This window comes from Schistocerca nitens, chromosome 9, assembly GCF_023898315.1.
Source record: "Schistocerca nitens isolate TAMUIC-IGC-003100 chromosome 9, iqSchNite1.1, whole genome shotgun sequence".
In the NCBI taxonomy this organism is placed as follows: Eukaryota; Metazoa; Arthropoda; class Insecta; order Orthoptera; family Acrididae; genus Schistocerca; species Schistocerca nitens.
Window position 1 is genome coordinate 520,833,917 of NC_064622.1, and position 72,089 is coordinate 520,906,005.

Below are 72,089 nucleotides of genomic sequence, written 5' to 3' on the forward strand. Positions count from 1 at the left end.
TCCAGTCCGGCGTCTCTTCCTTCACCAAAATCGCTGTTAGCGTTGTGGACGCCTGCTAAATCAGTCACGATCGCTGTACTGTCACAATTTCCGAAAATCCGTCCACGTACTATTATTTACCACGGGATTTCTAGTTGGGCTGAATATTTCATTCACACAGACACTCCTTCACTTTACTCACTCAGGTTTTATTTGAACAAATGTTACATCATCTTGTGATTACAAATCACAATAATTTCAGCGTACTGCGTCCTTTGTTGTTCCTCGTTTTAGAGCACCACACGTGGAACACACTAACTTTTAACATGTGCTACAGTACCCTTACGAACGTCTGCCTTAACAAATCACCACATTGTCTCACAAACGCAATTACTCTAATCTCGTATAATAGTATCCTTTCATACTTTGTCTGCGTTCACTTCGAGTCACATTTTACACATTTATTTATTGCTTTTCTTTTACTTGAGCCACTCTATGCAATCGAAACACTAATAAGCTCAACAAACCCATTTACACATTCATCCACACACTACTTCAGCCATCTCGCTGCTCCTTTCATTTTACAAAGATTTGAAAGTCTCTTGCCGTGGTACTTAAATTACAAATCGTATAGAAGTACAAGTTTCTCACGCATATCTGTATAAAACTTCCTTTTTCCAGGCAACATATGTTAATTAAGCACCACTGCCACGGTAGGTGACACTGACGAATGAGAGCAGCGTGTTGTAAGCAGCTACCCGTGTTGTGAATAAGGCAAGGTGGTGAGTTTGTACAACCAAACGGTCGAGACGCAGCTCGACTATACCAAAACAAGCTTTCCTCACACAAGGCAACCACGTTACACAACATTTCAAGCCATTTTTGAACGATTGTGTGACCACGGGTCCTTTCAGGCAGACGAACGTGCAGGGAGGCGGCGGAGTCTTCGTACACCAGATTTGGAGGACCGGGTCCGACAGGATACTGAGACAAACCCTATTACAAGCTCCAGTGGAGCAGCCCGTCATTCAGAGAGAGCCTGGAATGTGCAAATAGCTGGCCACCTTCCTGGACTTTTGCAAGGGTTCGTCCGAATATTCTGTGGAGCCCAGTTCTCCGGATCTGGTGTGTGCACAGTCCGCCACCTCCCTGCACATACATCTGACTGAAAGGACTCGTGATCACACAAACGTCCAAAAGGGTTTGAAATGTTGTGTGGTGTGGTTTTTCTCCGTGACGGCACTTGCTCAGGTATAGCTGCGCTGCATCTCGACTGTTTCCATCTGTTTGACTGTGTCCCGCTTGATCCCGACACGAATACCACACCGTATGCTGCTTACAGTATGCTGCGTCGATCACGCAGTCTCTTATATACGAGGAACACACGGCACGTGGTCAGAGGAAATTTAATTCGTCAGCGCCATCTACTGTGGTAGCGGTGCATTTCTGCACACATGTTGATACGACCTTTTTCCTCCACTTCCCATTGGGATTCGTCCCTGCAGTTTGTTGGTTTTATTAATATATATATATATATATATATATATATATATATATATATATATATATATATGGGTACACAAAGTGTTTCGGAACAATTTTCGTAAGTAATCTCACTGCATTAGAATACGCAGACAGAGGCTAAAATAACCACACAGTTATAAATGAAGAAGACATTAGCAAAGCGCTGGCTGTACAATATCACATTTAATGTTGTCATATCAGATAGAGTACATCTTTATACCTGATTACTGGCTTTAATGCAGTCTGTAGTGAAGACAGTTATTTGGGAAAAATACCGAAGCAGCCTACAGTGAGGATTCTGCAGCTGGAGACTGTTCGTTGTTCCTCCTGGCCAGATTCCTCTCTGCAGCTGAGCAGAGTTCTCGCCCTGCAGGGATGCCAGTTGGGTTAAACCACGCCAGCACCCTGTCCTTCAGTAAGGGGAGCGTCGTTCCGTTACAGACGAAGCAGACGAACAGCACTGGTCCCTGCAACATCGTAACTAGGTGTACGTAGTACACAAACTGCGCTATCTCCTGAGCCTGGTGGAACCCGATTCTAATTATAATGCCTATTCCACTTAGGATAACAGCCTTAACTGACATGAAAAAACATTGTTTCTTTGAGGCAAATTTATTGTTAACAAAAATTTTGAGTTGCCGCATGGAAAACCGAGTACGTAGGTACATGTACCCAATCAGTCCGAGACAAACCGTATTGAAAGACACTGATAGTGCAATGCCCGCAAGGACTACTACACGACTATGGATCAGATGATATTTGCTCGTCTTTTCCAAAGCAGCAGCTGCCACACATACTGTACTCCACGGTATTAACGCATACAGCACTTGACGACAGAGTAACCTGCTTACTTCAGCAGGTAGCAGGTCGTTAGGAAGCGTGAGATGACGAACACAAGCATACATGTGGTAGCAGAATAGGTTTAGCCAGATACAGCTGAGAAGTGTGAGACCGCTATCTATCAGCACTGCAGTACATAAGCCAGGGAAACCGGTCATACGATACACGACCTCAGAACACATGATCTGGACTATACAAGTGATCTGAAAGGACAAGAATATCTTTCCAGGCAAGTTGCGTAACTGGGGAAGGTATATGTATACTCCGGCAGTCCAAAGGCGGAAAACAATATTTACCAATACAAGTGAGATTTCCAAAGGATTTAAGCTGTCGATTTGGAAATTCTTGTATCTCAAGGTGGCGTCGTTTAAGCTGTTTTTGTGGTTCAGTGTTTCTTCTGTTACCTTTTGATGCAATAGGTACTCACTTTCCATTGTCAATGGGTGTGATAGAGGTCTTTCATAATTGCAATTATCGGAAAAGGTGGAAAAATCGCGACACCTCAGCATCAGAATAGCTCTGGAAACAGAGCAGATGGCATCTGTGGCGTTCGATTCCAGACACGATTGATCGTCAGGACTATCGAAATAGCAGCGAGCATCGTGCACCGACCGTATCGTGCTAAATGGGACGTCCTGACAGATGCCATACGAGCCAGCTGCCATCCATGCCAGCAGACAGAGGTTGATGTTCACCCTCTGCGTGTAGGCCAGGTAGCTGGTGACGGGCACGTGGGGCGATCTCCGCACCACGTCGTCCCACAGCTCCGCACGGCACCGCTCACGCTGCTCCACGGTCTCCGGCGGCAGGTCTTCCAGCGGACACGTGGGGTGGTCCAGGGCGTTCGCCAGCAGCTGCACACAGTCGGTGTCCACAGAGACCGTGGTGTGGCTTCTGTCCTCCAGCTGCCACTTCTCGTCCTCTTCTAAAAGACAGAGTAATGATGGATACAGGGATTAGTGAACACAAGGTCAATGTAGCGAGGCTCAAAACCGTATCACTGACAATAAACGCTAAGTATATTGTAAGACGTCCTGGTCTCCTGACCTCCATTGCTTACATATTCCGCGCTCAGTCATATTATGCACATCAAGACGCTTCATTCGAACCCAAACTCTATAAGATAAAGTCAATGTTGTATGAATTCGTGTAAACGATATGCAAATAACAAGTAAGCGCACCGTGGTTGAAATACTCGAGGCTTTCATACACACGTACATTCCAGACACGACAGTCACAGGAGATTGTAATTCGAGAGAGGCAGACCGCACTCCGGGAGGCCGGTCCCTTCAGAGGACGAGTCAACCTCGGCCGCCCGTGGAGCGGACAGCATTTGCCTGAGTGAAAGGAAGAACGAACCCGTGTTCGGCTTAAAAGCAAATTCCACTACATTGTGTGGGAACGCCCAGCCTACGCATTCTTTACAAACATAGCACACAGTTTCAGAGATTTTACACAGGGAGACAGTAAACGCCAAACGCCGATGCTACAGGTTTCTGGATTAGTCACCTTAAACGAAACGTCATTCTCCCGTTTTAGAAGAGCAATGCTGATTGGCAGATGATATTTCTGACGCCTTGAGCTGAAGGAGTAATGGAAGAGACTAAAAGATATACCCCTTCACGTCTAGCGTGGAGAGGGGCCGTTCCATTGTCGCTCTTGGAGCGAGAATACGTAACGAGAGCGTGCGCGCTCGTACGTGTACTCAAAGAGTGAGGAACAAGTCTCTCCTCAGTACTTCACTGGGAGAGCACCTCTGTCAAGAGCGAATTGGAGTGCAACTCTAACTCTGTCCGTTCACACCGCACAATAAGTTTGGTGGCCAACACAGTGAACAAAGCTTAATCGCAAGGACTCAATATATAGTTAAACGCCTGTGAGCGAATTTTTGAGTGGCATCGTGGTGGACTGGTTATCTGACCAGTGTACTACGCCAATAGGTAGACTAGGGGCGAATAGGAATCCTTGACTTCATCAAGGCATAGGGAGAGTTTGATTGGCGTAGGTCAATCCAGATAGAACGAGAGTTATCTTATTTGTCAGCAGCAAGCGGCGCAGAGAGCAGTCATCGCAGCTTACGGTATTGTGCGCTACAGCTCTTGCGAGCCCCATATTTCCTCCACAACAGTACACTTCACTGCATTTCACATGCGACAGCCTCAACTGTACCTAGCAACATTCTAACGGATCATTATTCAAGTTGAGTAGGCGCGGCTCTCAGCCATTCTGCCAAGTCAATAACTATCTTAAACCTTGTATAGAAATTTCATTAGCGAATCCTATCCTTAAGAGGTAACTTCTCATACCGAAAAGAACCCAGAAATAACTTGTTCAGTTCATAACTAAAAGTGCCATTGTGATTCCTCAGAATTTTTGCAAAATAAATAATAATTTTCGTTAGTTTCATGCTTGTCTTACAATAACTAGCACTACTCCAGTACCCAAGTATCCCACTAGTTACGTAAGAAATTTTGTGAATTTTTGTGTGTATTTCCTTACAGCGGGCGACTCCAAAAGATATTTATTGCTAAAAGTTTTTCCGGCATTTCTCTTTAGAACGTTAGGAGCATCTGTCTGACTTCTGTAGTAGTGTGGGGGTGGAAATTGCATCTTGCAGGAGCCACAGGGTAAAGGGTACATCTCCGATTAATCCGTTGCGCAGAATGACAGAATAGCACCCACACGTCATCGCAGAATATCTATTTAAAACAGCAGATAAAAATTCGCTTGATGATTTCCTAAGAGAGAGCCTCCATTCCTTCCAAGCTATTTATGTTGGTGTAGACCAGATATGGCTGAAATTCAAAGATACAGTATTGACAGCAATAGGTAGATTCGTACGCATATGTTAATAAGAGACGGGATTGATCCACCACGGCACACAAAACAACTCAGAACACTGTTGCAGGAGCAACGAAAAAAGACAGTCTTGGGGGTTTTGCGTTCTTCTGAATTTGGCATGCTAAGTTTCACGGAAGCCCGAAATTTAGTGCGGACGTAAATGCGAGACGCTTTTAATAGTTTCCACAATGAAACATTGTCTCAAAATATGGTAGAAAACCCAAAGAGATACTGGTCGTATGTCAAGCACACCAGTGGCAAAAAACAGTCAATGCCGTCACTGCTCGATAGCGATGGAAATCCTACCAATGGTGGGGCCACTAAAGCGGAGTTACTAAATACAGTTTTCCGTAATTCCTTCACGAAAGAAGACGAAGTAAATATTTCAGAATTCGAAACCAGAACAGCTGTTAGCTTCAGTGACATAGAAGTAGAGATCTTAGGTGTTGCGAAACAACTCACATCACTTAAGAGAGGCAAGTCTTTCGGTCCAGATGGTATACGAACCAGGTTCCTTTCAGAGTATGCAGACACAATAACGCCTTTCTTAACAATCATATACAACAGCCACTCGACGAACGGTCTGTTCCTAAAGACTGGAAAGTAGCACAGGTCACACCAATATTCAAAAAATAGGAGTAATCCACTCAATTACAGACCCATATCACTGACCTCAATTTGCAGTAGGATTTTGGAGCATATACTTTACTCGAACACCATGAATCACCTTGAAGAAAATGACTTATTGGTACATAACCAACACGGATTCAGAAAATATAGTTCTTGTGCAACACAGCTAGATTTTTATTCCCATCAAGTAATGAGTGCTGTCGACAAGGGATCTCAGATCGTTCCACATTCCTAGATTTCCAGAACGCTTTCCAGAACAAGTGATTATTAATCAAATTGCGTGCATATGGAGTATCGTCTCAGTTGTGTGACTGGATTCGTGATTTCCTCTCAGAGAGGTCACAATTCGTAGTGACAGACGGTAAATCGTCGATTAGAACAGAAGTGATATCTGGCGTTCGGCAAGGTAGTGTCATAGGCCCTCTGCTGTTCCTGATTCAAATAAATGATCTAGGTGACAATCTGAGCAGCCCCCTTACATTCTTTGGAGACGACGCTGTAACGTACCGTCTAGTAAAATCATCAGACGATCAATTTCAATTACAAAATGATCTAGAGAGAATTTCTGTACGGTGCAAAAAGTGGCAAATGGCACTAAACAAAGAGAACTGTGAGGTCATCGACATGAGTACTAAAAGAAATCCGATAAATTTTGGGTATACGATAAATCACACAAATCTAAGGACTGTCAATTCGACTAAATACCTAGGAATTACAATTACGAGCAACTTAAATTGGAAAGACCACACAGATAATATTGCGGGGAAGGTGAAACAAAGACTTCGCTTTGTTGGCAGAACACTTAAAAGAAGCGCCAAACCCACTAAAGAGACAGCCTACATCACACTTGTCCGTCATCTGCTGGAATACTACTGCACGATATGGGATCCTTACCAGGTAGGGTCGACGGAGGACATCGAAAAAGTGCAAAGAAGGGCAGCTCGTTTCGTGTTACCGCGCAATAGGGGTGAGAGTGTCACTGATATGATACGCGACTTGGGTTGGCAGTCACTGAAACAAAGGCGGTTTTCTTTGTTGGCGAGATCTATTTACGAAATTTCAATCACCAACTTTCTCTTCCGAATGCGGAAACACTTTGTTGACACCCACCTACGTAGGGAGAAGTGATCATCTTAATAAAATAAGAGAAATCAGAGCTCTAACGGAAAGATGTGTTCCTTTTTCCCACGTGCTATTCGAGAGTGGAATAGTAGGGAAACAGTATGAAAATGTTTCGATGAACCCTCTGCCAGGCACTTAAGTGTGAATTGCAGAGTACACATATAGTTGTAGACGTAGATGTAGAAAATGGGTGGTGCCCATACACTGCAGATATCTGAACCAAAAGTCTCCTCTGGCTGATAAGATTGGGCGTTCTTCAAAGACATTGTCCAGGTTCAGTGGCAATTACCCAAAATTATGTATGGCGACATGTCAACACAAATTAAGAGTATCGAGAAAAGCAGATATCAGTGTCACTATAAAAGTCCATTTCATCTACAGGGTCCTTAAGAAGTCCCTGTATCGCTCTTGACATAGTAAAAATGAGGAAAGAAATAGGTTTTATTGATATTCCTGCTTTGAAGCTGGTGAAAAACCATGTTATCAATATTGCATTATTTGTTTCAGTACTGTAGTCTTTGATTTGCGAATCCATGGTGCAACAGTTTTTTGTAAAAGAGCTATTGGAGGCGGGTGTATGGGTGCACTGACATCCGCAGATAGCAAAATCTATGAGAGGCAGGATGAGACCATTTGCCATCATCCACCTCGTAAAGCAGCCTTGGCTGATTGAGGTAACTGTCGTGTTTCTTCTGGCTGTCTCAGACACAGGCCACGTATTGGAAGCAATAAAACGAGAGAGGAAACGTGTGCCACCGTCCCTTAATCAGCTGAACAGTCCCCAATGAAATCCACTTGGAAAAGAAGAGTTGGACATCAAGCATCTCGGTCAACAATGTACAACCACACTGTCAGATAATTCATAACAAACATCAGCCTAAAGCCTTTCGTACACAGTTTTTTCTTTTTCAATGATATGAAGCAATGAGTTGTAACCTACAGTACTTCGTTGTGACAACTTCTGCCACGCCTCGCTCAAAGTGTTGCTTCCTAATGAATGTGTGATATATTACAGTGTGCACAGGAGAAATATTGTTTTCTTGTCCAAGGAAAATACCCACTATCAGGAAGAGTTGGAAAGGAACCCACCTCATCTTCCGTGGGCCTGGGTGTGATCACAATAGCTGTTTGGACCACACTCTTTTGAAGCGTACATGAATGGGAACTTTGATTTGACTGTACAATAGAAGTGTTCAGTACCTCAGCTCGATGACAAGGCAGTAATGGATCGTGTGTGGAGCTTGAGCATGTTTTGTTGTTCTGGTGTGTGGATTCCTTATTGAACAACGTGACCTCGGTGTCGTTCTGCCACATTTCAACACATTGAAATGGCGAACACGAAATCCCACCATGGCCACCTAAACAACCCTTGGAAATGGCCATGACAAATTTCTGGCCATGACAAATTTTTGCCCTCTGAAGGCAGAAGTGCAACCTCCTTGCTTCTCTGCACTCGTCATGGAACCGTTGATGCCCTCACGGGCATAACAGAACTCAGACTGACACAACTCATGCCAGACACCGGCAGAACTGGAAAATCTCGTCTTGTGTGGCACCTCGAAACAGCGGGACGAATGGCTTACTGCATCTTTCTCACTGGCGCCTGGTGATGCTGCTTAGACGCACAGTGTCTCTGTGGTGGTAGACTGCAAATTTTCTGCAGGCGATTATCATCGACACTACACATGTCACCATCAACAGAGTCTCAGGCCCACATGCCGTGATGTACTGCGGAGAGCTAAGTTAATGTAGAATGGTGACGCAAGGCTGGTGATGAGAAACTTTACACTTCCATCTCCCCTTCCACTACTGGGGAAATACTAGCAGTGGAAATTTCTGCCGTCACCTACCTGGATTCGAAACAGCTTACCTCCGAAGCGAATGCCACCACACAGGCATCTTTATGTGTGGTAATTATTTATTTAACCTGATCAGATTAGGGCCATCAGGCCCACTCTTACATCGAACCAGTGTAGCACTTATGCAGCATTGTACACATCATAGTTACATCATGACAGTAGTTTGAATAAGAAACATAGATTAATCTACTGACAATACGAATAAAATAACTAAGACATAATAAAGTAAATACTGGCGGAATTTTTACAACAGCTGCTATACATAAAAATTATGATAAAAGTAGTAATAATAACAGTAAAAGAAAGAATGAAATAGTAATGGTAAACATGAGAAAAATTGGGAACTGAGGAAGATCTAGTTGGAAAGAAGGAAGTAATGGGGTGAAGTGCATTCATATACAGAGGACGGCATTACTGTTACTTAAGTACATACGTCATTAACTGCTTTTTGCAGCCGGACATGTTTTTAAGTTCTCTAATATAAGCAGTGAGGTTATTTCAGAGTCGGGTTCCTGCTACCGTGAAGGACTTGGAGAAGGTGACTGAGCGATGTAATGTAACAGAGAGGATTTTGTATGATGGGAACGTGTGTTTCTGTCATGTTGTTCAGACATGAGCGTTAAGGACAAGGAGAGGTATAAGGGACAGCGTACATTTATAAGACAGTAGACGAGACAGAGTGTATGGAAATGTCTGAGTTCGTCTGCACGCAGCCATGACAATTGTGCGTATGCTCGTGAAATGTGACCAAAAAGTCGAACGTCACAGGTATATTGGACGCAGGCATTCATGACCAGTTCCGGACGTCGAGAATTTTCCTGAGGGATTTCTTGTAGGATAATATCGCTGTAGTCAATGACTGGGAGTATAAGAGTTTGTACTTGTTTCTTTTTCAGATCGAAAGGGAGGAGTTTTTTTATATTTTTGTCGGGCGTGATGGGATGCTGATGCTTTGTTGCACACTGCAGTTACGTGCTCTCTCCAATTTAGATTTTCATCTATTATTACTCCCAAACTCTTTGCTGAGGGAGAGAACTTGACATTTGCTCCATTTACGATAAGAGATGGTACTGATTCGCGATGTTTTGGGCTAATGAGCTTAGAGTGACCAACAAGTACCGCTTGGGTTTTAGATGGGTTGAGTTTTAGTCCTACGTTCTGTGCCCATTTTGATAGTGCATGGAGGTCAGTATTGAAACTCTCAATATCTTTCTTAAGATTGACTGGTTTTGCACTTAGATACAACTGAAGGTCATCAGGATACATTTGATATTTGCAATAGATCAGAACTGATGACACATCATTGACATACAGAGAGAAGAGTATAGGACCTAATACTGAGTCTTGGGGAACGCCTGACACTACCTGACGCCATTTTGATTTTGTATTCCCGGACAGGACGCGTTCCTGACGAGACGTCATGTATGAGCGAAACCACTGCACTGCAGTTGGTGAAAAATTTAGATCGCGAAGTTTAGCAAGTAAGATGTCGAAGTCGACAGTATCAAATGCTTTGCTGAAATCTAAGGATCCTTACCAGATAGGACTGACGGAGTACATCGAAAAAGTTCAAAGAAAGGCAGCACGTTTCGTATAATCGCAAAATGTGGGAGATTGTTTGTTGTTGTGGTCTTCAGTCCTGAGATAGTGTCACAGAAATGATACAGGATTTGGGCTGGACATCATTAAAATAAAGGCGTTTTTCATTGCGACGGAATCTTGTGACGAAATTCCAATCACCAACTTTCTCCTCCGAATCCGAAAATATTTTGTTGACACCGACCTACATAGGGAGGAACGATCACCACAATAGAATAAGGGAAATAAGAGCTCATACGGAAAGATACAGGTTTTCATTCTTTCCGCGCTATACGAGACTGGAATAATAGAGAATTGTGAAGGTGGTTCGATGAACCCTCTGCCAGACACTCTCTATGAACAGCACAGCACAGCGTACGTACGCCCCTACTCCACCCCCTCGTCTGTTGCATCCGTCATGCCTGAGAAAGAAATGCCCGTCTAGTTTTACGGAAGTTGTCGGAATACTTGCTTTGAGCTAGGTGTCTGACAAAAGTATTACGTGTACATCAGTATGGTGGAAGTCTGGGAGAGAAATGATTGGTAGTATTTATTAAAATAATTGTCTGAGTTTTTAACATAACTGATTTTGAGGTAGCAGCAAGAGGTGAAGTTACTGAGATAGATTCAGAAGGAACGTTAGGAAGCTTGTAAGGCTGGTTGGGGTAAAGAAGACGATGTCGTCGGCGTCATGGAGCTGACACATTGGGGTGGTGGATTTAAGAGCTTTGTAGAGGAGATAGAGACGGATGAAGATATGCTGTTGAGCAAGATTTACAGTGACAAAAGAAGCGTGGTGTGTCAGACAAGGAGCTGTACGGGAGACGTAATTGATTAGGACACCGTCCCCTTGGCGGTTTCCTCCCACAGATCCGAATAGGGGACTAGTCTGGAATCTTTTGTCAATGGAGGCATCATCACAACACTTTTCAATTACAGACTACATGTCCTGTGGATACACAGCAGCAGTTTCCATTACCTTCTGCACCCTCATGTCTTTAAGCATTGGTTACACTTCAGGCTTCTAGGAGGAGTTTCCCACTCCAAGGGCAAAAGAGTGCCCTGAAACTCTGTCCACGCTTCCATCATTGTTGTTGATTATTATACTACATTAAAGTAAAGCGAGGTTCGAACCCTCGTGCCAGGACGTTTTGATTAGTATTCGAAAACCCCGGGCATGGATGTGTGTGATGTCCTTAGGTTGGTTAGGTTTAATTAGTTCTAAGTTCTAGGCGACTGATGACCTCAGAAGTTAAGTCGCATAGTGCTCAGAGCCATTTAAACCACCTACTCTTAAATCATAGGTGAACCCAGGAATAGGATATTAGGGTGCGAGGTCCGGCAGTCATGGAATACACCGTTTTTTCTAAGTACCCAAACATGTTTCAGGACAACTGTGCCATCACCATTGGGTTTCCGTTTTATTTACTCTGTAATGTGAACATTCTTTCTGTTAAATGATTACAAAATTAATTGGATATTTCCTTCAAACAATAGTTCGTTTCTTTTGTTAATACATTTACACTTGGTGTGCATGATTTCTCAGGATCACTTATGTATTATTTATTACCAGTAGCTTGCCATCTGCAACCAAACGAGGTTGATGAGAAATCTCTGTTACTGATGTGACGGTCTGTTGTGGGCGAGGGTTAGGTAAAAATGTGAGAATTATTGCTGATACGAAAGGTTTGGGGTATGTGGATGCTGAGATGGGAATTTAATTTCTGCGTGACACCTTCCACTGTGTGTCACGTTCACCAGCCTGGTTGACAGCGGTGAAAAGCAGTGGAGTAAAAGAGACTGAGGTTGAGTGGGACTGAGGGGAATTGAGCGAAGCATTGATTCCAATGTTTTGTAGGTGGATCGTTTCGAAATCATGGTTTGTGCAAACTGTAATGATGGAATCATTTCTAAGAATTAGCCACTGGATGTTTAGTCTTGCTAGTACGTTTTCAAACTGGGCTCTAAGGACTTACGCGTAAGCAATTTAGTGGATGGGTGGTACTAAACAAAAGAGTAAGTCATTTGAGAGAGATTTAGAGAGGAAATGGGTGTGGAGTGTGTGCGCTTGGTACTACGAGATATATCTTCCTTTTTTCGTAGGTTAGCAGGTTTATGAAGGCTGAGTCTTTTGTTAGAACCGGCCGGGGTGGCCGAGCGGTTCTAGGCGCTACAGTCTGGAACCGCGTGACCGCTACGGTCGCAGGTTCGAATCCTGTCTCGGGCGTGGATGTGTGTGATGTCCTTAGGTTAGTTAGGTTTAAGTAGTTCTAAGTTCTAGGGGACGGATGACCTCAGAAGTTAAGTCCCGTAGCGCTCAGAGTCATTTGAAGCATTTTTGAACTTTTGTTAGATTTTGTGTCTGGATAGCACATTTTCAGGGTTCTCAATGGACATGCAGCTTTACTGTATGATTAAATGATGATGGCGTCCTCTTGGGTAAAATATTCCGGAGGTAAAATAGTCCCCCATTCGGATCTCCGGGCGGGGACTACTCAAGAGGACGTCGTTATTAGGAGAAAGAAAACTGGCATTCTACGGATCGGAGCGTGAAATGTCAGATCCCTTAATCGGGCAGGTAGGTTAGAAAATTTAAAAAGGGAAATGGATAGGTTAAAGTTAGATGTAGTGGGAATTAGAGAAGTTCGGTGGCAGGAGGAACAAGACTTCTGGTCAGGTGAATACAGGGTTATAAATACAAAATCAAATAGGGGTAATGCAGGAGTAGGTTTAATAATGAATAAAAAAATAGGAGTGCGGGTAAGCTACTACAAACAGCATAGTGAACGCATTATTGTGGCCAAGATAGACACAAAGCTCATGCCTACTACAGTAGTACAAGTTTATATGACAACTAGCTCTGCAGATGATGAAGAAATTGATGAAATGTATGACGAGATAAAATAAATTATTCAGGTAGTGAAGGGAGACGAAAATTTAATAGTCATGGGTGACTGGAATTCGTCAGTAGGAAAAGGGAGAGAAGGAAACATAGTAAGTGAATATGGATTGGGGGGAAGAAATGAAAGAGGAAGCAGCCTGGTAGAATTTTGCACAGAGCATAACTTAATCATAGCTAACACTTGGTTCAAGAATCATAAAAGAAGGTTGTATACCTGGAAGAATCCTGGAGATACTAAAAGGTATCAGATAGATTATATAATGGTAAGACAGAGATTTAGGAACCAGGTTTTAAATTGTAAGACGTTTCCAGGGACAGATGTGGATTCTGACCACAATCTATTGGTTATGAACTGCAGATTGAAACTGAAGAAACTGCAAAAAGGTGGGAATTTAAGGAGATGGGACCTGGATAAACTAAAAGAACCAGAGGTTGTAGAGAGTTTCAGGGAGAGCATAAGGGAACAATTGACAGGAATGGGGGAAAGAAATACAGTAGAAGAAGAATGGGTAGCTCTGAGGGATGAAGTAGTGAAGGCAGCAGAGGATCAAGTAGGTAAAAAGAAATAGAAATCCTTGGGTAACAGAAGAAATATTGAATTTAATTGATGAAAGGAGAACATATAAAAATGCAGTACATGAAGCAGGCAAAAAGGAATACAAACGTCTCAAAAATGAGATCGACAGGAAGTGCAAAATGGCTAAGCAGGGATGGCTAGAGGACAAATGTAAGGATGTAGAGGCTTGTCTCACTAGGAGTAAGATAGCTACTGCCTACAGGAAAATTAAAGAGACCTTTGGAGAGAAGAGAACCACTTGTATGAATATCAAGAGCTCAGATGGCAACCCAGTTCTAAGCAAAGAAGGGAAGGCAGAAAGGTGGAAGGAGTATATAGAGGGTGTATACAAGGGCGATGCACTTGAGGACAATATTATGGAAATGGAAGAGGATGTAGATGGAGATGAAATGGGAGATAAGATACTGCGTGAAGAGTTTGACAGAGCACTGAAAGACCTGAGTCGAAACAAGGCTCCGGGAGTAGACAACATTCCATTAGAACTACTGATGGCCTTGGGAGAGCCAGTCCTGACAAAACTCTACCATCTGGTGAGCAAGATGTATGAGACAGGCGAAATACCCACAGACTTCAAGAAGAATATAATAATTCCAATCCCAAAGAAAGCAGGTGTTGACAGATGTGAAAATTACCGAACTATCAGATTAATAAGTCACAGCTGCAAAATACTAACGCGAATTCTTTACAGACGAATGGAAAAACTGGTAGAAGCGGACCTCGGGGAAGATCAGTTTGGATTCCGTAGAAATGTTGGAACACGTGAGGCAATACTAACCTTACGACTTATCTTAGAAGAAAGATTAAGAAAAGGCAAACCTACGTTTCTAGCATTTGTAGACTTAGAGAAAGCTTTTGACAACGTTAACTGGAAAACTCTCTTTCAAATTCTGAAGGTGGCAGGGGTAAAATACAGGGAGCGAAAGGCTATTTACAATTTGTACAGAAACCAGATGGCAGTTATAAGAGTCGAGGGGCATGAAAGGGAAGCAGTGGTTGGGAAAGGAGTGAGACAGGGTTGTAGCCTCTCCCTGATGTTATTCAATCTGTATATTGAGCAAGCAGTAAATGAAACAAAAGAAAAATTCGGATTAGGTATTAAAATTCATGGAGAAGAAGTAAAAACTTTGAGGTTCGCCGATGACATTGTAATTCTGTCAGAGACAGCATAGGACTTGGAAGAGCAGTTGAATGGAATGGACAGTGTCTTGAAAGGAGGATATAAGATGAACATTAACAAAAGCAAAACGAGGATAATGGAATGCAGTCAAATTAAATCGGGTGATGCTGAGGGGATTAGATTAGGAAATGAGATACTTAAAGTAGTAAAGGAGTTTTGCTATTTAGGGAGCAAAATAACTGATGATGGTCGAAGTAGAGAGGATATAAAATGTAGACTGGCAATGGCAAGGAAATCGTTTCTGAAGAAGAGAAATTTGTTAACATCGAGTATTGATTTAAGTGTCAGGAAGTCGTTTCTGAAAGTATTTGTATGGAGTGTAGCCATGTATGGAAGTGAAACATGGACGATAACCAGTTTGGACAAGAAGAGAATAGAAGCTTTCGAAATGTGGTGCTACAGAAGAATGCTGAAGATAAGGTGGGTAGATCACGTAACTAATGAGGAGGTATTGAATAGGATTGGGGAGAAGAGAAGTTTGTGGCACAACTTGACTAGAAGAAGGGATCGGTTGGTATGACATGTTTTGAGGCATCAAGGGATTACAAATTTAGCATTGGAGGGCAACGTGGAGGGTAAAAATCGTAGAGGGACACCAAGAGATCAATATACTAAGCAGATTCAGAAGGATGTAGGTTGCAGTAGGTACTGGGAGATGAAGAAGCTTGCACAGGATAGAGTAGCATGGAGAGCTGCATCAAACCAGTCTCAGGACTGAAGACGACAACAACAACAACAATGGACAGTTTGGAATCTTCTATGGGAGGGTGGCTGTGCTCTAGCAGGTGATTGGTACATGAGAGCAGATCTTCAGCTTATTCCCAGACACAGCGCTTTCCGGCAGCCAGACGCTGATGCTGGCGGTCGCTTGTTTGCTCTGCGAACCCACACCGTGGGCGGCTGCGGCTCTTCGCACTGGCACTGCCGGCAGCCACGGCGTCGCTCGCTGTTAGCCGTGCTCGAGGTAGGGGTGCTCAGCTGTATTCTCCTCACGGGAGAAACAGAGAGTAAGGAGACAGATGGAGCCAGGTTCCTTGAATACCGCAGAACAGTATTCCTGTATCTGAGTTTTGATACGACCATCACGTGACTACATAGTAATTTCTTCCGAACAGCGAAATCCATTATAATCTGCTGAAAATGTGAACGGCTTTTAATTCTCAAAGAGGCGCCCTGATGCAGGAAATGTCATTCCCTGCGCCACTTGCTGCCCACGCAGTACGGAAAACTTCTGGGGATTAAAGGCAATAGCAGCTTTCTGTGTGCCAGCACGTACATCGTGGCCGCTGCCATTCTCAGCAGTTGAATGAGTCCTAATTTTTGACGTCATAGTGTTAGTGGGACTTGTCGCCAATTAGGTTCTAGTTCTGCTGGACGGTGATGCGTGAAGAATTAAGCAGTAAAGTGCCACGGTTTTAAAGTGGCGAGGGCCACTCGTTTGGACAGGGGCGTTGTAGCAGCCTGCCGGGTGTCGCAAGCCATCCGCGGCATAACCACGTGTCCGGACGACATTCGCAACCGCTCCTCCACCCCCCCCCCCGCCCCCCCCCCCCACCCTCGTTCGTTATCGCGACCAAACTGCCACGATCTGTGCGGTCTCTCTGAATTATGACGACAGCTTTCCTCTAACATCGGGCTTAACGTCAGCTACTTGTCCACACAACTCTGTAAGGTCTTCTAGCTGCTCACTCTGTAATATCTTGTCGCTACTCGCCAGTATTTTAAGGCATTCAAACATTAACTTCAGCTAACACATTTATTCTCCGCGTCGATTACAAACTCGGCCATAATTATACCCTACAGAGAGCAGTACAAACAGATAAAGTAAGAGTCTCTTATTCCCCGACACGTCCACTTGTTTGTATGTGGCAGTTTCATGCTTCTAAGTGTCTGCAGTAATTATTCTGCTGTAGCATACAGTCTATCTCCCTAATGTGCGGCGCATTAAAAGGAACTTTTTAAGGCGATTCTTCCCCGCGATTACATATAATGAGTTTTCTCAGTCCTATTACAGAGATTCTAGAAGATATCAGATAGATCATATAATGGTAAGACAGAGGTTTAGGAACCAGGTTTTACATTGTAAGACATTTCCAGGGGCAGATGTGGACTCAGACCACAATCTATTGGTTATGAACTCTAGATTAAAACTGGAGAAACTGCAAAAAGGTGGGAATTTAAGGAGATGGGATCTGGATAAACTGAAAGAACCAGAGGTTGCACAGCGTTTCAGGGAAAGAATAAGGTAATAATTGACAGGAATAGGGGAAAAAATACAGTAGATGAAGAATGGTTAGCTTCGAGGGATGAAGTAGCGAAGGCAGCAGGGGATCAAGTAGGTAAAAAGACGAGGGCTAGTAGAAATCCTTGGGTAAGAGAAGAAATATTGAATTTATTTGATGAAAGGAGAAAATATAAAAATGCAGTAAATAAAGCAGGCAAAAAGGAATACAAACGTCTCAAAAAAGAGATCGACAGGAAGTGCAAAATGGCTAAGCAGCGATGGCTAGATGATATATGTAAGGATGTGGCGGCTTATCTCGCTAGGGGTACGATAGATACTGCCTACAGGGCAATTAAAGAGACCTTTGGAGGAAAGAGAACCACTTCTACGAATATGAAGAGCTCAGATGGAAACACAGTTCTAAGCAAAGAAGGGAAAGCAGAAAGGTGGAAGGAGTATATAGAGGGTCTACAAGGGCGATGTACTTGAGGACAATATTATGGAAATGGAAGAGCATGTAGATGAAGATGAAATGGGAGCTATGGTACTGCGTGAAGAGTTTGACGGAGCACTGAAAGACCTGAGTCGAAACAAGACCCCGGGAATAAACAACATTCCATTAGAACTACTGACAGCAGTGGGAGAGCCAGTCCTGACAAAACTGTACCATCTGGTAAGCAAGATGTATGAGACAGGCGAAATACCCTCAGACTTCAAGATCAATATAATAATTCCAATCCCAAAGAAAACAGGTGTAGACAGATGTGAAAATTACCGAACTTTCACAGCTGCAAAATACTAACCCGAATTCTTTACAGACGAATGGAAAAACTGGTAGAAGCCGACCTCGGGGAAGATTAGTTTGGGTTCCGTATAAATACTGGAACACGTGAGACAATACTGACCCTATGATTTATCTTAGAAGAAAGATTAAGAAAAGGCAAACCTACCTTTCTTGTCTTTTTAGTCTTAGAGAAAGCTTTCGACGATGTTGACAGGAACACTCTCTTTCAAATTCTAATAGTGGTACGTGTAAAATACAGGGAGCGAAAGGCTATTTACTGAAACCAGATGGCAGTTATAAGAGTCGAGGGACATGAAAGGGAAGCAGTGGTTGTGAAGGGAGTGAGACAGGTTTGTAGCCTCTCCCCGATGCTATTCAATCTTTATATTGAGCAAGCAGTAAAGGAAACAAAAGAAAAATTCGGAGTAGGTATTGAAATCCATGGAGAGGTAATAAAAACTTTGAGGTTCGCCGATGACATTGTAATTCTGTCAGACACAGCAAAGGACTTGGAAGAGCAGTTGAACGGAATGGGCAGTGTGTTGAAAGGAGGATATAAGATGAACCTCAACAAAAGCAAAACGATGATAATGGAATGTAGTCGAATTAAGTCGTGTGATGCTGAGGGAACTAGATTAGGAAATGAGATACTTAAAGTAGTAAAGGAATTTTACTATTTGGGGAACAAAATAACCGATGATGGGTGAAGTAGAGAGAATATAAAATGTAGACTGGCAATGGCAAGGAAAGCATTTCTGAAGAAGAGAAACTTGTTAACATCGAGTATAGAATTAAGTGTCATGAAGTCGTTTCTTAAAGTATTTGTGTCGAGTGTAGCCATGTATGGAAGTGAAACGTGGACGATAAATTGTTTGGACAGGAAGAGAATTGAAGCTATCGAAATGTGGTGCTACAGAAGAATGCTGAAGATTAGATGGGTAGATCACGTAACTAATGAGGAGTTATTGAATGGAATTGGGGAGAAGTGGAATTTGTGGCACAAACTGACTAGAAGAAGGGATCGGTTGGTAGGAAATGGCATCAAGGGATCACCAATTTAGTGTATTCATTTCTTGATCTCCCTCTACGATTTTTACCCTCCACGCTGCCCTCCAATACTAATCAGATTCAGAAGGATGTAGTTTGCAGTAGGTACTGGGAGATGAAGAAGCTTGTACAGGATAGAGTAGCATGGAGAGCTGCATCAAACCAGTCTCAGGATTGAAGACCACAACAACAACAAAAAATGGTTCAAATGGCTCTGAGCACTATGGGATTTAACGTCTGAGGTCATCAGTCCCCTAGAACTTAGAACTACTTAAACCTAACTAACCTAAGGACATCACACACATCAATTCCCGAGGCAGGATTCGAACCTGCGACCTAAGCGGTCGCGCGGTTCCAGACTGTAGCGCCTAGAACCGCTCGGCCACTCTGGCCGGCAAAACAACAACAATATTACAGTTTGTAGGATTATCATTTGTAAGAACAATATTAACAATTTACCTTGAACAATTAACTGTTCAGTCACAAATCGAAATATTATTCGTAAAAGAAAATTAGTAGGCACGAATAATATTATACCGGGATCGTATATGAGACATTTAGAACACTACACCAGTTGCAGCATTGACAAAATATTAGTTTGTCTTTAGCCCTTACGCTACAAAAACCAATCGTCGTTTTTAAAACAAGTCTTATATGGTAAAAAAAGAAACTACATGTACAGAACTTTAGATTGCTTAGAGAAGGTGCAAAGGAACACTTTATGTGACACACGTGTACGAAAGTTTTACCTCCACTGATGTTCATAGACGGTGTTCAACATGGAGTGCGATGAATACCCTTTTGGGGACGTTGCTCGCCCCCTGCGGGAGGGAGACGAGTTGCTCGGTGTACCGGACACAGGCAACCAGCTCACCTGCAGTGTCTGCCAGTCAGGCTGAGACTGCAGCCGGTACACCCGCTTGTTTCGAGTGTGTTATGCTATTATTAGCACCCGGCTGCCACTTGAGTTTCATTTCTAAAACATCATTCGTCACGCTTCAGTTTGAACACAGTCTCCGAACATCACTGGCGTTGAAACCTTTGTGGACCACTAGCGGGGAGAGGGAGCACCTGCGACACTTGTGGCACGTAAAAATTTATTTCTTTAATCTTCTTTAAACACACCAGAATTTTGTGTGCATACCCTTTTTTACTCCCAGCATAATGAAGGAATCGATAGTACATCGAAATGAAGTATTTAGCTTGTAAGAGATCCAGATGGACAGTGGCCAGCCAGTCGCAAAACTGACTTCGGAAAGAGCACCGCTGATTATCTTAAGTGACATACGAAATAATGTAGGATGTAAAACTAGATATTCAGAAGCATATTTTAACCTCATTCCTGTAACAACTGGACAGTCGTCACTGTATAATCATGAAGATCATAGGTCCGAGTGTTAAACTTACCCATAGACTCGAAATAAAGATCGAAGAGTATATCTAGGGGATCGGCTGCAGTAAACCAGTAGACACGGTAGAAGGTGTACACTGCGTCAGCGACTCTGAACATGTGCGACGATTCTGGCTGCCGCTCCTCGCACAGCGCACTGAAGTCGTCGTGGAAGAAGACGTTCCACGGCTGGTAGAGCAGTAGGCGTGGACTCAACAGCGGCCGCCTGTAACACACGAGGAGCGAGGTTGAAAGCTAATAAGCAACCGCGAACAGTGTACGCGAGAATGTAAAAGTATCCACAATGGATTTACACTCAGCAGTGCATTAGAAATTGCCTGTCAGATGAAAACTGAATGCCACACTGGGACGCAAACTTTGACCATTGCAGAGTTTAAAGGAAGCATAGAAACACAGCAAACAATCGCAAACCCATTGACTTTTTACACTACAGACCATTAAAATTGTTTACACCACGAAGATTACGTAATAGAGACGCGAAATTTAACCGACAGGAAGAAGATGCCGTGATATGCAACTGATTAGCTTTTCAGAGCATTCACACAAGGTTGGCGCTGGTGGCGAAGTCTACAACGTGCTGACATGAGGAAAGTTTCCAAACGATTTCTCATACACAAACAGCAGTTCACCGGCGTTGCCTGGTCAAACGTTGTTGTGATGCCTCGTGTAAGGAGGAGAAATGGGTACCATCACGTTTTCGACTTTGATAAAGGTCGGATTGTAGCCTGTCCAGATTGCGGTTTATCTTATCGCGACATTGCTGCTCGCGTTGGTCGAGATGCAATGACCGTTAGCAGAAATCGAATCGGGGGGTTCAGGAGGGTGATACGGAACGCCGTGCTGGATCCCAACGGCCTCGTATCACTAGCAGTCGAGATGACAGGCATCTTATCCGCATGGCTATAACGGATCGTGCAGCCACGTCTCGATCCCTGAGTCAACAAATGGGAACGTTTGCAGGACAACAACTATCTGCACGAGCAGTTTGACGACGTTTACAGCAGCACGGACTATCAGCTCGGAGACCGTGGTTGCGGTTACCCTTGACGCTGCATCACAGACAGAAGCGCCTGCGATGGTGTACTCAACGACGAACCTCGGTGCACTAATGGCAAAACGTCATTTTTTCGGATGAATCCAGCATCTGTTTACAGCATCACGATGGTCACATGCGTGTTTGGCGACATCGTGGTGAACCCACATTGGAAGCGTGTATTCGTCATCGCCATACTGGCGTATCACCCGGCGGAATGGGTGCCATTGGTTACACGTCTCGGTCACGTCTTGTTCGCATTGACGGCACTTTGAACAGTGGACGTTACAATTCAGATGTGTTTCGACCCGTGGCTCTATCCTTCATTCGATCCCTGCGAAACCCTACATTTCAGCAGGATAATGCACGGCCGCATGTTGCAGGTCCTGTACAGCCTTTCTGGATACAGAAAATGTTCGACTGCTGCCCTGGCCAGCACATTCCCCAGATCTCTCACCAATTGAAAAAGTCTGGTCAATGTTGGCCGAGCAACTGGCCCGTCACAATACGCCAGTCACTACTCTTGATGAACTGTGGGCATGGGCAGCTGTACCTGTACAAGCCATCCAAGCTCTGTTTGACTCAATGCCTAGGCGTATCAAGGCCGTTATTACGGCCAGAGGTGGTTGTTCTGGGTACTGATTTCTCAGGATCTATGCACCGAAATTGCGTGAAAATGTTATCACATGTCAGGTCTAGTATAATATATTTGTCCAATGAATACCCGTTTATTATCTGCATTTCTTCTTCGTGTAGCAATTTTAATGGCCAGTAGTGTAGTATTCTAGCTCATCCAGATTTCAGAGCACTTTAATGAGATACTAATTTTAACTATTTCTTGCAGAAAATTCACTCCGTTCTGTGCTGCTGTATCGCACGAAATGGTTTTAGATGTAAATTAGACACATCAAACTCGAGAGCTGCAGCGCTTGCAGCAGAATACATTTTTTCTATAAAACAAGAATTTCCTATGCATTCCAAGAAAATGATCATGTGATTTTCGTGTTAAGGAGATGAATGACTTGTTCAAATTTGTGACAGATTAAGGTAAGTTGTCCAGATTTCTGTTGACTTAAATGTATACTTAATCAGTGTGTATTGTACACACCTGTTCACATATGGGAGAATTTTAAAATCTGACGTGAGCTGAAGCGAAACCTTCCGCAATACCACATGCAAATGGCCCAGAGGCCGAAACTGCAGCCGGCCGCTGTAGCCGAGCTTTTCTAGGAGCTTCAGTCCGGAACCGCGCTGCTGCTGCGGCCGCAAGTTGGAATCCTGCCTCGGGCATGGATGTGTGTGATTTCCTCAGGTTAGTTAGGTTTAAGTAGTTGTAAGTTCTAGGGGACTGATGAGCTTAGATAAGTCCCACAGTGCTTAAAGCTATTTGAGCCGAAACTCCAATTGTAAAATAAATAATTTTTACAGTCAATGGTGAATGTGACGTCCTTAAAAAATACACATCCAGCTAGCCAGGCATCAAGCGAGACCCGCCCTAACAGCACCACGTCTGTCACGGGAACTGCAGTGCAAGGACACCGCAGTGAGCAGCGGCCTCGGGGATTGCTTCCTGGACGAATTCTCACTCTGCAGTGGAGAGCGCACACCCCCTGAAACGTCGGGGATCCGACACACGTCTCTAGTCTGCCAGGGAGTTTCGTGTCTGCATTAACTGATGTGACAGCCGCGATGTAACTCTGACGGTACATTCACGTTTGTCGACAGACCTCGTCTTTATGTGAGAGATCTGCTTCCAGCTGGCCTACAATCTTCATACGCAAACAGATCCACTTATTCAGTCCCTTTCAGCTAATCCACCGGTTAAGGCCAGAGCGATATGATGACTCAAGGTATTTCAAATCCGTCTTTCCAACTACCAAAAATATGTGTTTATTTCAGAATACGTGTTTTATCAGTTGTGGCGTTTTTATAATGTTTCTGCTTACACCCGTAAGTCGCCGTCTAGAGTTTCACACTGCTGTGTTTGATATATTCGCAGCTTGATTTGCAGAAGTACTACACAAAAAAACGCACCATACAAATGTTTGTTTATTTGGTTTGTGAGCCATTAGCTGGGTCTCGCTTCGTGAGTGGTTGGCTTAGGTCTCTCGTTGAGTGGAAGTTATCATACAGCAATTGTTGGGAGTAAAATGTGGTTCTAAGGTCAGTGTTCTGTACATCTCATGATGAGAATGGAACCCTCAAAATCTGGCATAAGATATTTTTTTCCTAATCAGTCTGACTGCCCCTAGAACTTAGAACTACTTAAACCTAACTAACCTGAGGACATCACACACATCCATGCCCGAGGCTGGATTCGAACCTGCGACCGCAGCAGCAGCGCGGTTCCGGACTGAAGCGCCTAGCAACTGCATTCCCTATGGCCCTTCAACGATGGAAAGTTTACATACTGCCACATACTCCTTGTAGCATGGTCCTCGATTATTACTGTTACGTGAGAACAGCGTGATCAACTAAAGGATGAAGCAGTATGATAATGAGTTCCGTGTCGTATCTGGGTCCCCAGTTTCATCGGAAAGCAATCCGTCTCGGAGCCGTGGAAAAAAAAAAAAAAATTGCTGATGTGAAGAGCGCGCCACAGCGCGTAGTGTGAAGCAGTCGCCCTCCGTTTCTGGCGGTGGCGCAGCTGTGGCAATCGCAGCTTTGGTGTCTCCCTCTGGTGGGAAAGGGAAAAGGTAGCCTGCTCACGTGCATTTAAGGGGCGCTATGAGCTCGGCAGGGGGTCAGTCTGTCAGTCTCGGCGGGTCTGGTCAGTTGGTCAGCCGGATCAGTGTGGGGCAGTCAGTGTCTGTCTGTCGTCCGGAGTGCCAGTATGTGTTAGACCGCCAGTCTGCTCGTGTTTGTTCAGGCAATGGTCATTGGCGGTTGGATCGATCGGTTGGTCGGTCGCGCATTGGGACACAAGATGACTGGTCCGTCTTGAGTGTCGGCGCATGTGAGGTCGCCACGTGAGTCCAGTGGGCCGCACCGTACAGCGAGGGGTAGTGGCTTCGCGGTCGACACGAGAGCAACAGGAGTCAACCCACGACTTCGGTCTGGCCGGCGCGAGCTGTGACGCCGTCAGACGCGAGATCGGCGCACGTTCCTGCGTCCGTTGAAGCTGCTGGCAGCGGACGGTTCGGGAGAGCGTTTTGGGGGGTGCTGCGCCAGGTCTTCGCTAGAAATCGCAGTTATTAGAAGTTAAGAGATTCGTGATATGTTGTTTCATTTACTTGTTAAATTCTACTTGTTACTTGGTCAGCCTCTCGTCCCCAGCTTGCTCGTCTCTCTCCCGTCCGCATTTGTTGGGCAGTTAGTGTTTATCTTTGTGTCTGTCGGTCTGCCGTACGTTAATAGCTGCCTCTGTCATGTTTGTCGAATTCGGTGTTAACGAATTTATTGCTTAAGGTGAAAAGGCCGAATTCCTGAAATATGTTTTTATCTTGCCTATCATCTTGAGAGGCGGTATATGTGTAATGTAGAGCATGTTTGTATATTTTACGTAAGACTGCATTTCATGGGTATCTATTTAAATAGTCATTTTAGTATATAAAGTTGCCACCCTTCCACCGTAAGAGTTCTTTTAAAAACAAGTTGCACTTTCGGTGGCAAATAATTTTGATGTGAGTGTTTTGTACCGTTTCCATCCCACCTACGGGGTGCATAGTTTATGTGTTTGTGTGAGTTGTTAAAATTTTTAGTTTAAAGTAATCTGGTGTGTTGCAGATTTGCACCAGTGTAGTCTTTCAGAGGTTGTTGTGAGCGGTCGTGACTACGGCCGTGTTAAAAGGGAGCGACAACGTTCTCAGCCCGAAAGCGCATATTGTGAAAAAAAATTTTTTGTTATTTCTGCCTCTGAATAAATTGTAAGGTGATATTTACAGGGTGCTTTCTGATTATAATTTTAAATCTGTTTCAAAGAAAAAAAAGGGCTTTTAGGAATAAATTTCCATTTATTGAAATAATTTAACTGGCAACTACTTCCACGCTCACCTAGTGTGATTAAATGTGTTAATGTTCTTGATGAATCGCTAGTAAATAAAGTAAATTCTTTAAGAAAAGATTTTGAAAGTAAATCCACGATTCAGTCTCAACATATGTTGTGCCACGGTGTTAAGGCTCGCAAACCATTTCCACGTAACGTATGTGAGCGCGCTGTTCTCCTTGGATGTACAGTACCACAAGTACTCCACTAACGAGCTAGGAGTCAATCAGTGCTGTGTTGAAATTCGTAATTTGCATGCCTCAGATGGAGGAAAAAGGTCCATACTGACAATCGTCTAAATAATCATTATACAGAGATTCGGTTGGGGAAGATTTTCGGGAAAGAGATGTTTGTAATGTAATAGATCTGTACATTCCATAAGGCAACCAAAGAACGGATTTAATGCAGGAAGGAGGCGAACGTACAGTCTCCACTAAAACAGAGACCTCGAACCTTCTGGACAATCTGTCAGTGTACTAGACAGCAGTAATGATACAGTACTGACTACCATATTCAGTTTAAGAGCACATGCGTTTGCACACACAAGTGCCAAATCAACAGAAGACGCAATGAACACTCGCCACAGGGACCTGGAGTTTCTACAAGCTCTGTGTAAATGCGCGGCTGACCCTGACCACTACCACGGAAGACAATCGTCGTCAGTTTGAGTACAAGAAGGACAGGGGCCAGTGCGCCATCCACGGTTTCGGCTTCTACTGATGGAAGATATCGTGCGAATCCAGTAATTAAGTACACTGGCGAAATTCAGAGATGGCCTACTGTAAATGGTGATATGTGAACTACAGAAGACGAACGAAATGGCACGCTGCCTGAACAAGAAGGGCGGTACCAAAGCTCCACCACTGCCGTCGGAGCTCTGTGCCCCTCCCATGCATCTCCGATTTTCGACTTTGTGTTGACACCCAACAGACACACTGGTCCGTATGAATAAACAAGTGTACATTCTCTGGAGAGGGTTCTCAGAGCAAAAGAACATTCTCCGAGAAAGCTCACATGAGTAAAATATTTGAAGCTATATTCTCTGACGAGAGTTTTCCTTACCTCTGTTCCTTATCGAGGCCTCGGTGTGTGTAGTCTGTCCTGTCTGGCACGGAAAACAAGCGTAACGTTAAATTTCAGCTCGCAACGTTAAATTTCAGCTTTCTCAAACAGGAAGAGGCGCACTAACTTTTTTACATATTTTATGTGCGCCAGCAAATTATTAAGACGATTACGGACAGTTTACGAAAATGCATTTTCTTGCGGTGTTACCGAATATTCGACATGAGGAAAACTTTTCTATCACTGAAGTTTGGTGAACACATTATGCGAACGAAATCTTGAGACTACATGACCTGTTATATACTCCAAACTGGACCTATGCCAGAGTTCTGTGACACGAGATTATTTTGGTTAAATACGGCGCACAACATTGTGCTCGCTTATCAAGTACGGAAGCGGTCGCGAAAAACAGATCGCTAGGTTGGGTAATAAACAAGTTATTAATGTTTCTTATCCGCCTACTTATTTCTTACATAACAAAGTATAAGACTTACGGTGTGAGGAGACACGATGGTGAACATTTGGAAATGCCGGTGACGCGGTTGTTTGTTGTAGGCCAACACGTAAGATTTCTCGTTCCTCAGTCTGAAAACTTGGGTCTACTAAATAGCAACAAAATGTTTTTAAATTTTCACTTCGTTTGACAGGTCTTCCCCTCTTCTTTCGTGATTTTCTGGAGGACAGTTCGCCAGGCAGTTAAAGTTCTTATTGTTAAACCTATATAAAGGTCTGCAGTTTCTCTCTTCAGCACTTTGTTGGGCTACATATATCTTTTTTTGCATTCCAAGCAACACGAATACTGCAGATACTGCCAAAAAGTCGGTAAAACTTAACCTCAACAGAACTTACTCAGCTCGAAGAATGCTATAGAGCTCACTTTAATGTATTCCGTTTGTAAGAAGGTCCTCCAGTTTTATTCACACGAAATCGGAGAGCGTTCTTTCTTTTGATCAACTTCCCTCACCCTTTTGCTCACGTTGACAATATTTTCGGATGTAGTATATCCTCCGACTCGCTTTGATCATGCAAACCTGAAAATGTTCTCCCAAAAGTTCGAGTATGAAAGTACATTCTCCATTTTTATTGATACGACCCACTACGCTACGCCACCACCTCAGCTCTTTCACCTGCACTCTCTTAGTAGTTTTCACCGATAATCTCCCACCGTTCCCCGTACTCTTCATTGTTTTACCACTCACAAAGAGGTGTGATTAGGCAGCTCCTTCGCCACTGCCACCTACACCGTCGCCAGCAACGTTGCTGACTCCGTCACCGACGCCATCACCAGCCCCACACCCGTCACTCACCCCATCGCCCGCACAGTTGCCACAGCTGGGAGCAGCAACAACACCCACCACCATTCTACAGTCATCGCCACCGTCACAAACTCCTGTTAATGGTCCTTATCTACATCCAACTAGGGCCACCTATCACTCCACAAACGTCCATGCATGTCGTCATAAGAGAAGAGAAATGAAATAGAGCACCATTCCACAGTAAATCAAACGAAAAAAGATTTTACTACATTCATGTACATGAAAGCAATAATTCAACTATCGTCTTCTACATCTACAACTACGTACATTATCCGCAAGACACACTGCGGTGCGTAGCGGAGCGTACGCTGTACCTCAAGTGGTCGTTCCCCCCCCCCCCCCCCCCCCCCTGCTCCACTCGTAGGTAGAGCCAGGGAGAAACGACTATCTCAATATCTTTGTATGAGCCCTAATTTCTCCTGGTCGTTACCACAAACGGATGCTGGCGGCAACAGGATCATTCTTCAGTGAGCTTCAAATGCCTGTTCTCTGAACTTTCTCAAGAGTGTTCTTCGAAATGAATGTCTTCTTCCCTCTAAGAATATCCGTAACACTTGCAGACTGATCGTAGCTACCGGTAACAAATGTGCCTGCTCGTCTCTGAATTGCTTCGATGTCTTCTTTCAATCCGTGCTATACGTGGTCTCCTTTACCGATGAAGTGCACTTTCCTAAAATTCTCCCAATGAACCGAACTCAACCGTCCTCCTTCCCTACCAGAATTCTCACATGCTTATTCCATTTCATATCGTTTCCTAACGTTACGCCCAGACATTTAAACTACGTGATTGCGTCAAGCAGGACACTACGAATGCTGTATCCGAATATTTTTGCTTCTCATCGGAATTTTTTTTTTTTTTTTTTTTTTTTTTTACACTAAGACCCAGCTGCCATTCATCACACATACTAGTAATGTTTTCAAAGTCGTCTTATATCTTCCTACTGTCACTCAATCTCGACACGTTGCCGTACACCGCGGAATCATCAGCAAACAATCGAAGATTGCCGTCCACCCTGTCCACCAAATCATTTGTGTACACAGAGGGCAGCCGCGCCACCATCACACTTCCCGGGGGCGCCCCTGACCATACCATTGCCTCTGATGAACACTCGCCGTCGAGGACAACATACTGGGTTCGATTACTTAAGGCGCTACAGTCTGGAACCGCGCGACCTCTACAGTCGCAGGTTCGAATCCTGCCTCGGGAATGGATGTGTGTGATGTCCGTAGAACTACTTAAACCGAACTAACCTAAGTTCTAGGGGACTGATGACCTCAGAAGTTAAGTTCCATAGTGCTCAGACCATTTGAACCATTTTTCGATTACTTAAGAAGTCTACACTCACATGTCTGCCAACTTATTCCATGCGCTCGTGCCTTCGTTAACAATCTGCAATGGGGCACCGTTTCAATTCCTTTCCAGACGTCGAGAAATATGGAATCTGCCTGCTGCCCTTCATCCGTGGTTCTCATTATATCATGTGACAAAAAAAGCAGGTATCGTTTCGCACGACCGATGCTTTCTAAAGCTGAACTATTCGGTCTCTAGGAAATTTTTTACATTCCAAGTCAGGATATACTGTAGAATTCTGCGAGAAAACGATGTCAAGGATATTAGTTATATTTTGAGCATACGTTCCTTTACACTTCTTGTATGCAGGAGTCACCTGCGCTTTTTTTCCAGTCGCTTGGTGTGGTGTCACCGCCAGACACCACACTTGCTAGGTGGTAGCCTTTAAATCGGCCGCGGTCCGGTAGTATACGTCGGACCCGCGTGTCGCCACTATCAGTGATTGCAGACCGAGCGCCGCCACACGGCAGGTCTAGAGAGACTTCCTAGCACTCGCCCCAGTCGTACAACCGACTTTGCTAGCGATGGTTCACAGACAAAATACGCTCTCATTTGCCGAGACGATAGTTTAGAATAGCCTTCAGCTACGTCGTTTGTACGACCTAGCAAGGCGCCATATTCAGTTACTCTTGATATTGTGAATCATGTACCGTCAAGAGCGACGTTCATCATTAATGGATTAAAGTTAAGTATTCCACCAGCTACGTCCGTTTTTCTAAATTCTAATTTCCTTGTCCTGTTCCAGACCTCACGCCAGCCTGCGCGAACTAAAACGCGTGCATTTCGGCCTCCTCTAATAACACGGTGTTGGCTCTCCTGCCAACTACAACATTGGCGACGAGGATGGGATTCGAACCCACGCGTGCAGAGCACATTTGGAACTGAAAGTAAACGCGCAACCGAAATTTTTCAGAGCGCGCAATGTTCCCCACGCATTGCGTGATGAGGTCGCAAAAACATTACACGATTTGGAATCACAAGGTGTACTTGAACGTGTGCAGGCTTCTCTCTGGGCATCACCCTTAGTAATTTTGCCAAAACCTTCCGGAAAATTGAGACTTTGTGTGGACTTCAAGGAAACAGGGAATCCGCAAATAGTGATTGCAACTTTTCCTTTACCCCGCCCGGAAGACCTTTTGACAAACTGTGCCCGGGTAAATACACTCCTGGAAATTGAAATAAGAACACCTTGAATTCATTGTCCCAGGAAGGGGAAACTTTATTGACACATTCCTGTGGTCAGATACATCACATGATCACACTGACAGAACCACAGGCACATAGACACAGGCAACAGAGCATGCACAATGTCGGCACTAGTACAGTGTATATCCACCTTTCGCAGCAATGCAGGCTGCTATTCTCCCATGGAGACGATCGTAGAGATGCTGGATGTAGTCCTGTGGAACGGCTTGCCATGCCATTTCCACCTGGCGCCTCAGTTGGACCAGCGTTCGTGCTGGACGTGCAGACCGCGTGAGACGACGCTTCATCCAGTCCCAAACATGCTCAATGGGGGACAGATCCGGAGATCTTGCTGGCCAGGGTAGTTGACTTACACCTTCTAGAGCACGTTGGGTGGCACGGGATACATGCGGACGTGCATTGTCCTGTTGGAACAGCAAGTTCCCTTGCCGGTCTAGGAATGGTAGAACGATGGGTTCGATGACGGTTTGGATGTACCGTGTACTATTCAGTGTCCGCTCGACGATCACCAGTGGTGTACGGCCAGTGTAGGAGATCGCTCCCCACACCATGATGCCGGGTGTTGGCCCTGTGTGCCTCGGTCGTATGCAGTCCTGATTGTGGCGCTCACCTGCACGGCGCCAAACACGCATACGACCATCATTGGCACCAAGGCAGAAGCGACTCTCATCGCTGAAGACGACACGTCTCCATTCGTCCCTCCATTCACGCCTGTCGCGACACCACTGGAGGCGGGCTGCACGATGTTGGGGCGTGAGCGGAAGACGGCCTAACGGTGTGCGGGACCGTAGCCCAGCTTCATGGAGACGGTTGCGAATGGTCCTCGCCGATACCCCAGGAGCAACAGTGTCCCTAATTTGCTGGGAAGTGGCGGTGCGGTCCCCTACGGCACTGCGTAGGATCCTACGGTCTTGGCGTGCATCCGTGCGTCGCTACGGTCCGGTCCCAGGTCGACGGGCACGTGCACCTTCCGCCGACCACTGGCGACAACATCGATGTACTGTGGAGACCTCACGCCCCACGTGTTGAGCAATTCGGCGGTACGTCCACCCGGCCTCCCGCATGCCCACTATACGCCCTCGCTCAAAGTCCGTCAACTGCACATACGGTTCACGTCCACGCTGTCGCGGCATGCTACCAGTGTTAAAGACTGCGATGGAGCTCCGTATGCCACGGCAAACTGGCTGACACTGACGGCGGCGGTGCACAAATGCTGCGCAGCTAGCGCCATTCGACGGCCAACACCGCGGTTCCTGGTGTGTCCGCTGTGCCGTGCGTGTGATCATTGCTTGTACAGCCCTCTCGCAGTGTCCGGAGCAAGTATGGTGGGTCTGACACACCGGTGTCAATGTGTTCTTTTTTCCATTTCCAGGAGTGTATTTTTCGGAGTTGGACCTAGCAGATGCGTACTTTCAAATACCGGTGGACGAAGAATCCCAGCGCGTTTTGGTGGTTAACACACATCTTAGGTTGTATCAATTCAAACGACTGCCATACGGGTGTGCATCCGCCCCTGCATTATTTCAGCAATATCAACAAACTGTTTGTGCGTCGGTCCCTACTACAGGAAATTATCTGGACGATATTGTGATCTCCGGAAAGACGGAAGAAGAACATTTGGCCAATCTCAGAACATTATTTCAGGTCTTGCGACAAAATGGTCTTCGCTTGCGGAAGGACAAGTGTGTGTTTTTTGCTCGTGATTTGCCATACCTTGGACATGTACTCAATGCGCAAGGCATACATCCCAGTCCCACGCACCTTCGTGCCATACAAGACTTGCCTTCGCCGCAGAATTTGAAGCAGCTACAGAGTGTGCTGGGAAAAATAAATTACTATAACAGATATGTGCCACATGCCTCTCCCATTTCAGCTCCGCTTCATCGGTTACGCCGTAAAGGTGTTCCGTTCGTCTGGACGACGGAATGCGAACCCGCCTTTCGCCAGTTGAAATCGGCGTTGCTTTCCAATGCTTGCCTTACGCCATTCGATCGCCAGAAGCCCCTTTTGTTGTTGGTGGATGCATCGGATTTCGGGATCGGTGCTGTCCTTGCGCAGAAAGATGGATCGCACGATCGCCCTATTGCCTTTGCGCCCAAATTGCTCTCGTCTGCGCAAAGAAATTATTCACAGTTCGAGAAAGAAGCATTGGCTCTCGTATTTGGTGTTACAAAGTTTCATAGTTTCTTGTATGGTCATCACTTTACCATCATCACAGACTACAAACCTTTGACATCGCTTTTTCATCCGAACAAGCCTGTACCTCCACGTACAGCGCAGAAATTCATTCGCTGGTCTATTTTCCTCTCACAGTACCGCTACGATATCTTGTATCGGTCCACTGCTAAGCACGGAAACGCCGATGCTTTGTCCCCTTTGCCTGTGGCTGAGGATAGAGCATTCGAGTCCACCGAACGTGCTTGCATGTTCATTGATTCGGAAACCGATGACGTGGTCGAGTCGTTTCCGATTGATTTTCGTCGTGTAGCTACAGCCACAGCTGCCGACCCTGTCCTTGCTACCGTTCTGCGTTTTGTTGCTACGCAATGGCCCTTGTCAAAGTCACGGATCGGGGATCCGTTGGTTCGCCGATTTTTTGCTCACCAGGAGAGACTTTTTGTACGACGTGGTGTTTTGCTGTTGCGTTCTGATAATGATCAGTCCAGGGTCGTGGTACCACGTTCGTTACAGTCCTATGTCTTACAGCTTCTCCACCAAGGACATTGGGGTATAGGGAGAACGAAACAACTTGCTCGTCAGCACTGTACTTGGTTCAGAATCGTTGCCGCGATTACGAATATGTGCTCTTCTTGCATGGTGTGTGCCGAACAACAATCAGCACCACCGCGGAAATTCTTTGCATGGCCAAAAGCCACTTCCCCTTGGCAACGCTTACACATCGATTTTGCTGGTCCATTCCGGAATACTCGATGGTTGGTTGTGGTAGATTCATTCAGTAATTTTCCTTTTGTTGTCCGGATGTCTTCCACGACGTCATCTCCTACCATCCAAGCGTTATCTGCTATCTTTTGCATTGAAGGTCTTCCACAGACTATTGTTTCCGACAATGGCCCACAATTCATGTCTGCAGAATTTCAGTCATTGTGCACAGCCAATGGTATTCAACATCTGACGGCCGCGTCGTTTTCGCCACAGTCAAACAGTGCCGCTGAACGATTGGTCAGGACTTTCAAGTCACAGATGTTGAAGTTAAAAGAGTCGCATTCTCGGGAGTGGGCGTTATTGCTCTTTTTGTCCTCGTATCGCTCTCAGCCCCGAGATGGTCGCTCGACGGCTGAGTTGCTCCACGGTCGTCCTCATCGAACCTCGATGTCTTTGCTACATCCGCCGCATCATGTTCCTGTGCAGCGGCAGACACCTGCTTTTGCTCCAGGCGACGTTGTCTGCTATCGCCACTACCGAGGTTCACGGCGTTAGCTCGAAGGGCGCATTCTTCGCTGCCTCGGCCGCGCTATGTATCTGGTTTTGGGGGCCTCTGGTGAGGTGCGCCGGCATCTCAACCAGCCGCGCCTCTGTCGTCGCACGGGATCTGCCGCTCCCCGTCTGCTTTCAGCGACGGTGCCGTCCGGTCAGCGCCCCGGGGACCAATCTACTGGCTCGCCTCAGCCCCAAGTATTACCGACGCTGCCTTCCATTTTGCCCCTTGGCGACGCACCGCCGTCGCTGCCTGTTCTCCCGCCGGCGACGCCCGCAGTAGACGTTTCGCTGCAGCCGCCGGGTGCCTCCCTGGGTCACGCGCCGCCGATCGCTTCCCGGGACCAGTTGTCCTCCGACATGGAACTCTTGCTCGCTCCGGACCATGTGTCGTCTTCGCCCGTCGGGTGCCCCTTCCCGATGGAGGTCGACCCTTCGGCCCCTCCTGTCTCTCTACGGGCGCATACACCACATGTTGGCGTGCACCCTGGAGCAGGTTTTCAGACGTTTCCTAGCTGCCCGCGGGTGCGGGTGGCACAGCCTCGCCTGTTATTAGGCTCCCCATCTCGTCGCAAACGTCAACATGGGGTCCTCCCCACGGCGGGCGGAAGCCTTATGCCACAACCGTACGCCGATTTGCGGGGGAGGAATGTGGTGTCACCGCCAGACACCACGCTTGATAGGTGGTAGCCTTTAAATCGGCCGCGGTCCGATGGTATACGTCGGACCCGCGTGTCGCCAGTGATTGCAGACCGAGCGCCGCCACACGGCAGGTCTAGAGAGACTTCCTAGCGCTCACCCCAGTTGTACAACCGACTTTGCTAGCAATGGTTCACAGACAAAATACGCTCTCATTTGCCGAGACGATAGTTTAGAATAGCCTTCAGCTACGTCATTTGCTACGACCTAGCAAGGCGCCATATTCAGTTACTCTTGATATTGTGAATCATGTACCGTCAAGAGCGACGTTCATCATTAATGGATTAAAGTTAAGTATTCCACCAGCTACGTCCGTTTTTCTAAATTCTAATTTCCTTGTCCTGTTCCAGATCTCACGCCAGCCTGCGTCAGCTGAAACGCGTGCATTTCGGCCTCCTCTAGTAACACGGTGTTGGCTCTCCTGCCAACCACAACACTTGGCACTTAGCGCTGGTAGAAAGATTCTTGATAAATGCCAGCTAAGTAAGGGGCCGATGACGTAGGGTACTCTTGGAAAAACCGAATTCCATTCGGACTAGCTACATATTTGTTTTCAAATCTTTCAGTTGTTTCTCTTCGCCAAGGGTGCTTATCACTATGTAAGACATACGGGATTCAGTGTGATGGTCAGACGACAGTAATTTTTTACGATTTCGAAATCGTAGAATTTGGAACTTTGGCCTTCCTTTTGCTGTATTCTGGTGCCAAAGCAGATTGGTCAACGAGTGACTGAATGGAAGCCGTAGACACGCTTAGCGACTTTCATAGGACCAGAATTTTTTCGGGTTCTCTATCAGATCTTTAGTGAAGGTGTGACGGTGGTAGCTGTTGTGTCGCTCGCGCATAGATCTTTTCACAGAAGCACAAATCTCTAGTAATCTTTGCCTGTCGTCATTTGCCCGACGTCTTTTGAACCGAAAATTCAACAGCCTTTACTTCCTCAGCTTTTTCCGAAATTCGTTATTAAACCACAGTGAGTCTTTTCTGGCCTTAATCCACTTACTGGGCACATACTTGCCTGGAGCACGATTTACAGTCTGGTTCCACAACACTAGCCATAGAGGAATTATGAGGGAACTTCAAACAAATGATAGTGGTCCACTGTCTAAGTGAGATGTTAACAACCGCACGTGCTCTGTAACCTCTGCAATGAATCCATAAACATCCCAGTCTATACTCGGCACGTTAAATTCGCCTCCAACTAGTATTGTATGATATTGTATGAACGGGGTATTTACGCACTATTGGCCCTAGACACTCTGTTAATGACTGTAGAACTGTCACAGCAGAATTGGGTGGCCAGTAAAAACATCCAACAATTAACATGGTTTCATTTAAATCTGTTATTCGCAACCAGATAACTTCAAGATCATACTCAAATCCAACCCCATAGAGAGAATACTTTTGTCGACTGCAATAAACACTCCCTCTCCTACGGCGTCTAAGCTGTCCTTCTCACACACATTTCAAGACTCGCTAAATATCTCAGAGTATTCTACTTCAGATTTTAGCCAGCTCTTAGTCCCAAGAATAATTTGAGGTTGAGAACGTTCGCGGAGGGCAGAAAATTCGGGAACTTTGTTACGATTACTTCGACAGTTTACTGATAAAATTTTTGCAGTCGATTTACATTTACTCTGAAAGAGGTCTGATTTCGCTATGTGTAACCGACTGTGTGCATGAGAGTGCCTCAAACCACCGCCTAGCCTTAAACCCACTATGTGCAGTGCACAAGTGCTGTGCTACCCGAGTAGCTGCATCCTTTGTGTAGTGCAACCCTATCTTCCGATCTACCCATAAATTCACCTCCCCAACCATTCTTACCTTCGTGCCCACTGCGACAGAATATCCATGCTTTTACCCATCACACTATCTGCACGTCTCCCGTCTCCCTACACCGTGTACCAGTAGCCCACTCACCCACTCATACGGATGATAGATGTGGAGCAGTGAACAAAAAATTCCCGCAAAATAACCAATGTGGACTAGCAATAGGGAGTTTTTTAAAAAAAAAAACAGTTGCCTACAAATCATTTTCAGTCATCCTGCAGAACAATTTTTCCTGACCATGTATTTTACCACCCTAGCAATCACCTGTGCTACTGCCTGTCTCTGTCCAAGTCCTACTATTCCACATCATTTCCTTTCTCACACACCCGTCCCCAAAGTGACTCCTGTGCCAACTTCTTCAGATATAACTGCGGAAGTTTTTCATCCAGCAGTCACGACCCAGTCTAATTGTCCATCCTAATCGATGTTTTCCACCTCCATAGCTACAAGTCACCTAAAGTAATCCAAGAAGCCACCACAAGACCTGGGATGCCTACTGGCAGCTTATTTATTTCCACATACGAAGCCACCATGTCACCCCCCATACCGCCAACATAATCCCTTCCACAGTCAACAACTCGAGAGACAATTCCGCTTTCCTCTCGCTCGCAACTTGGTACATTTACGTTCTATGCTGCAGACACACCAATCACAGCACAAAATATAACAACCATGGCTGTCCGCTTCGTCCCCTCTGCTGACGTATTCCCACTTTTTGTTTAATTCTCATCACTGACTAGCTTTTTCCTTCGTCTATTGAGATCAACGTAACTTGTTTCCTCTCTTCCTCGCCGATTTGATTCCAGTATCTGGGCTAGAGTCGCTACTACACGGTATTAGCGTAATTTCTCCGGCAGGTGACTTTTTTGTCCCGCATAAGGTGAGGACATTTGCAATATTCGTGTCAGGCGCCACAGGTTTTCCCACGTCACTGTTTCCACAAAGTACGAAAACTTGCGAAGTATCTGCAAGCATCGGTACTTTCTCCAGTCAAAGCAGTAACACCGTTCATTGTGCTGCTTTGACAAAACACAGTACATACAGTTCCACACAGTAAATGGAATGACACCATTAATAAATACAGTGTGTTACAAAAAGGTACGGCCAAACTTTCAGGAAACATTCCTCAGACACAAATAAAGGAAAGATGTTATGTGGACATGTGTCCGGAAACGCCTAATTTCCATGTTAGAGCTCATTTTAGTTTCGTCAGTATGTACTGTACTTCCTCGATTCGCTGCCAGTTGTCCCAAATGAAGGAAGGTAATGTTGACTTCGGTGCTTGTGTTGACATGCGACTCATTGCTCTACAGTACTAGCATCAAGCACATCGGTACGTAGCATCAACAGGTTAGTGTTCATCACGAACGTGGTTTTGCAGTCAGTGCAATGTTTACAAATGCGGAGTTGGCAGATGCCCATTTGATGTATGGATTAGCACGCGGCAATAGCCGTGGCGCGGTACGTTTGTATCGAGACAGATTTCCAGAACGAAGGTGTCCCGACAGGAAGACGTTCGAAGCAATTGATCGGCGTCTTAGGGAGCACGGAACATTCCAGCCTATGACTCGCGACTGGAGAAGACCTAGAACGACGAGGACACCTGCAATGGACGAGGCAATTCTTCGTGCAGTTGACGATAACCCTAATGTCAGCGTCAGAGAAGTTGCTGCTGTACAAGGTAACGTTGACCACGTCACTGTATGGAGAGTGCTACGGGAGAACCAGTTGTTTCCGTACCATGTACAGCGTGTGCAGGCACTATCAGCAGCTGATTGGCCTCCACGGGTACACTTCTGCGAATGGTTCATCCAACAATGTGTCAATCCTCATTTCAGTGCAAATGTTCTCTTTACAGATGAGGCTCCATTCCAACGAGATCAAATTGTAAATTTTCACAATCAACATGTGTGGGCTGACGAGGATCCGCACGCAAATGTGCAATCACGTCATCAACACAGATTTTCTGTGAACGTTTGGGCAGGCATTGTTGGTGATGTCTTGATTGGGCCCCATGTTCTCCCACCTACGTTATCATGATTTCATACGGGATACGCTACCTGTGCTGCTACAACATGTGCCTTTACAAGTACGACACAACATGTGGTTCATGCACGATGGAGCTCCTGCATATTTCAGTCGAAGTGTTCGTACGCTTCTCAACAACAGATTCGGTGACCGATGGATTGATAGAGGCGGACAAATTCCAGGGCCTCCACGCTCTCCTGACCTCAACCCTCTTGACTTTCATTTATGGGCGCATTTGAAAACTCTTGTCTACGCAACCCCGGTACCAAATGTAGATACTCTCCGTGCTCGTATTGTGGACGGCTGTGATACAATACGCCATTCTCCAGGGCTGCATCAGCGCATCAGGGATTCCATGCGATGGAGGGTGGATGCATGTATCCTCGCTAACGGAGGACATGTTAAACATTTCCTGTAACAAAGTGAAGTCACGCTGGTACGTTCTGATGCTGTGTGTTTCCATTCCATGATTAATGTGATTTGAAGAGAAGTAATAAAATGAGCTCTAACATGGAAAGTAAGCGTTTCCGGACACATGTCCACATAACATATTTTCCTTCTTTGTGTGAGGAATGTTTCCTGAAAGTTTGGCAGTACCTTTTTGTAACACCCTGTATAGACTTGGATCAGAAATCGGTAGCTAAGGTAGAACATTCAAAATTTATTGGTATATGCAATGATGAGGGGTGAACTCGAAAAAACCCACTGAAGATCTGCTCAAACGTTTCAGTTCAGCTATTTATGCTATTAAGGTCATTGCAAATTTTGGCGATATACATATCAGTAAATTAGCTTACCACGCCTGTTTGCATTCTCTGCTTTCGTATGGCATCATTCAGTAAAAGAGTGTTCATTGCACAAAAGCGTGTAATCAGAATAATTGCTGAGGCTCATGCAAGAACATCCTGCAGACACTTATTTAAAGAGATAGAGGTCTTCACTGTAGCCTCACTTATGAAATTTGTTATTAACAATCCGAACGAATTCATAAGTAAAAGCAGTGTACATGGCTACAACACTAGGAGAAAGGATGGTCTTCATTACTCAAGGTTAAATCTAACTTTGGCTCAAAAGGTGGGGGGGGGGGGGGGGGTAAATTATGCTGTCACTGACCTAATAGCATCAAAAGTCTGACAGATAGCCATATAGCATTTAAAATGGAAATTAAAAGAATTTCTTAATGGCGACTTCTTGTACTCATTAGATGAATTTTTGGATATAGTAAGTGGGTAATTTCGCCAACCCCCACCAAGAAAAAAAAATTAAAAATATAAAGTGTCATGTAATATTTTGTGTAATGTAATATCTTGTATAGACACCTTTTATTAACCTTACACGTATAATACAAGTTCGTGTAACAGTAATGAAAACTTCCACGGAAAAAAGAGAAATAGACACTAACAAATCATAGTGACTTTGAGAAAGATTTGAGTGTACACAGGTTTATACCTGAATTTCAGGAGCGAAGGCGTGTCTTGTTCTATCTCGTAGTGCGCTACCTGTTTGATAATGGATTGCGTGTCGAGTACCAATCCAGTTAATTTCGTGTGTAGCATGTCTCCCACACGTTCCACGTCCTTAATCCAACCGTGAAGTCGCTGATCACTCGTATGGTTACCCTGAGACACACAGAAAACAGTTCAAATTACTTTCATAACATTCACACGCAGCAGCCTGTCTTAGTTTACAGTTACATACACCACTACTACATAAAACTGAAATTATTACTGCCAGGGTATGAGTGTAGGACATTCACTTTTCTACAGGCATTAAGACATCAATGTGTAGCAGGTGCCTAGTGGTGTCTTATTACATAAACACAATTCTGAAACTATGATGGGAGAGCTTCAGATATTTTTTGGTATTTGACAATGCAAACGTCTGAATGTATACGCGTAAATGCATGCTCTCGTGATATCATGTCTGAAGGAAATGTTGGGGGTCTGCCAGCAGCATCGAGTTCCCACATGGCGTGGCTGGGACTCGGAGAGTCTATTCAAAATGAACGATTTTCGAAAATAGAATCGTCAGATTCCGTTAAAATCTTATTCGTTACCAATGCTGTAAGGAACTTGAGCGCATGTTACGACCGTTTACAAACGCAATGATAGACATCAGCCGCTCCACATCACAAAAATTATCTGAATTTGTTGTGCACACATGAAATGTCAGTTTGACTCAAAACTTTGTAGCGTTTGTCTGTTGCCTGGCTGCTAGCTTTTGCCAAAAATTTCCGTTTCTTGATTGGCATCTGACACGATATCGTATATATCTGTCTCGAATATCGAAGGTTTGAGGGAATGTAGCACGGTTTATTGACCTTACATGTTTAAAATGGGAAAAAAATGAGCCCGTCTTTGATGTTAACAGAGAAACTATATCAGAAAAGATATTTCGAAATTTCTCCGGCGGATGAAAACAGAATACTGTGGAATGATTAGGGTTCCATCTCTCAACCTGTAAAATGAAACCCCTATAGAATCGTTTCGTGGCTGTCTGCCTGTCCGACTGTTAAGAATCCTTTTTGTTAAGGGCGGGTATACGTAGGCCTACCAAGTACAGATTCATGTCATATATTAATGTGCGAGGCCCTGTGAGGCATCAAAATTTTAAGCTTACAAGTCACTCCAATCAAAAGATGCGGCCGTTTATGTCACAAACATTGATGCTCCATTCAACTGCTCTTCCAGGTCCCTTCCTGGGTCTGACAGAATTGCAATGTCACCGGTGAACGTCAAATTGAGGTATATACTGCATTTGCAGCTGGAAGCAGGGCTGTCCTATAACGATCACAAGTGGTTCATCTGTGGGAATGGGTTTTGGACCCTTCCACACCCAGATTCTTTGCTGAAGCGATTTACCGTGTTTATTTATTAGTAAACAGTTTGATGATGGGTTTGTCACAGTTTGGTGTGCTTATGTGAGATTATGAATGTTGCATTGCACACTGAGCGTGTGTGTATGAGTATATATTTCATGTGGAACGTGTGCAATATGAATGCCTGTTAAGAAAGTATTTTATATATTTGTAGTGTATGTGTGTTTATTGTTTTTGTGCTGCCATTGCTGTTGCTGTCATAAGTACGTACACACTGAAAACTTCTCTCTCTCTCTGTCAGTAATAAGTGTTTTTTACATACCGTGAATTAAAAAAATTATCTTATTCATAAAAATGTGTATACTGTAAAAAATATTAACAAATATGAATCAGTTACGAAATGTCAAACGTGTTTGGTACATCATAAATATGAGAAGAAATGGAAAGTAAAAAATTGAGTTGTTTTCACAATACAGTTGTTCTTCTTCTTCATATTTTTTTGAACAAAGTATCTTCTTTAAGACTATCAGATTTAGGAGGGTTGCCCTGAAGGTAATGAACCGTATTTTTTTCTCAACCGAAAACAATGCTACGAATGCGAAACGATACGTGTGTTTTATCTGAAGTCTCCTGAGTGAGCGCGGCAAATTTCTTCCACTTCCGACCGATGGCGTAACTGCTAGACAGTTTCAAAGTGGCGTCTGTAGGTGATGTACGTTACAAGCAACATGCCGTCATTGAATTTCTCACTGCAGAGACAGAAACTATGGGGAATATTCACAATCGGTTTTGCAAAGCCTATGGAGCATCTGCTGTCGCAGAAGTGCAGTTAGTCGCTGGGCACGGAGGGTGAGGTCATCAGAAGGCGGTTCGGTGGACTTCCACGGTTTGCAGCGGTCACGGAGACCATACATGTGTGTCACACCAGACGTGTTGCAGCGAGCTGACGTCGTCATTCGCGAGGACAAACGCGTTACGGCTCGGCAGTTGGCGCTGCATCTGTCAGTCAGCAAAGGAAGTGTGGACGCATATGCGGACTCGTCGATATTCGAAAGCGTGTGCAAGATTGGTCCCACGGTGTCTAACGGTGGATCAGAAATCGCACAGAAAAAAAAACATTTGTCTCGGTTTGTTGTAACGTTTTGAAGCTGAGGGGGAAGGCCTTCATGTCCCAGATTGTGACTGGTGATGAAACTAGGGTCCACCATTTTGAGGCCGAAAAGGAACGACAGTCGATGGAGTGGGACCATCGCCACTCCCCACAGAAGAAAAAATTCAAAGCAATTGCTTCCGGAGGTAAGGTCGTGGTCATCGTATTCTGGAACTGCGAATGTGTGATTCTCGGTGATGTGACGCCAAGAGGCGCTTCCATTAATACAGAAGCAGAAGTCAATACATTAGGAAAACTTGCGACCCGTTTCCAGCCACTTCAGCGCCACAGCAAACCAGGAGATGTTTTGAAGTTAAAATCTTCTGGGTTATTAGGCCGCGTCATGTTTCTTCTGAAATGTTCGACGTTTCGGCCCCTCTGCTGGGATCTTCCTCAGGATCTTTTGGTGTCCACTACTGCTAGAGTGTTCTAGCTGCTACACAATAGCGCTTGGCCACACACAAATCTGAGGACTGCTGAACACATTGCAGAACTGGGTCGGACGATGTTACCCCATACACCTTACAGCCCCCTCGGAATTCCACTTGTTTGAGCCATTAAAGGACGCCATTCCTGGAAGACGATGAGGAGGTGATTCACACAGTGAAGCAGCAGGACAAGGACTGGTACCGACAGGGCATACACGCCCTTGTTTCGCACTGGGGGAAGGCCGTAGAACGGAATGGAGATTACTTGGAACAGTTAGGCGTGTACATGAAACAGCATTCTTTCGTGTGTGTGTAATTCTCATTATATTCAATGAAGAACTGTTGAAAAAATAAATACGGTGCCTTACTTTCTGGGCAACCCTCGTATATTGCTGACAGATGCCAGAGAAAAAAAGGAATAATTTTTTCAAGATAATATTTTTAATTTTACTTATACGCATACATATTTATGCACACTATTGCCGAAACATTTCATGTTTATCTACGTTTAACCCGGCTTGTATTTACTCGTAGGCGGAGACGTCAGACTCGATAAAAGTTTGAGTTGGGCCAGGGGACACGTGCAGGAAGCCTAACGATTAAGACGAATATTGTCAGAAAGCAGCGTCCTCTTTCAGGTTTGTCTGCCACGGATCTTCATTGGTTTTTATGTCTTCACTAAATATTCTTCTTGTGATTGTAGTAGTACAGTGCCTTTATCAAACACACGCGCTGACGTAACACGCGCCAACTGACTGACCTCAGCTGCCGGTTTTCACTGTTGTCGCGCGTCCTGTGTGGCCGTGGCGGCTGGGGCATTGTCGTGTCACACGGACGGCGCCGGTGGTGGGGAGCTCAGGGGTCGAGTCACGGCTGGGCTACCACCTGGTCGTGGAGTCGCGGGAAGCGGACACGTCAAAGTTAAGGCGGGAGGAGCTTGAGCAGTCGTACCGAACTGTACAAACTATCTGGTACGTGTACGGGTTAACTAGGAGGTCTGAAGTCGACGATCCTCCATGTTGAGCAGAAGTAATTTTATAGGACCAGATGTTATTTTATATTATTTTTATTTTTTTTTATTTATTTATTGTTCCATGGGACCACATTTAGGAGAAGTCTCCATGGTCATGGAACGAGTCAATACATGAAATTATAACACGATTGTAGAAACAGATGAAATGAAATATAAGAAACATATTCAGGAGACAAGTCGTAAGTTTAAATAAAGAAAATCAAGAATGTAACACTGGAATTTGCTTAATTTTTTAGCTCTTCCAGGAGCTCCTCGACAGAATAGAAGGAGTGAGCCATGAGGAAACTCTTCAGTTTAGACTTAAAAGTGTTTGGGCTACTGCTAAGGTTTTTGAGTTCTTGTGGTAGCTTATTGAAAATGGATGCAGCAGAATACTGCACTCCTTTCTGCACAAGAGTCAAGGAAGTGCATTCCACATGCAGATTTGATTTCTGCCTAGTATTAACTGAGTGAAAGCTGCTAACTCTTGGGAATAAGCTAATATTGCTAACAACAAACGACATTAAAGAAAATACATACTGTGAGGGCAATGTCAAAATTCCCAGACTATTGAATAGGGGTCGACAAGAGGTTTTCGAACTTACACCATACATAGCTCGAACAGCCCGTTTTTGAGCCAAAAATACCCTTTTTGAATCAGAAGAATTACCCCAAAAAATAATACCATATGACATAAGCGTATGAAAATATGCGAAGTATACTACTTTTCGTGTTGAAATGTCACTTATTTCAGATACTGTTCTAATGGTAAATAAAGCGGCATTTAATTTCTGAACAAGATCCTGAACATGGGATTTCCACAACAGCTTACTATCTATCCATACGCCTAGGAACTTGAACTGTTCCGTCTCGCTTATAACATGCCCATTCTGTCAGATTAAAATGTCGGTTCTTGTTGAATTGTGAGTTAGAAACTGTAAAAACTGAGTCTTACTGTGATTTAGCATCAAATTATTTTCCACAAGCCACGAACTTATATCATGAACTACATTATTTGATAACGTTTCAATATTACACACAAGATCCTTCACTACCAAGGTGGTGTCATCAGCAAACAGAAATATTTTTGAATCACCTGTAATACTAGAAGGCATATCATTTATATAAATAAGAAACAGCAGTGGCCCCAGCACCGACCCTTGGGGAACGCCCCATTTAACAGTGCCCCATTGGGACTGAACATCATTACCACTCTCAATATTGCGGAGGATTATCTTCTGCTTTCTGTTCTTAAAGTAGGAGGCGAACCAATTGTAAGCTACTCCCCTTACTCCATAATGTTCCAACTTCTGCAGTAATATTTTGTGGTCAACACAGTCAAAGGCTTTCGTTAAATCAAAGAAAACACCTAACGTTCGCAACCTTTTATTTAATCCGTCCAAAACCTCACAGAGAAAAGAGACTATAGCATTTTCAGTTGTTAAGCCATTTCTAAAACCAAACTGTACATTTGACAGCAAATTATGTGAATTTAAATGCTGCAGTAACCTTGTATATACAACCCTCTCGATAACTTTAGCAAACACCGATGGCATAGAAATAGGTCTATAATTGTCAACATTATCCCTGTCTCCCTTTTTATAAAGTGGCTTCACTACCGAGTACTTTAATCGGTCAGGAAACCGACCACTCCTAAAGGAAAAGTTACAGATATGGCTAAGTACTGAGCTAACATACGTGGAACAATACTTCAGTATTGTGCTAGATACCCCGTCATATCCATGAGAGTTCTTGGTCTTTAGTGATTTAATTATTAACTCAATCTCCCTCTTGTCAGTATCACGGAGGAGCATTTCAGGTAACAGTCTCGGAACACTTTTTTCTAAGAGCGCTTTATGATTCCCTGTTGGGACTAGGTTTCTATTTAGTTCACCTGCTATATTCAGAAAGTGATTATTAAGTACCGTACATATATGCGACTTATCAGTAACACGGACATCCCCACTACGCACTGATTCTACACTCCTGGAAATGGAAAAAAGAACACATTGACACCGGTGTGTCAGACCCACCATACTTGCTCCGGACACTGCGAGAGGGCTGTACAAGCAATGATCACACGCACGGCACAGCGGACACACCAGGAACCGCAGTGTTGGCCGTCGAATGGCGCTAGCTGCGCAGCATTTGTGCACCGCAGCCGTCAGTGTCAGCCAGTTTGCCGTGGCATACGGAGCTCCATCGCAGTCTTTAACACTGGTAGCATGCCGCGACAGCGTGGACGTGAACCGTATGTGCAATTGACGGACTTTGAGCGAGGGCGTATAGTGGGCATGCGGGAGGCCGGGTGGACGTACCGCCGAATTGCTCAACACGTGGGGCGTGAGGTCTCCACAGTACATCGATGTTGTCGCCAGTGGTCGGCGGAAGGTGCACGTGCCCGTCGACCTGGGACCGGACCGCAGCGACGCACGGATGCACGCCAAGACCGTAGGATCCTACGCAGTGCCGTAGGGGACCGCACCGCCACTTCCCAGCAAATTAGGGACACTGTTGCTCCTGGGGTATCGGCGAGGACCATTCGCAACCGTCTCCATGAAGCTGGGCTACGGTCCCGCACACCGTTAGGCCGTCTTCCGCTCACGCCCCAACATCGTGCAGCCCGCCTCCAGTATTGTCGCGACAGGCGTGAATGGAGGGACGAATGGAGACGTGTCGTCTTCAGCGATGAGAGTCGCTTCTGCCTTGGTGCCAATGATGGTCGTATGCGTGTTTGGCGCCGTGCAGGTGAGCGCCACAATCAGGACTGCATACGACCGAGGCACACAGGGCCAACACCCGGCATCATGGTGTGGGGAGCGATCTCCTACACTGGCCGTACACCACTGGTGATCGTCGAGGGGACACTGAATAGTGCACGGTACATCCAAACCGTCATCGAACCCATCGTTCTACCATTCCTAGACCGGCAAGGGAACTTGCTGTTCCAACAGGACAATGCACGTCCGCATGTATCCCGTGCCACCCAACGTGCTCTAGAAGGTGTAAGTCAACTACCCTGGCCAGCAAGATCTCCGGATCTGTCCCCCATTGAGCATGTTTGGGACTGGATGAAGCGTCGTCTCACGCGGTCTGCACGTCCAGCACGAACGCTGGTCCAACTGAGGCGCCAGGTGGAAATGGCATGGCAAGCCGTTCCACAGGACTACATCCAGCATCTCTACGATCGTCTCCATGGGAGAATAGCAGCCTGCATTGCTGCGAAAGGTGGATATACACTGTACTAGTGCCGACATTGTGCATGCTCTGTTGCCTGTGTCTATGTGCCTGTGGTTCTGTCAGTGTGATCATGTGATGCATCTGACCCCAGGAATGTGTCAATAAAGTTTCCCCTTCCAGGGACAATGAATTCACGGTGTTCTTATTTCAATTTCCAGGAGTGTAGATGAAAACTTAGAGAGCGATCTCACACGCAGTCACGCGCTTATGACCCGCAGTCACGCGCGTTAACTTATGCAATTCTTACGAATGCCAATTGTTACTGTGTCATAAATTATAGGTGACCATAGAATACTTACAAATTAGAATTGAAGCAACATTTACGAGCTTTGACTTTTGTGGAATAAATGCGGTTTGAATTACGAATTTTATCAGTGTGCGTGAGAAAGATATGTTCTAGCGTTTGTAGACTAAGAAACTAATGTTCTTCAATTTCTGCTCATTGACTTCTTATAAAATTGGCAAAGTATCCTTACGATATTGTCCATGACAGCAACCATATCAGTGTGTAAAACTTAATTTATCTGCTACCTTATTAAATACTGAATTTTTTCTTGTTACGTAATCTCTGAACCCCTCCGTCCCTCCTTTCATTAGGAGTACAGATTCCGAATAAGCAGAGACGCGGATGATGACACAAAATGCCAGACAATACACTCAAGATCAGTCTCCACTAAATATGTAGCAAACAGGCTTAGGCTTGCAAACCATAATCTGATGCAAAGTTCCCTAAATCTGTTAGGGAAGTAGTGAGGAACTACGAAAAAAGTAAGATACAGACGATTTCATTCCCTATCCTCAGCCTCCCTGTGTCATAACCCCACAAGGCTCACAGAAGTAGAGGCTGGTTCAGAATTCTTGCAGAGGGTTCGCTTTAGAACTGGAGAACCAAAGATAGCTCCAGGGTGAGCCACATAAACCGAGAAGCAGATCTTGAGAACTGACCGGGCGGTGTGTGTCGTTTTCTCATCCGCCGTACCTACAACACAATTTATAAGAGGAGCAAAAAACACCACTTACCGTATGTTCAAATGCGAGGGGAACCAACAGCTGTGAGGCATGCGACACACCGAGTGAGAAGAGATTGGCAAAGTCTCGCCAGGTGTTGGAGAGGTGCTCCCGGAAAGCCGCAGTCAGGTCCTGCAGTTCTGGACAAGATAGGAGACGACAAACTAGTGAACAAGCCCGTAAATCAGATTACTGTAGAAGCAAAGCTTTCATATTCTGCCCTCACCAGCTCTCTAGGTGTATGCAAGTAGCATTTACAAACTATATCAATACACACCATCAGTAATCGTAAGAGTTATAATATGCACACCTTGACCAGACGTTACAAAGCCCATACTCCAGTGACACATTGAAAGAGCACATAAAACACAGCGGGAGGAGTACCATCACCTAGCGTAGATTCAGTCTTAAAAATTCTTCATAGGTTGCCTAAGGGTAGAAGCACCAAACTACTTGAAAAATGGAAATATGCAACTACTTCAAAAATCACCCACACGACTTGCTCAGCAATAAGGGAGAATTGAGACAATTTGCAGTCAGGTTTGGTGCTAATAATAGAAGGCAACGTACATGAGGATGCGTCATTCGCCTATTTGACTGACTTACTGACAAACATAAGACACATGTATTTGAACAGAATCATGTGTATGCTGGTTTTATAATATGAGTGGTCCTTATAACGTATCGAATGAGTTGTATGGTTTGCATGAAAACAAGGAAGAGTCATGTGCACTCACACACGTTTTTACATTTAGGATGCCTTTATTTTAACATAAATAATATATTTTAGTAATTCAGCAAAAAACTGTATGAGGTGTTTAGCAAGTGCAGCTGAAATACCCCTTCTCCCCCTAATCATTCTAAGGACCATAGAAATGTATGACTACATTTGTACTGTATGATACCTTACATATTAATAATACACGCCGGCCGCTGTGGCCGAGCGGTTCTAGGCGCTTCAGTCCGGAACCGCGCTGCTGCTACGGTCGCAGGTTCGAATCCTGCCTCGGGGTTGGGTGTGTGTGATGTCCTTAGGTTAGTTAGGTTTAAGTAGTTCTAAGTTCTAGGGGACTGATGACCTCAGAAGTTAAGTCCCATGGTGCTCAGAGCCATTTGAACCATTAGTAGTAGATTTTATAATTAGATGGTGGTACACGAAGTGTTCTGTAATTTGTGGGAAGTGTGCCATCCAGATTTTGTCTGAGTTATTGTACTTCCTTTTTTGTCATGTTGGATCAATTCATGTACGATAGTTGTAGCAAATGCGATTTATGCCTTTGTAATGTTAATCTGCTGCAATGAATACACATGTAAAACGATATGTATTATTATTATTACCAGTTTTTATGGGAATCCAAGCTACTATAAGTCTTTGGCGATAGATAGCATATGTACTGTTACGTCCTATCATAATAAACAAATTTATTATCTTATTTCCTTATATCACATGACTGTATCATAATAAAGAATGCCAAATTCTGTTAAGGAATGTAAACATGATATTAAGATACTCTGATATGAAACGTTTACTGTGGGGTGTACAAGCACCTGCCTCAGTTGTCATGTAAACACTGTACATGAACAGTGATTTGATGGGATTCATTCATGTTAACATCGGTAACAATAAATCTACCTCGTGCAATTTCTACGATCCTTAACTGCATTTAATCCTGATGTATTCTCATAGTTACAAGACTCAACATACCCATACAACGATGAGATACATACATATCAGCAGATTCGTAACTTTTGACGTCTACTGAGGCACAATGTAAGCGATGTGTTGTTTTTAACATTTTTATAATATAACTGCCATATGGATGGCACGACAGTGCCATTCTGTACATGCCGTCTGTAATTTATTTTTCAGCTTTTGCTGTATACCACCTGATAATGGGCTTAAGATCGAAACTGCAGTCGTGAAAATAAATATTTTTTTTTTACAATAGATGACAGCTATGATGTCTTTTAGAGAATCATACTCAATTATTTTTATGCCTGTGAGATATATTTCGAATTTCGTCGTTATGCAAGCTTATTTTAAGTACAGAAAAGACATACCTACAGATGTAGATCGAGGCGCTACTGGAATTATTCATGGGCAGATCGCATAAGAGAATGTCCAATGAACGTGTACGTTCAGTTTACGGGCAGCTTTCTGACTTTGTAAAAGATCGAATCTTCGGCATGTGGGACTTGGGAGCATCGTACCGAGAGCATTACAGTGACATTTGGCTGTAGGGCAACGACAGCAGGACGTGTAGCAGCAGGTTGGGGTCGAGATAACAGACAGACTGATATCATCTGGGTTGAGATCTGTGGTTGCCATGTGTCGTTTACCACTGACACCGGACCATAGGTGGTATAGTGTAGAGACAGAGTCAGCGGGGACACTGAGTGGCGTTCTGTGGTGTTCAGCACTGGGTGTCGCTTTTGCCTGTGGCCGTCAGGTCACCAGGTGACCTGCCGGCCGAAGTGGCCGTGCGGTTAAAGGTGCTGCAGTCTGGAACCGCAAGACCGCTACGGTCGCAGGTTCCAATCCTGCCTCGGGCATGGATGATTGTGATGTCCTTCGGTTAGTTAGGTTTAACTAGTTCTAAGTTCTAGGGGACTGATGACCTCAGCAGTTGAGTCCCATAGTGCTCAGAGCCATTTTGAACCAGGTGACCTAGTGAGAGGTCGTCGAGATGCCTGCCTGTCCAGTCCACAGGAACAGACAGAGCTAGAAAGACTTTCGACCAAATCATGTGGAAGGCATATGGAGCGGTCATTAAGACTTTCGAAAATTATTGAGAGATTTGGAAACCATACTATTAATCCAATTGGTTTGTAGACTTTATGGTTCTGGAGATATGCAATCAAAATCTCCGGAAAATTTTATCCACACAGTTCTAAAGGTTGCAAGGGCAGGTAAGTGTGAGAACATTCGCACAATTAGTTTAAGAATTATTGCACTTAAGTAAGTTGTTACATATAAGGAGAAAAGAAGATTAAGGAAGAGCTAGATGACGAGCAGTTTGATTTTAGGTTGAGTTTAGGAAAGGTAAAGGCATCAGAGAAGGACTCTTCAGTTGCCGCTTGATAATTAAAGCGAGACTTAAGGAAAATCTAGACACGTTCGTAGGATTTGTAGATATATAAAAATCGTACGACGATATAAAATGGTGAAAGACGTTCGAAACTCTTAGGGAGATGGGTGTAACCTCTAGGGAAAGAAGGGTCTGGTGCAATATGTACATTAAGCAAGAGGGTAAAGTAAGGAGACCAAGAAAAAAGAGCCAACTAATATCAAACGTCGATCTTAGCTTAAGGACGAGTAACTGAGAATGTAAGTTTGGAGCACAGGATTGTAACAAAGTGAATCAGGACTGTGGAAAAACCGGAACTGAAGAGAATCGAAGCGTTTGAGAAGTGGTGCTACGGAGGAATGTTGAAAATTAGTTGGACGGATAAGACTTTCTAAGCAGAATCGGTGAAGAATGGAACATACAGCACGTGTTTGTAGGAAGATTGGACAGCATTTTGTTCTTGGTCTCGCATTCTTATTGTTCCCTCTTGGTTCTTGTACATATTGTATATTACGCATTTTCAGTCGCCTATTTCTCTTATTTTTCTCAGTATTTCTAACATTTTTACGTTTCCGGATGCTTTTTCTAAGTCTACAGGTCCTATGAATGCGTCATTTTTTTTTCGAATTTTGCTTCCCTTACCAATTACATCAGTCACGCCTCCTCTTGGGCTATCACCCTTCTTACAGCGAAAATGATCCTCATCTATCATAGCCTGTATTTGCTTTTCCACTCCGTCCTATATACCTGTCGTCAAATTCCACTCATGAGGTGTTACGCTGATTGTGTGATAGGTCTCACAAGTGTCTGCTCTTGTCTTCACGATTGTGTCTAATAGTGTATTGCCATTCTCGAATATTCTAGAGGCCAAGTTGAATAGGTTTTGGTTGACACTTGCGCCAATAATTTCGGAATCTGCGAAGGTATGTTACCTATCCCTTCTGTCTACACAACCTAGGTTAAGCTGTGACTCTTAATATGGAGTCTCCAGTGTCTTCCATTGCCACTGTCATTTCTTCTTCACACTTCAATTTAAGTGTTTCTTCTGCTTCCCAATGTTTCTTTTCCGTTACCTCCTTATATCTATCTTTGTTTGTCCAACTTCTGTGATGCCCTTTTGACAGACGTCCGTTCCTGTTCAACTGAGCTGTATATGTAGTATTCATCAAGGTAGTATTTACAGCCTAAGAGGAATTCAGAAGCATTTCATGATTGCTCTGCACTTCAGTGTCCCACTTTTTTTCGCATTTACTCTCGCAGATCATTGTCTTAAACCTCAGTCCACTCTTCATCGCTATTTAATGGACATTTGAGCTTATATCTGCCCCTGAGTATGCCTCACAGTCCAATCTCTGACTTTGAAATTTCTGTGTGACCAAGGTGTAACCTACCTGGAATTTTCTTGTCCCTCGATGCTTTTCAAAGCATACTTCCTTTGAGGAAGCAAGAGCTTTCGATAGATAGAGAAGGTTGCGAGTTAAAACAAAGAGCGACAAAGAAAGAAAGAGACAGAGTGACAGAGAGAGAGGGGGTGGGGGACTTCCCTACCATTCCACTCAGCTTCAAGGCCAAACCTGGTGTGCGATCATGCTTGTTTGTCCCGCAGGCATAACAATATGTAATTGTAGTACATAAAATTTTGATATTTTTATCATTATGTAATTTGTTAATGGAAAGGCGAAGAAACGTGTAAAAGAAATGCATCCACAGTTTGAAACAGTTGCTCCAAAAATCGATATTTTGACCTTTTCTCCATCTACGTGATTTTAAAGATGCAAAGTTACAATTTTTGTATTATGTGTATTCTGATATAAAGCATAACATATGGAATTTATGAAGCACTATGCTTTCATTTCTGTCATCAGTGATAAAACCTGCTACAGTTGCAGTGATTTTATCACTGATGATGTATATCAACAGTTGTGCATGTCGCGTCAAGAAAAACGTGTGTTCATGTCTCTACCCATTGTTGTTGTTGTTGTTGTTAGTAGCAGCAGTATAATTATCACTATTGCATGCTGCTCGTGTATTATGCATGTCGTAATGTTGACCCACTAAGATGTCAGGTTATAGGTAAGAGAGTGCATAAGTGCTATAATTTTATCAGGTGAAATAAACGCATAAAGAAGTAAATAAATGTACAAAAGTGCCAAAGTCCGACACTGTTTGTAATCCACTTTAAACTGTTTCTAAGGTAACCCGCTCCACCCTTCATTGCGACACACAGTGTGTGTTCCACTGGGGCTGGCAGCGTGTAGTGGACCTCTGCATCCTCAGCGGAACACTGCCGCCGCCAGATGGCCTCAGAGCTCAGAAAACTTCGGAACAAAGTGGCAGCACCTCTCTGTATTGTCACTTTTATCAGAACGAACATTGGCGGAAGTCTTAAAGGGTCACATGTCAGAGATCCGTGCTGAAGTTTTGTGTACGTGCAGTCTAGATCCCACGACATCACGCAGTGATTTTCAGATTCGGACTTGTCCCTACCTACGTGCTTAGTATCTTGTGGGCGGTCCCGCGTTCCTAGACAGCAGCCGCGTTCACGGGGCCGTGTGGACACGCTCCCGGCTTGACGACCACTCAGGCGTCGTGCCGCATCTCGACGTGCCCGCGAAACCACCCGATGTCAGCCTTACAGGAAATGTCTGGGACCATCGTGTGGAAAGCGGCTGTCTCGACGTCCCTGCGATCTGGCGGCTCTACGGGTATGTTGAGTGACGTCACTTGTGGACATAACTGGAGATACTTGCGGACTCTTTGTCGCCGACTGCAAGCCCTTATCGAGGCTAGACGAGGTGTGCTGTACTGCTGAGTTAGTATCATCTCTCCTTATCTGACATCGGCTGAAGTTTCTCCTCGACGTTTATGTTTATTATTCGTAATCTTCCAAGTAAACATGACCATATTGACCTTGTGTTTTAAGATGAAAAAGCTATGCTTGCAAGGTCTCTACCCTACCAACTGAACCCCTGCGCCCTTTCAAAAACAAAGTTGGCTGTAATTGTAACGATATTCATTTATGACCTCTAGAATGCACGGTTTTTTAAACTTTCGCACGTGCAGGCTGCCTGCCACCAGATCCACCCCACTGCAGCTGCCTAATGCACGAGTGCAAAAAACTGTACAGCGGGGTGGGATTCACAGCCCTGATGTTGAAAGCGTGGGAGGAGGCGTGTGGGACCGGTCACGTCTGGCCTATGTATTTCGAAACCTGGTTCTACAAGCACACTACTGGCCATTTAAATTGCTACACCACGAAGATGACGTGCTACAGACGCAAAATTTAACCGACAGGAAGAAGATGCTGTGATATGCAAATGATTAGCTTTTCAGAGCATTCACACAAGGTTGGCGCCGGTGGCGATACCTACAACGTGCTGACATAAGGAAAGTTTCCAAACGATTTCTCATACACAAACAGCAGTTGACCGGCATTGCCTAGTCAAACGTTGTTGTGATGCCTCGTGTAAGGAGGAGAAGTGCGTACCATCTCGTTTCCGACATTGATAAAGGTCGGATTGTAGCCTATCGAGATTGCGGTTTATCGTATCGCGACATTGCTGCTCGCGTTGGTCGAGATGCAATGACTGTTAGCAGAATATGGAATCGGTGGGTTAAGGAGGGTAATACGGAACGCCGTGCTGGATCCCAACGGCCTCGTATCACTAGCAGTCGAGATGACAGGCATCTTATCCGCAAGGCTGTAAGGGATCGTGCAGCCACGTCTCGATCCCTGAGTCAACAGATGGGGACGTTCGAAAGAGAACAACCATCTGCACGAACAGTTCGACGACGTTTGCAGCAGCATGGACTATCAGCTCGGAGACCGTGGCTGTGGATACCCTTGACGCTGCATCACAGACGAACCTGGGTGCACGAATGGCAAAAGTCACTTTTTCGGATTAATCCAGGTTCTGTTTACGGCATCATGATGGTCGCATCCGTGTTTGGCGACATCGCGGTGAAGCCACATTGGAAGCGTGTATTCGTCATCGCCATACTGGCTTATCACCTGGCGTGATGGTATGGGGTGCCATTGGTTACACGTATCGGTCACGTCTTGTTCGCATTGACGGCTGTTTGAACAGTGGACGTTACAATTCAGATGTGTTTCGACCCGTGGCTCTACCCTTCATTCGATCCCTGCGAAACCCTACATTTCAGCAGGATAAAACACGACCGCATGTTGCAGGTCCTGTACGGGCCTTTCTGGATACACAAAATGTTCGTCTGCTGTCCTGGCCAGCACATTCTCCATATTTCTCACCAACTGAAAACGCCTGGTCAATGGTGGCCGAGCAACTGGCCCGTCACAATACGCCAGTCACTACTCTCGATGAACTGTGGTATCGTGTTGAAGCTGCATGGGCAGCTGTACCTGTACACGCCATCCAAGCTCTGTTTGACTCAATGCCCAGGCGTATCAAGGCCGTTATTACGGCCAGAGTTGGTTGTTCTGGGTACTGATTTCTGAGGATCTATGCACCCAAATTACGTGAAAATGTAATCAAATGTCAATGCTAGTAGAATATATTTGTCCAATGAATACAAGTTTATCATCTGCACTTCTTCTTGGTGTAGCAATTTTAATGGCCAGTAGTGAGAACGCATATTATTTAACATGAAATCAGGAAAGCAATACGAGCCGATACTATGTTTTTGCATGCACGTATATGATCAACATTGTTTAGCAATATTCTAGTACTGATATTCTGCAGCAGTTATATGTATGTAACACACACACTCACAGATCAATGTTACGGACAGAAGCTAGGTGAAATGTGACATCTTCAGAGCGAGCTTCTCAATCAGTCAGTAGCTGATTTTACATCTCTGTATCAGAGACGTTGCTTGGCGAAAACTTTGTTGTGAAAGGGTATCGTCATCATTCTCCCCGTTATACTCTCATAAAGAAAAATCTAAAGTCACTCGGTTATTCTTCTCTCCATTTACCGGGTCTTCTCTATGATTGCTCCACCTAATTGCAAGGTACAAATAATGGCACAAAGAAACACTCATACACTTTCGTTTGCCACGTGTAATAAGCCACATGCTTACCAGTCACAACTTTAAGGAGCGTTGACGTTGGAACGTTGTAATATGACCGTCACCGGAGGCGGCACACTACTGCTTGTTGCTTCAGCGACTCTTCAACCACGAACCTGCTGCTCACTGTGCCACACAGTAGTTCGCGCTCCGACATTGGGTGGCCGCAGCGGGCCGGAGCGAGCGAGAAACGAGTGCTTCATTTGTCCAAACTTGCGCGAATTCCTTAGGGACCAGACAGCTGAGGTCGTCGTTCCCTAGACTTACACACCACTTAAACTAACTCGTACTTAGAACTCACACACGCCCGAGGGAGGGCTGCGCAGTCCGTGCCGTGGCGCCTCAGACCGCGCGTGGCCAAACAAGTGGTACACGAGCCTTAAAAAGCTACGTGTTCAGAAGGTCACAACTGCCTACTGTCAGAGTTATGGCCCATATCTGCACGTGAGATCGATAGCTGCGGCTGATATGTTGCAAGTGTCCTCCTTTTATCCTTCAAATATGAGACCAAGTTGGTGATCTTACTTTCATAGATGCAATCGGTTGTTAATAGATAACTGTTCCTTTTCTTTAGTGTGGTTATTATCCAGTTCTAAGTTTTTTGTTTCTGTGTTCTTAATTAGGACACAGTTTTCAGGTCCGGCGCAACTCCACGATCATCTGTTCATCATCTTAGAGGAGATTTTTTATAGAATGCCTTAATGAGGGCATTACACTTTCTTTCACCGTAACGTACTTCCACATAAGGTACTCACCGGTTTTGTTCAGGAACCTCCTCCCAAAAAAGTCAAAGTCGAGCCGGTGGTGGGTCTCACACTCTGTCCTGGCGATGGCGGCCCTCGTGATGCGCCGGACGGCGAGCACCGACTGCGAGAGGGCGCCGCGCCTCACGCGGTCCACCCGCAGCGCTGTCACGTTCCACTCCGACCTTCCAACAAGGATGCAAAAGATGGCATTCTCAAACTTGACTGTATGGTGAAAACTAAACTCAACTTGTCCCTTTTCCAGCTTTTACGTTTCCCACTGATAAAGGTCGCCAGCTCATTAGCTGTGACTGTGACTGGTATACGAGTCCGATGACATACTCTGTCGAACGGAACGGTTTCTCTCCAAATAAAAGAATTCCCGTGCAAACGTTCAGCCAGTATTATGACAGGACGAGCACGACAGTACAGCTTTACAAACACGGAGTGGCCACTGCCCCACCACATCTCTCACCGCTCCTTCGTGCCATAACCACAGGCAGCACTTCTACTGCAAGCCTACTTTTTCCGGATGTAGCCACGTCTCCCTTTTGTCATTTGGATGAGGTTGAGCTTTTTTGACAAGGAAGATCGTACTGCACAACCTTTCTCAGTTACTGGATTCTGGAACAAGCTATTTACGACTGCATTCTAATTGGACTCTGTCATACCAACTAGCGCCTTGCTACCCTTGACTGTCAGATTAGTGGGGACAAAACTGGATAGAACAGGCAACTACCGAGTGGGAATTGTTGTGGCAATGCCATTAATAGTCAACATGGCCCCATCTGTCTTATTTGTACGTGCGCTGTTCTCCCACGCTTTAGCGCAATGTGCAGCAGCTGAATATCCCAGTCAAGTTGCAGCGTTGTTTTGTTCTCGACATTTACTTCAAATGGTTCTGAGCACTATGGGACTTAACATCTGTGGTCATCAGTCCCCTAGAACTTAGAACTACTTAAACCTAATTAACCTAAGGACATCACACACATCCATGCCCGAGGCAGGATTCGAACCTGCGACCGTAGCAGTCGCGCGGTTCCGGACTGAGCGCCTAGAACCGCTAGACCACCGCGGCCGGTGACATTTACTTCCAAGTTGTTTGCAGAAATGTGGTACAGTTGATTAACCGTAGGGCCAAACATCTTTTACAGGTTCGCACAGTGCTGCATAAATTGTAAGGTGGCTATAATTTCGCACCTTACAAGAACTCATCCACATACTTTGATAGTTTGTACATCGTATATATGAATATATAAAGGAAACTGACATTGTCACGTACGTCTTGTAAATAACTGTTAACGCGTATTGCATGAAAGGTCACGCAGTGTCTTCATTATAAAAACGGCGTAATGAATGATTGCCTATACTAGTAGAGGCTGGAACGCCAGTGGAGATGAAACGGCAGGCAGAACTCGAACTCTGGGTGGAAGGCCAGCACAGGTGTTGGTCCTGCTTAAACACAGGAACTAGCTTGACGGACGTCGTTGCAACTGAGCTCTGGAACACAACAGGGTGACGGCCGGCCGCTATTGTAGTAGGGGCCGGCAGGATAACCGGATAATACTTCCGAACACCGAAAATCTCGGACACAGGTGAGAGGAACGAAAAAGCGGCACTTTGGAAACCACGCAAGCTGGGTTATTTCCAAGGATTTTTACGCAGAAGCGTACCATTGCACGGGTATAGGTTTTGCCTCGCAAAATTTCCGCGCTGGACGACGAAAGACTAAAATATGGCTTGTTTGCGATCGGAAGAATCTGTAGGAAAGGAGAATATTCCGTGGTTTCGGGAATATGATTCGTTTTCGGAATTACGAGAGTGGGGAGCCGAACCTTGCTGGGAAGCCAGCGGTGGAGAGACGAGGTCTCCCGTTTTAAGCTCCCGTGTGTGACGGTCGCTCAGTATCAGCTTCTCGTTGGTACGGACGGACTTGCTGTCTTTGCTCTCACGAGATTTTATAGTTAGAACGGTTAGGCACTGTACTGTTGTCAACTTATACGATTCTGGACTTCGATTCCGGGTTGGAAGTCGTCGTTGAGTAGGCAGCGTTCAGTGATCGAGAGCACTTCCTCTGCCTATAATTACGTTGAGATCTGAACTCCGTCCTTGTGGTTGGGAGTTGGCGTTTCTCGTCTGTAGAACACAGAGAGGAGAAGACAGTATTAGAGTATATTTGTCAGAGGACCGCCTTCTGCCGTCCTAGTGTTTGAAAGAGTTTATCTGTGGCTGGAGTTCCTCCATCGTCGCAGACGAGTACGAGAAGCAGCACTTCGACACGGAACGACGTTTATCATTTAGTAGGATTAGTTGCCTCCATCATTCATTTATGTTTAGATTGTAAATTATATGTTCAAGTCCATTAAGAGATCCTAAGGTCTGCTTCAGGGGGTAGTCAGACAGGGCCAAATCACAATTTTAGCGTTTATTATTTTCCGTTGCGCACATGCATTTTACACCCGCCTGGAGTAGCGTCTTGGAAAATGAAGTGACAGGCACAGGGTGACACCTGGGAAATCAGGGAAGGAGCTGTGCAAAACTTTGATCCCATCCAGGGGCACGTACAACTGCCTGTGTGCCTCTTTATTACGGAGACAGAACGCTGTCAGCTCGCTCTGATTGCTGGACTCTGTTTGTAAAAGTACTCAGTTTGGTGTCAACTTGGAGGCTCGTCGACACAGTCAGTAAGCAGCTAGTTCCATTCGATGAATTTGGTCCCTAGGCATCCATTACGAACAAGAACGGAAAAATTACCTAGGACCTTGGAGCGCAAAAAAATTGGCTAAAGGGACACGTGCAATGGAACCTGAATCATTAAAGTCGGGTTCCGTTCACTGGCGAGTACAGGTTTCGAATGACGCCTGGAGATCGTTGTACTAGACTGTGTAGGCGACCAGGTGCCGGTGCAGGTCTCTGCCCCAGCCCAACCATTTTCATCGGTCCAATTTTGGGCTGTTGTTAAGGCTAGGTATGTGGCACTGGTCTAGCTGCTCTACGGGTAGCCTCTTTGATTAGTAAGCAAAAAGTACTAGGTTTGGGACACAATACCAGCCGCCATTTAAATTTTTATTAATAGTCAGCACTGGCGGCCGAGGACTTCCGGCGTAAGATGTCACCCTCATACTGCCAACGACCTTGTCAAAGAGGGTGGAGAAGCGGACAGAGGTTAAGGCCACTACTCTCTCTGTGGTGTGGGAAAATGCCCCTAAAACGAAGAAGAATCAGCAGTGCTCAATGGCACGAGGATACAGAAGGCAACGGAAACCACTACATTGAAGACACATAATACGCATCCACAGGACATGTGGCTTGCAATTGAAAAAGTGTCATGATGATCTCTCCATCGACAAAAGATTCCTGAATAGTCCCCCATTCGGATATCTGGGAGGATACTGCCGAGGGGCAGGTGACCGTGAGAAAAAATTGAATAGCCAACGAAAGGATAACGTGCTACCAGACAGGGTGTGGAATGTCAGAAGCTCGAATGTGATAGGGAAGCTAGAAAATGTGAAAATGGAAATGTGAAAGCTCAGTCTAGATATAGTAGGGGCCACTGAAGTGAAATGGAAAGAAGATAACGATTTCTGGTCAGATGAGTGTAGGATAATATCAACAGCAACAGAAAATAGTGTAATGGGAGTAGGTTTCGTCATGAATAGGAAGGTAGGGCAGAAAGTGTGTTACCTCGAACAGTTCAATGATATTGTTCTTCTTATCAGAATTGACAGCAAGCAAACACCGACATCGATAGTAGAGGTCTAAACGCCGATGTCGTAAGCTGAAGATGAAGAAATAGAGAATGTATATGAGGATACTGAGAGGGTAATACAGTAGATAAAGCAAGATGAAAATCTAATAGTCATACAAAACAGGAATGCAGTTGTAGGAGAAGAATTGGAAGACACAGTTACAGGAGAGTATGGACTTGGACCAGGGAATGAGAAAGGAGAAAGACTAATGAATTTCGCCGGCCGCGGTGGTCTCGCGGTTCTAGGCGCGCAGTCCGGAACCGTGGGACTGCTACGGTCGCAGGTTCGAATCCTGCCTCGGGCATGGATGTGTGTGATGTCCTTAGGTTAGTTAGGTTTAAGTAGTTCTAAGTTCTAGGGGACTGATAACCACAGCAGTTGAGTCCCATAGTGCTCACAGCCATTTGAACCAACTAATGAATTTCACCTAGTAATAGCGAATGCTCTCTTCAAGAACCGTAAGAAGAGGATGTATACTTGGGAAAGGCCGTCTGAGGGATCTCTCAACTTCGAAAAGTAAAATGATGCCAGATGTAAGAAATTCCGAGACAAACAGGGGTAAGCTATAGGGAGAAACGGGTAAAATACAATACGTACAAAAGGCAAGAAGGAATAATAAGAGTGGACGACCAAGAATGAAGTGCTCGGATTAAAAAGTGTGTCAGACCAGGATGTAGTCTTTCCTCCCTGCTGTTCAATCTGTACATCGAAGAAGCAATGATGGAAATAAAAGGAAGTCTCGGGAGTGCGATTAAAATTCAAGGTGAAAGGATATCAGTGATACGATTCGCTAATGACATTACTACCCTGATTGAAAGTTAAGAGGAATTACATGACCTGCTGAGCAGAATGAACAGTCTAATGGATACAGAATATGCATTCAGAGTAAATTGAAAAAAGACGAAAGTAATGAGAAGTAGCAGAGGTGAAAACAGTGAGAAACTTAACATCGGGATTAACTGTCATGAAATAGATGGAATTATGGAATTGTACTTCGTGGGCAGCAAAACAACCAATGACGGACGGAACAAGGAGCGCATCAAAAGCAGACTAGCACTGGCAAAGAGGGTATTCCTGGCCAAGGGAAGTCTACTAGTACCAAACATTATATCTTAAGTTGATGAAGAAATTTCTGAGAATTTCCGTTTGGAGTACAGCGTTGTATGGTAGTGAAACATGGATTGTGGGAAAACCAGAACAGAAGAGAATCGAAGCATTTGAGATGTGGTGCTATAGACGAATGTTGAAAATTAGGGGGACTTGTAAGGAATGAGGAGGTTCTGCACAGAATCTAAGAGGAATCGAACAAGTGGGAAACTCTGATGATGTGAAGTGCAACTGCTTTTATAAAAGGGAGTAAAACTTTGGTTCTTTTTCATGGGTAGCTTTTTATCTTCAAAGAGGTATGCCCTATTTATCTCTTTCTCAGAGTAGCCTTTTCTCCTGAGAGTAGTGCTTGAATCGTCGGGATCTTCGTCCAGCTACTGTGCTGACAGATTATTTTAGGCCTGCCCACCAATCATTTCGGCACTGCTCCTTTCAGTCTGGAATAGTGACTGAAATTTTGTAAAAGTACTCAGTTTGGTGTCAACTTGGAGGCTCGTCGACACAGTCAGTAAGCAGCTAGTTCCATTCGATGAATTTGGTCCCTAGGCATCCATTACGAACAAGAACGGAAAAATTACCTAGGACCTTGGAGCGCAAAAAAATTGGCTAAAGGGACACGTGCAATGGAACCTGAATCATTAAAGTCGGGTTCCGTTCACTGGCGAGTACAGGTTTCGAATGACGCCTGGAGATCGTTGTACTAGACTGTGTAGGCGACCAGGTGCCGGTGCAGGTCTCTGCCCCAGCCCAACCATTTTCATCGGTCCAATTTTGGGCTGTTGTTAAGGCTAGGTATGTGGCACTGGTCTAGCTGCTCTACGGGTAGCCTCTTTGATTAGTAAGCAAAAAGTACTAGGTTTGGGACTCAATACCAGCCGCCATTTAAATTTTTATTAATAGTCAGCACTGGCGGCCGAGGACTTCCGGCGTAAGATGTCACCCTCATACTGCCAACGACCTTGTCAAAGAGGGTGGAGAAGCGGACAGAGGTTAAGGCCACTACTCTCTCTGTGGTGTGGGAAAATGCCACTAAAACGAAGAAGAATCAGCAGTGCTCAATGGCACGAGGATACAGAAGGCAACGGAAACCACTACATTGAAGACACATAATATGCATCCACAGGACAAGTGGCTTGCAATTGAAAAAGTGTCATGATGATCTCTCCATCGACAAAAGATTCCTGAATAGTCCCCCATTCGGATATCTGGGAGGATACTGCCGAGGGGCAGGTGACCGTGAGAAAAAATTGAATAGCCAACGAAAGGATAACGTGCTACCAGACAGGGTGTGGAATGTCAGAAGCTCGAATGTGATAGGGAAGCTAGAAAATGTGAAAATGGAAATGTGAAAGCCCAGTCTAGATATAGTAGGGGCCACTGAAGCCGCTCAAACCACAAACTCTTAGAAGATTCACTCTACTTGTACGTAAGTCGGCATTGTGCCTTTTGTATTCAATTGCGATGCGATTTCTGTTTTTCACGGTCAATGTGAAGGTCCAAGGGATACAGTAAACCTGCACTGGTGCATCGGAATCTAATACTGGTCACCCAAGAGCCGCTCAAACCACAAACTCTTAGAACTTTTACTCTTCTTGTACTTAAGTCGGCATTGTTTATTTTGTATTCAATTCCGATGCGATTTCTGTGCTTCATGGTCAATGTGAAGGTCCAAGGGATACAGTAAACCTGCACTGGTGTATCGGAATCTAATACTGGTCTCCCAGGAGCCGCTCAAACCACAAACTCTTGGAAGATTCACTCTTCTTGTACTTAAGACAGCATTGTGCCTTTTGTATTCAATTCCGATGCGTTTTCTGTGTTTCATGGTCAATGTGAAGATCCTAGGGATACGATACACCTGCACTGGTGCATTGGAATCTAATACTGGTCACCCAGGAGCCGCTCAAACCACAAACTCTTGGAAGATTAACTCTTCTTGAACGTAAGTCGGCATTGTGCCTTTTGTATTCAATTCCGATGCGATATCTGAGTTTCATGGTCAATGTGAAGGTCCAAGGGATACAGTAAACCTGCACTGGTGCATCGGAATCTAATACTGATCACCCAGGAGCCGCTCAAACCACAAACTCTTAGAAGTTTCACTCTTCTTGTACGTAAGTCGGCATGCGCCATTTGTATTCAATTCCGATGCGATATCTCTGTTTCATGGTCAATGTGAAGGTCCAAGGGATACAGTAAACCTGCCCTGGTGCATCGGAATCTAATACTGTACACCCAGGAGCCGCTCAAACCACAAACTCTTTGAAGATTCACCCTTCTTGTACTTAAGTCGGCATTGTGCCTTTTGTATTCAGTTCCGATGCGATTTGTGTGTTTCATGGTCAATGTGAAGGTCCAAGGGATACAGTAAACCTGCACTGGTGCATCGGAATCTAATACTGGTCTCCCAGGAGCCGCTCAAACCACAAACTCTTAGAAGGTTCACTCTTCTCGTACTTAAGTCGGCATTGTGCCTTTTGTATTCAATTGCGATGCGATTTCTGTTTTTCACGGTCAATGTGAAGGTCCAAGGGATACAGTAAACCTGCACTGGTGCATCGGAATCTAATACTGGTCTCCCAGGAGCCGCTCAAACCACAAACTCTTAGAAGATTCAGTCTTCTTGTACTTAAGTCGGCATTGTGCCTTTTGTATTCAATTCCGATGCGATTTCTGTGTTTCATGGTAAGTGTGAAGGTCCAAGGGATACAGTAAACCTGCACTGGTGCATCGGAACCTAATACTGGTCTCCCAGGAACCGCTCAAACCACAAACTCTTAGAAGATTGACTCTTCTTGTACTTAAGTCGGCATTGTGCCTTTTGTATTCAATTCCGATGCGATGTCTGTGTTTCATGGTCAATGTGAAGATCCAAGGGATACAGTAAACCTACGCAGGTGCATCGGAATCTAATACTGGTCACCCAGGAGCCGCTCAAACCACAAACTCTTAGAAGATTCACTCTTCTTGTACTTAAGTCGGCATTGTGCCTTTTGTATTCAATTCCGATGCGATTTCTGTGTTTCATGGTCAATGTGAAGGTCCAAGGGATACATTAAACCTGCACTGGTGCATCGGAATCTAATACTGGTCACCCAGGAGCCGCTTAAACCACAAACTCTTAGAAGATTGACTCTTCTTGTACGTAAGTCGGCATTGTGACTTTTGTATTCAATTCCAATGCGATATCTCTGTTTCATGGCAAATGTGAAGGTCCAAGGGATACAGTAAACCTGCACTGGTGCATCGGAATCTAATACTGGTCACCCAGGAGCCGCTCAAATCACAAACTCTTAGAAGATTCACTCTTCTTGTAGTTAAGTCGTCATTGTGGCTTTTGTATTCAATTCCGATGCGATTTCTGTGTTTCATGGTCAATGTGAACGCCCAAGGGATACAGTAAATCTGCACTGGTGCATGGGAATCTAATACGGGTCACCCAGGAGCCGCTCAAACCACAAACTCTTAGAAGATCCACTCTTCTTGTACTTAAGTAGGCATTGTGACTTTTGTATTCAATTCCGATGCGATTTCTGTGTTTCATGGTCAATGTGAAGGTCCAAGGGATACAGTAAACCTGCACTGGTGCATCGGAATCTAATACTGGTCTCCCAGGACCCGCTCAAACCACAAACCCTTAGAAGATTCAGTCTTCTTGTACTTAAGTCGGCATTGTGCCTTTTGTATTCAATTCCGATGCGATTTCTGTGTTTCATGGTCAATGTGAAGGTCCAAGGGATACAGTAAAACTACACTGGTGCAACGGAATCTAATACTGGTCACCCAGGAGCCGCTCAAACCACAAACTCTTAGAAGATTCACTCTTCTAGTACTTAAGTCGGCATTGTGCCTTTTGTATTCAATTCCGATGCGATTTCTGTGTTTCATGGTCAATGTGAAGGTCCAAGGGATACATTAAACCTGCACTGGTGCATCGGAATCTAATACTGGTCACCCAGGATGCGCTCAAACCTCAAACTCTTAGAAGATTGACTCTTCTTGTACGTAAGTCGGCATTGTGACTCTTGTATTCAATTCCGATGCGATATCTGTGTTTCATGGCAAATGTGAAGGTCCAAGGGATACAGTAAACCTGCACTGGTGCATCGGAATCTAATACTGGTCACCCAGGAGCCGCTCAAACCACAAACTCTTAGAAGATTCACTCTTCTTGTACTTAAGTCGGCATTGTGCCTTTTGTATTCAATTCCGATGCAATTTCTGTGTTTCATGGTCAATGTGAAGGTCCAAGGGATGCAGTAAACCTGCACCGGTGCATCGGAATCTAATACTGGTCTCCCAGGAGCCGCTCAAACCACAAACTCTTAGAAGATTCACTCTTCTTGTACTTAAGTCGGCATTGTGCCTTTTGTTTTCAATTCCGATGCGATGTCTGTGTTTCATGGTCAATGTGAAGGTCCACGGGATACAGTAAACCTGCACTGGTGCATCGGAATCTAATACTGGTCACCCAGGAGCCGCTCAAACCACAAACTCTTAGAACATTCACTCTTCTTGTACTTAAGTCGGCATTGTGCATTTTGTATTCAATTCCGATGCGATTTCTGTGTTTCGTGGTCAATGTGAAGGTCCAAGGGATACAGTAAACCTGCACTGGTGCATCGGAATCTAATACTGATCACCCAGGAGCCGCTCAAACCACAAACACTTAGAAGAATCACTCTTCTTGAACGTAAGTCGGCATTGTGCCTTTTGTATTCAATTCCTATGCGATTTCTGTGTTTCATGGTCAATGTGAAGGTCCAAGGGATACAGTAAACCTGCACTGGTGCATCGGAATCTAATACTCGTCACCCAGGAGCCGCTCAAACCACAAACTCTTAGAAGTTTCACTCTTCTTGTACGTAAGTCAGCATGCGCCATTTGTATTCAATTCCGATGAGATTTCTGTGTTTCATGGTCAATGTGAATGGCAAAGGGATACAGTAAACCTGGACTGGTGCATCGGAATCTAATACTGGTCACCCAGGAGCCGCTCAAACCACAAACACTTAGAAGATTCACTCTTGTTGTACTTAAGTCGGCATTGTGCCTTTTGTATTCAATTGCGATGCGTTTTCTGTGTTTCATGGTCAATGTGAAGGTCCAAGGAATACAGTACACCTGCACTGGTGCATCGGAATCTAATACTGGTCACCCAGGAGCCGCTCAAACCACAAACTCTTGGAAGATTCACTCTTCTTGTACTTAAGTCGGCATTGTGCCTTTTGTATTCAATTCCGATGTGATTTCTGTGTTTCATGGTTAATTTGAAAAAGCAAGGGATACAGTAAACCTGGACTGGTGCATCGGAATCTAATACTGCTCTCCCAGGAGCCGCTCAACCACAAACTCTTGGAAGATTCACTCTTCTTCTACTTAAGTCGGCATTGTGGCTTTTGTATTCAATTCCGATGCGATTTCTGTGTTTCATGGTCAATGTGAAAGTCCAAGGGATACAGTAACCCTGAACTGGTGCATCGGAATCTAATACTGGTTTCCCAGTAGCCGCTCAAACCACAAACTCTTAGAAGATTCACTCTTCTTGTACTTAAGTCGGCATTGTGCCTTTTGTAATCAATTCCGATGCGATTTATGTGTTTCATGGTCAATGTTAAAGTCCACCACAAACTCTTAGAAGATTCACTCTTCTTGTACTTAAGTCGGCATTGTGCCTTTTGTATTCAATTCCGATGCAATTTCTGTGTTTCATGGTCAATGTGAAGGTCCAAGGTATACAGTAAACCTGCACTGGTGCATCGGAATCTAATACTGGTCTCCCAGGAGCCGCTCAAACCACAAACTCTTAGAACATTCACTCTTCTTGTACTTATGACGGCATTGTGCCTTTTGTATTCAATTCCGATGCGATGTCTGTGTTTCATGGTCAATGTGAAGGTCCACGGGATACAGTAAACCTGCACTGGAGCATCGGAATCTAATAATGGTCACCCAGGAGCCGCTCAAACCACAAACTCTTAGAACATTCACTCTTCTTGTACTTAAGTCGGCATTGTGCATTTTGTATTCAATTCCGATGCGATTTCTGTGTTTCATGTTCAATGTGAAGGTCCAAGGGATACAGTAAACCTGCACAGGTGTATCGGAATCGAATACTGGTCTCCCAGGGGCCGCTCAAACCAAAAACTCTTAGAAGATTCACTCTTCTTGAACGTAAGTCGGCATTGTGCCTTTTGTATTCAATTCCGATGCGATTTCTGTGTTTCATGGTCAATGTGAAGGTCCAAGGTATACAGTAAACCTGCACAAGTGCATCGGAATCTAATACTGGTCTCCCAGGAGCCGCTCAAACCACAAACTCTTGGAAGATTCACTCTTCTTGAACTTAAGACGGCATTGTGCCTTTTGTATTCAATTGCGATGCGATTTCTGTGTTTCATGGTCAATGTGAATGCCGAAGGGATACAGTAAACCTGCACTGGTGCATGGGAATCTAATACGGGTCACCCAGGAGCCGCTCAAACCACAAACTTTTAGAAGATTCACTTTCTTGTACTTAAGTCGGCATTGTGCCTTTGGAATTCAATTCCGATGCGATTTCTGTGTTTCATGGTCAATGTGAAGGTCCAAGGGATACATTAAACCTGCACTAGTGCATCGGAATCTAATACTGGTCACCCAGGATCCGCTCAAACCTCAAACTCTTAGAAGATTAACTCTTCTTGTACGTAAGTCGGCATTGTGACTTTTGTATTCAATTCCGATTCGATATTCGTGTTTCATGGCAAATGTGAAGGTCCAAGGGATACAGTAAACCTGCACTGGTGCATCGGAATCTAATACTGGTCACCCAGGAGCCGCTCAAACCACAAACTCTTAGAAGATTCACTATTCTTGTACTTAAGTCGGCATTGTGCCTTTTGTATTCAATTCCGATGCGTTTTCTGTGTTTCATGGTCAATGTGAAGGTCCTAGGGATACAGTACACCTGCACTGGTGCATCGGAATCTAATACTGGTCACCCAGGAGCCGCTCAAACCACAAACTCTTGGAAGATTCACTCTTCTAGAACGTAAGTCGGCATTGTGCCTTTTGTATTCAATTCCGATGCGATATCTGTGTTTCATGGTCAATGTGAAGGTCCAAGGAATACAGTAAACCTGCACTGGTGCATCGGAATCTAATACTGATCACCCAGGAGCCGCTCAAACCACAAACTCTTAGAAGATTCACTCTTCTTGTACGTAAGTCGGCATTGTGCCTTTTGTATTCAATTCCGATGCGATTTCTGTGTTTCATGGTCAATGTGAAGGTCCAAGGGATACAGTAAACCTGCAATGGTGCATCGGAATCTAATACTCGTCACCCAGGAGCCGCTCAAACCACAAACTCTTAGAAGTTTCACTCTTCTTGTACGTAAGTCGGCATGCGCCATTTGTATTCAATTCCGATGCGATATCTGTGTTTCATGGTCAATGTGAAGGTCCAAGGGATACAGTAAACCTGCCCCGGTGCATCGGAATCTAATACTGTACACCCAGGAGCCGCTCAAACCACAAACTCTTTGAAGATTCACCCTTCTTGTACTTAAGTCAGCATTGTGCCTTTTGTATTCAGTTCCGATGCGATTTCTGTGTTTCATGGTCAATGTGAAGGTCCAAGGGATACAGTAAACCTGCCCTGGTGCATCGGAATCTAATACTGGTCTCCCAGGAGCCGCTCAAACCACAAACTCGTAGAAGGTTCACTCTTCTTGTACTTATGTCGGCATTGTGCCTTTTGTATTCAATTGCGATGCGATTTCTGTGTTTCATGGTCAATGTGAAGGTCCAAGGGATACAGTAAACCTGCACTGGTGCATCGGAATCTAATACTGGTCTCCCAGGACCCGCTCAAACCACAAACTCTTAGAAGATTCAGTCTTCTTGTACTTAAGTAGGCATTGTGCCTTTTGTATTCAATTCCGATGCGATTTCTGTGTTTCATGGTCAATGTGAAGGTCGAAGGGATACATTAAACCTGCACTGGACTGGTGCATCGGAATCTAATACTGGTCTCCCAGGAGCCGCTCAAACCACAAACTCTTAGAAGATTGACTCTTCTTGTACGTAAGTCGGCATTGTGACTTTTGTATTCAATTCCGATGCGATATCTGTGTTCATGGCAAATGTGAAGGTCCAAGGGATACAGTAAACCTGCACTGGTGCATCGGAATCTAATACTGGTCACCCACTAGCCGCTCAAACCACAAACTCTTAGAAGATTCACTCTTTTTGTACTTAAGTCGGCATTGTGCCTTTTGTATTCAATTCCGATGCGATTTCTGTGTTTCATGGTTAATTTGAAAGTGCAAGGGATACAGTAAAACTGGACTGGTGCATCGGAATCTAATACTGGTCTCCCAGGAGCCGCTCAACCACAAACTCTTGGAAGATTCACTCTTCTTGTACTTAAGTCGGCATTGTGGCTTTTGTATTCAATTCCGATGCGATTGCTGTGTTTCATGGTCAATGTGAAGGTCCAAGGAATACAGTAAACCTGCACTGGTGCATCGGAATCTAATACTGGTCTCCCAGGAGCCGCTCAAACCACAAACTCTTAGAAGATTCACTCTTCTTGTACTTAAGTCGGCATTGTGCCTTTTCTATTCAATTCCGATGCGATTTCTGTGTTTCATGGTCAATTTGAATGCCCAAGGGATACAGTAAACCTGCACTGGAGCATCGGAATCTAATACTGGTCACCCAGGAGCCGCTCAAACCACAAACTCTTAGAAGATTCACTCTTCTTGTACGTAAAACGGCATGCGCCTTTTGTATTCAATTCCGATGCGATATCTGTGTTTCATGGTCAATGTGAAGGTCCAAGGGATACAGTAAACCTTCCCTGGTGCATCGGAATCTAATACTGGACACCCAGGAGCCGCTCAAACCACAAAGTCTTTGAAGATTCACTCTTCTTGTACTTAAGTTGGCATTGTGCCTTTTGTATTCAGTTCCGATGCGATTTCTGTATTTCATGGTCAATGTGAAGGTCCAAGGGATACAGTAAACCTGCACTAGTGCATCGGAATCTAATACTGGTCACCCAGGAGCCACTCAAACCACAAACTATTAGAAGGTTCACTCTTCTTGTACTTAAGTCGGCATTGTGCCTTTAGTGTTCAATTCCGATGCGTTTTCTGTGTTTCATGGTCAATGTGAATGTCCAAGGGATACAGTAAACCTGCACTGGTGCATCGGAATCTTATACTGGTCTCCCAGGAGCCGCTCAAACCACAAACTCTTAGAAGATTCAGTCTTCTTGTACTTAAGTCGGCATTGTGCCTTTTGTATTCAATTCCGATGCGATGTCTGTGTTTCATGGTAAATGTGAAGGTCCAAGGGATACAGTAAACCTACGCTGGTGCATCGGAATCTAATACTGGTCTCCCAGGAGCCGCTCAAACCACAAACTCTTAGAAGATTCACTCTTCTTGTACTTAAGTCGGCATTGTGCCTTTTGTATTCAATTCCGATGCGATTTCTGTGTCTCATGGTTAATTTGAAAGTGCAAGGGATACAGTAAACTTGGACTGGTGCATCGGAATCTAATACTGGTCTCCCAGGAGTCGCTCAACCACAAACTCTTGGAAGATTCACTCTTCTTGTACTTAAGTCGGCATTGTGCCTTTTGTATTCAATTCCGATGCGATTTCTGTGTTTCATGGTCAATGTGAAGGTCCAAGGGATACAGTAAAACTACACTGGTGCATCGGAATCTAATACTGGTCACCCAGGAGCCGCTCAAACCACAAACTGTTAGAAGAGTCACTCTTCTTGTACTTAAGTCGGCATTGTGCCTTTTGTATTCAATTCCGATACGATTTCTGTGTTTCATGGTTAATTTGAAAGTGCAAGGGATACAGTAAACCTGCCCTGGTGCATCGGAATCTAATACTGGTCACGCAGGAGCCGCTCAAACCACAAACTCTTAGAAGATTCACTCTTCTTGTATTTAAGTCGGCATTGTGCCTTTTGTATTCAATTGCGATGCGATTTCTGTGTTTCATGGTCAATGTGAAGGTCCACGGGATACAGTAAACCAGCACTGGTGCATCGGAATTTCATACTGGTCTCGTAGGAGCCTCTCAAACCACAAACTCTTAGAAGGTTCACTCTTCTTGTACTTAAGTCGGCATTGTGCCTTTAGTGTTCAATTCCGATGCGTTTTCTGTGTTTCACGGTCAATGTGAAGGTCCAAAGGGTTACAGTACACCTGCACTGGTGCATCGGAATCTAATACTCGCCACCCAGGAGCCGCTCAAACCACGAACTCTT

The 72,089-nt window shown here is 44.8% G+C and overlaps 1 protein-coding gene across 1 annotated transcript; it reads right to left on the minus strand.

Annotated features, from left to right (window-relative positions):
- Positions 1-1,558: 1,558 nt before the first annotated feature.
- LOC126203203 (uncharacterized) lies at positions 1,559-57,202 on the minus strand. Its single transcript, XM_049937447.1, has 5 exons — positions 56,966-57,202; positions 48,109-48,236; positions 39,890-40,059; positions 20,492-20,700; positions 1,559-3,268 (listed from the first exon to the last, which is right to left on the minus strand). The coding sequence occupies exons 3-5, from the start codon at positions 39,994-39,996 to the stop codon at positions 1,788-1,790; spliced, it is 1,797 nt and encodes a 598-aa protein (XP_049793404.1). The 5' UTR covers positions 39,997-40,059; positions 48,109-48,236; positions 56,966-57,202; the 3' UTR covers positions 1,559-1,787.
- Between the last annotated feature and the right edge of the window lie 14,887 nt (positions 57,203-72,089).

What these genes read in the sequence shown, in the direction of transcription:
- LOC126203203 (XM_049937447.1), bottom strand. Translation starts at nt 39,996, where the DNA reads ATGCTACACACGAAATTAACTGGATTGGTACTCGACACGCAATCCATT. An exon ending in CCTTCGCTCCTGAAATTCAG is followed by an intron (nt 20,701 to 39,889) that starts GTATAAACCTGT and finishes CGTGTGTTACAG; the next exon opens with GCGGCCGCTGTTGAGTCCAC. An exon ending in TCTTTATTTCGAGTCTATGG is followed by an intron (nt 3,269 to 20,491) that starts GTAAGTTTAACA and finishes TCTGTCTTTTAG; the next exon opens with AAGAGGACGAGAAGTGGCAG.